At 38.9% G+C, this 60,948-nt stretch overlaps 1 protein-coding gene across 1 annotated transcript; it reads left to right on the forward strand.

The window, feature by feature from the left end:
- The first annotated feature begins 6,586 nt into the window (after positions 1-6,586).
- snx7 (sorting nexin 7) lies at positions 6,587-50,792 on the forward strand. Its single transcript, XM_069667366.1, has 9 exons — positions 6,587-6,736; positions 16,841-17,029; positions 18,896-19,006; positions 19,549-19,707; positions 20,121-20,319; positions 20,492-20,691; positions 21,470-21,556; positions 27,190-27,342; positions 48,643-50,792. Exons 1-9 carry the CDS (start codon positions 6,653-6,655, stop codon positions 48,721-48,723), a joined length of 1,263 nt encoding a protein of 420 aa, XP_069523467.1. The 5' UTR covers positions 6,587-6,652; the 3' UTR covers positions 48,724-50,792.
- The last annotated feature ends 10,156 nt before the right edge of the window (positions 50,793-60,948 follow it).

Raw genomic sequence — 60,948 nt, forward strand, 5'->3', positions numbered from 1 at the left:
TACAACAATGTTTGATAGGTGGTACATCTCAAAATAACATCCGTATGAATGGCAGGACCCAAGGTTTCCCAGCAGAACATTGCCCAAAGCATCGCACTGCCTCCACTGGCTTGCCTTGAAAAAAAGAACAATCTGTGGACGAAGTGGTGAAGACGGCGTGAACATGGGCTGTACATGTAACTTTATGTTCCCCTTTTGTCACCATGGCTGTGGTTGTTGTGCTTCCTTCTTCAGTCAGCTTGCTTCCCTACTATTGTTTTGTACCACGTGACAATCCACAGACTGCGTGCTCTGCTGTCATCGGGGTTCCCCCCACACAACAGTATAGCGGATCGTAAATATTGAACACGTTTAAAATTTACGATTTGAAATCGGTGCGGCCATGACGGCCTTCCGAGCAGATCGGGGGAAGTAAAATCACTCTAAACATACCTCACACCACAGGAACGTCTGCCAAGATAATCCTTAGAACCATCAAAAAATCGTGGCTTTGCTTATGATTGTAGGAAGGGGGGAATTATCTTGTGTACCCCTCTTAAGGCAATAAGGTCTATAATGCAGCAGATTAAAGATGAAAGCTTTAGAGTTCAGTAATCAATATTGGTTGTTTACCTCTATTTTATGATGCTAACGCAAACTAACAAAAGATTAAAATAAAAGTAGTTTTAATCCACCTTCATGCCTTTAGGTGTTTACATATTACAATCCAAATGTCATAATGTCATAACTGCCATGTTAATCAGAAAACTGAAGTTGAACATGTCTCTCTCGCTCATTGTTTCCAAACTAACGTCTTGTGCCAACAGGTCTCTCTCGCTGCAGGGAAGCAGATACCAGACTGCACCTCCAGAAATACTCACTTTTCACACTTCCATGTTAAAGCTAGAGCACTGACCGATGTGACGTTTGATTCCACACCTGCTCAGAGGGAGGGTGTGATGCATCACAGTGCACCCAGACAAAACCAAGCCACCCGTACTGAAGCAAGCTCTCATCATCATTGTCACCATCAGAGGCAAGAAAACTAGAAGTCTCTTCCGGTCTAACACTTAGAAAGCTCTCCCTCCATTTCCCTGCTTTTACTCTGAAAGAAAAAGCAGCCACACTGAGCCTTGGAGGAGGTGAAGCTTTATTTTTAAAAATCAATCAGACAGACAAACTGGTATGAAATGGCAGGGAGATAATGCAATGGTGTGGTGTGGTGACCTTTAAACACAGTCTGCCGCTACATCCCAACCACAGAAAAACCCTGACCTTTGTAGAACCATTACAGAGGCCTCTAATCTGAAAGGTGGGGGACGGGGAGACACACACACACAAACACACACACACATATGTAATTCACACAGACACAGACACCACATACAAGCATGTATCGCATCTGCTTCATTGATATGTACCAACAGAAAGACACCTACATTTACATGTGCACGAAGGACACAATTAACACAGACACATGAGGTCGACCCATGCAATTAAACTGAAACGTGCATGCAAACACACACACAGATGCACCGACACACACATGCAGGAGTCTTCCTGTTGGCTGCAAAGGCCAGATGTGATAATGGCTTCCTGTATGTTAATGCTGCTGGCTGGAACGCCTCTCGCTGCTCCTCAGTATTCCGCTCAGGCAGCGCTCGCATCGTTTTGAATTGCAAAATGCCAAAAGTGGAACGACACATTGTTTGTAATGCCATTGGCACTGTGCATTTAGAGAAAATACAGAAAAAATATCCTGTGGAGTGTTTGAATAGATAATTATGTGCGGCGCTGTGTGTGTGCATATGTGAGTGTGTACGTGCGCTGAGTGCAGACTGAACAATCTGACCCAAACAAGTGGAAGACACGCAGTAATTGTTACTGTAGAGCAGAGAAAGGATCAATAAGTATTGATTATCTTGTGTCCATTAGGAATAATTGGTGATGTTTGAGCGAGCGACGTGATGACACATCGACACAAGTGAGCTGGGAGTAAAACATCATTGATTCCAAAGTAAATGCACAATTTGACAGTCTGTTTAGTTGATGCGTCACAACTTGATCATAAACAGCTCTGCTTTCTCTGGATCAGTCGATACAAGTGGAGACTGACTGTTGGGAATTTTGCCCTGAATCAAATAACAAAGGGTTTTCATCTAGTCCTTTTTTTCCATGCTGATATTTCAGTTCTCTTGATAACTTCTTTAAATTTGTAGAAATTCAAATCTTTGAGAATGTTTAAGATTTGAAACTTCTGCTATTTACCTTTATTTACATTCTCAAAATCTTCCCTGATTAAGGACAGTGCTGTTTATAGGTAATGTCACGTGTTTCTGACAAAAACAAAATTGGAAAGGAAGCGTAAAGACATCTAGGGATGCGCCAAAGTGTTCTTGTTGCTCTGAATGCTACATTTCAGTGTGCAGGTGCACCCCAACACGTTATCGCAAACATCGAGGAAACTGTGAAAACAAAATGTAATCTGTCAGATAGCAGCAGCAAGCTGACAAAACAAACAATGTCGGCCATAGGACAAAAGCCATGTTAGCTTTCCTAGTTGGCAAATAAATGCCATTGGGACAGTAATGTTTACAAGATGATTTAGTCGAAGCATGAAGGAAATTCATGTGTTCTCAGTTTTAAAATCTTCACTTGTCTATATGGGCCACTTGGCCAAAGTGATATTAACATGCTTTTTTAAATAAGAAATATATCATATTAATAACAAAATAACAATGGAAAAATGAGCATTATTAATTCTTCGAATTTGCTATCTTTGTTATGGAAACACTCGTATTCACTTGGACATTCTTTCCTTTCTAAACATGTTACTGATTCAACAGAAAAAGTCCAAAACATGAACAACACTGTCCCCTTATCCAGTTATCCACCTCATCTTAATTTCTATTCTCTTCTTGTCAAACCAACACTCTCACCCAGATGGCCACTCACATTAAGGTAACATAAGATAAACATGGAAGACAAAGGGCATTGACGAACGCATGCCAATGCAAAATAACCATGCCATGTCCAAATGAGGATATAACGTTCAATTAAATACTGTGTTAAAAGCAAATGATGCCTGGTGCACATATTAATGCCAAGTATGTCACATCATGTACAGCTGCACTGTACCACATTTTACAGTTATGTCTTTTGCTTGTGACATAATATGCAAGGAAACATTAAAACCAAAATAGAGTGAAATGCATGAAGCTAAACAAAACACATTATATATGTGGACTGTTATGGCTGATAAGGTGAAATGCTGATTGAAAAATTGAGTGATTGTTTTGCTGGTTGTTTTTTGGAATCATCTTCTATAAGCCTGTGCATGCTGACAGAGGATATGAGTTTAGGGCTGTGGGTACATAATTTAATAGAGCAAGGATCATATTTATTACTAATATATAACTATTTTCTTTGCATTTATCTTCTTTCTTTTAATGTCAAGTTTAATTTACTTTTTTGACATTGAAGTAATGGGGTTGGGGTTAAGACGAGGTTTAGACAATGTCAATATAACACTGACAACATTATCTTGCGCCCTGATAGTGTGTGTGTTTAAAGAATATAGGGGGGAAAGTAATAGAAATTGGATTACAAAGCCAAACTAAATAAATCAACCTTTTCAAGAGATGTTTTTTCTTGAGTCTAGAAAAGCTATCCTTATTGTAAAACTATGTAAAAATCTGTCTATTTCCAGAAGCAGTGTTTGCTGTGGAGTGAAGGAATGGTGAATATGTGAGGCAGCAGCTGTGGTGAACACAGAGAAGGATGTGCATGTGATCGATGGCCAGGATGCATCTATCGGGGACAGACTGAAGCGTGACGCACTGCACGGCTTGTGCAACAGTGACATCTTTTGGTTCGTCCTCTGCTGGTGGAGCCGAGCCTGTCTGTCAGCGCTGCCTGCCGGCCAGCCACACTACAGTAAGTAAAGATTATGATCACATTATGCAAATTACTGTTCCATCTGTACACAGCTCCCCCGTGTTAGTCTGCACTCTCTCTTTGTGTTCTGACAGTTATTTGAGTCCTCGAGGCGACAGTGAGTTTGACTGTGCAGCCATGTGTTGACAAGGCTGAAGGTGATAGGAAGTCTTGCTCTGACAAATACGCTTGAATATATTATATTGTTCCAGGTGCAGTGTGCTGGCTGAGCATGAAATGAGCTTTCCGAGGTGAGCTGAAGCAGCCAGCAAATAAAAGCCTGGACTTGGAAATGTTCCCAGGCTGAGACCTGTTGTTTTTTGGAACCTTTGGTTGCTTCTGATAATCTATTTTACATTTGACACATACACACACATGTTTTTGTTCTTTTGAGAAGAGGTTTTACAGTAATGCAAACATAGTAATGTCAAAGCACAAGGACAATTCCTGACTTGAGCTGTGATTGGTTGTTGTGACTTAGTTCAGATGAAGAGAAATATTAAATCTACAGCTCTATATCAGGTCAGTGATGGACTCCAAGTTTGTGTCACTAATTTGCCCCTGGACACAAAATCCATAACATAATCGGTTATTACAATTGGCTGGTATAGACTGAGAATAAACTGGAACAATGTGAGCTAGTAATGTAAGGTTTGTCTCTCAAAGCCAAATACAATGTTTTTGATGATAGATAATATAGCCATGCAAGCATATAACAATAAAAGCTGTAGAATATTTTTTTAGTTTAATTGCTACAAGAAAAAGAGGGAAGAGGAAAAAACCCCTATTATTTTAACATCATTATCCTTGTGTTCAAAAAGTTGAACACAGCTCTCTTTGATTTACAACTAGTGCATGTCCTCATCTGCAATCCTAATTATACAGAATAAACACCTTTTCCATATAAATGTTAGAATGCAAATTATTTGGATATAGTTCAAGATAAAGGGACTTTTTTATGTATCTAACTGTCAATAAGCAATAACCCTGCAGTTTTGCAGGTTACGTCTGAAAGACTTGTTGCTCTGACAAAAGATTCAGATCAAGTGTAAACTAGCTTCAAAGCACCTAAAGATCCAGATTCCTGTTAGAGCATCAACATACTACTCTGGGCAAGTCAGTTATCCTTGTCTAAAGAATATTCTGGGGGGCATTCAATCTTAACCAACTTTTGATGTCTGTAAGCTGCTTTCATAGTCTAATACAGTTCCTAAATATAAGTTCTTAAAAGTCAGTTACCTGTCACACTTTTTAAGTGGCTTTAAAGGTTTTAAAAAAAATGTTGAACATTGCACATGATCCCGTACAATAAATGTTATTTGTGTAGAAAACTAATGCTGTTGTTTATTTAATACACATATCTAATAAAATATCTTTGTTTTGTTTTTTAATAATAAAGGCCTACTGTGTAATTTTTGTCTTTTGATAAAAGGCTATGCATCTATCTGCAGTGCACTGGAACAGTTTTGAAAGGAAGTATGCTTTTACAGTCATGAACTGCAGCAGTAAAGCAGTTTGACGTCTTCTCCCTCTAGGACAAAAATGTGGCCTGCACTACATTCTTTAATGCAACATTCTTTGGTTTAAAATGCGTCATTTTTTTCCCATTGTTTTATCTAATTGAGGCGATGTCACAGTAGAGAATTTCTACATCATTGATATTCATTTTGATGTCGTGGATAACTAAAGAGCTAAATGGCCCGCCCTGCACCTTTCCACCACAGAGAAACATGAAGGGAGTGATTTCTGCTCTGACCCTTCCGCGTCTGCGCTCTAGAGATTCAGCTGCGTAAAGAGTGAAAATCTAGCGGAAGTAGGTTGATGTTTCGCTAAAATAAAAGCCTCTATTTATTTGAACTACTCGGTTTTGCAAAACTAAACATACCTCAGTCAAAAAAAACAAAAAAACAAATACACCTATTTCTGATATTTACAGTAAGATAATTTACAAAAGCAAGAGAAGAGATGTGTAAGGAATATTTTGATTCTAACACGTCATAATAAAGACAAAAGTTTAGTATTTATATAGGCCTATATTTGTGAGAATTATAGAGAATAATAATAATGATAGCGTCATAATTAGTTTGTTTATTATCACTTACACCACATTATGTTGCTCACTGATGTAGCCTAAAGTTGTTAAAATGACTGACTATTAAATCTAGAGTGAAATGGAATTTCAAAGAGACGATAACAAAAACATTTGTTGTATTTAAGTAGGAATTGACCATTGACCAGTCAATGAATTGACTTATTGACCTAAGTGCGCACGTAGATGTGACATGACATTACTAAACCACATGAAGAACTATTACTATGTCATTGTCATGACAAAATACATTTAACCAAGTCCAGTTGCTTTTTGGATCATGACCGGGATGACTGAGAAACTTCACAGCCATGACAAAGTAGTTCCCTCCTCATTCCCTCTCCAGACACATTGCTTACAATAGATAGTTAATACTATCTAAACAATATATTTTTTTAATATTTTCTATAACTGTCACAACACTTTGGACTGCAACCAAACTACAGTCGGTGCTTGTAAAATCCTAGCAAGAAAAATGTGATGACTAAAAATTAACGAGTGCACACGTTTGGCTTTTATTTTGAAAACTTTTTAGGAAGTGCTGTTCTTGTTCGCTACCGGTGTCTTGCTGCTGCTCCGAAGTTGTGGTGGAAGTTTACCTCAGGTCTGTCTCATGAACCCAGTTCATTTAAAAAGTTTGAGAGAGAGATGAGTGAACAAGCGGTCCCTGCGGACTTCTCAGGACACATGTTGGACCTGGACGAGGACGAAGACCTGGAAGTTTTCAGCAAGGTAAAGAAAAACTGCCTGTAAACAAGCCGAAAGCTTCGAGCTCCCAGCTTCAAACTGTTCCATTGCCTTTCTTGCTACGTGGAAATTGCCACAGGTAGTCTACTATCATTCCCCTTTAAACTCTCACTTGTAGAAGAATTATATTTAAGAAACGTTTCCTATAGTCGGTGCAGAATATTGTGACAGTCAGTGGTGTACCACATAGTGTCACGAAGACAGGGAAGGAAACCAAATTTCCTGGATCAGCTGATGGGCTGACCTTAGGACCCGACTGTCCTTTCTGCTTTGAGTGTCTTTCATGAAAAGACTCACGCCGAACTCCAATCAGATTTTTAATGATTTAATGTTTATTTCCGTAGTTCCAAGACTTTACCCCCGAACACATGTCAGAGCTTTATCCAATCTCTCCCTTTTCTATTCGGTATGGCTCCAAATAAACCAACATGTAGGCCCAGTACATTAGTTTGCTCTTTGAAATGTAATTGATATTATATGTTATTGATATTAATGTTATTGATTCATTATTTTAAAGCCGAACTAAAATATTCCTCTTAATATTAAATAGGCCTACCAGACACAGGTGCAATGTTATGTGGGTCATTTATTATAATCAAGGCTACGATGTAGTGTGGCATTTCTATATGCACTTTGGTGTTTTTATAAGGGCTTTTTCATATAGGCTACAACAAATTACTTTTTAATACAGTATATTGTGTATTTCTTAATTCTATAACTACTTGCAATGGCGTACTCGGCTAACTCTTGGTTGGTTAGAGACAAACACTGGAGTATATAAGCCTGTTTACACTTTATTCATATAGTTTTTACTTCTGTCAGATGTTGGAACATGGTATCGGTATTGGTAACAGTTGGAGGATCAGGGTAATAATGGCTTTATTTTGTGTTTTGCTTTCTGTGTGTTTGTGCTGGGCTTGGTTTTGTTCAACATGCGAACAAAGGGAGATCTCAAACAAATCTGCAATAGAAGTGCAGCTTCAGTCTATTTACTTATTCAACAGTCAGGCTGCAGGTACAGGGGGTATTGGCCATACAATCAACGGTCACTTTGAAGTACACCTGTAGCATCTAATACAATCCAATACAACTATTCAGCTATTAAGTATGTTTTAGTAAAGTCTGTGTATTTTTTTATTTTTTTACATTGAGGTGTTAATTTTGTTGGACTTTAGCATTGTGCTCTGCACCCTCATGCATGTAAATGAGGAAGTCAAATATTAGAAACACCAAACTGGTAGTGGTTATTCAACATAAAATAACCACTACCTGTAAAGGTTTTATAAATGGGATTTTGAAAAATGATTTAGCAGCAAAACAAATATTTGCTATGTAAAAGTTTAGTCGAGTGGGGTCCTGACTGGACAGGAGTAAAGTCACACTCCCGCTGTGTGTGTTGTAATTTGAGCTTTTCTGTTCTTTGTTATGGTAGCCAGTCCAGTTGCGCGTGCATGTTTGTGCATGTTAGTGAATGTAAGTCCCTCTAGAGAAACAGCGTGCAATAAAGTCCACCCCCCAAGATGGTAAAACAGTCCATCGCTCTCTATTGTTTTTATATTTGATCAATCTTTGATTAAGTGAAGGTGCTACCTTGTCACTTCTTCTGCTAGCTAATGACAGAAACATGCCTCAAAGCTTTTGTGTGTTGGAAGGAAGTGCAACCAACATAGTAAAGAACCCAGAATTCAGTTTTTATAAGCATCCCAGCAGTTAGTACATGTTTAGTGTTTAAGCACTTGGCTGCATAGTACCGCTGATTGTTTTTCATCCCCCTATTGGTGGGCATGGCTTTCAGAGTTTAATGCGCTGTGCTCTCTTGCTTAAATGAAACTATTGGACCACTCTGTGTTTAAAAATAGAGGGGGACAACCAAACAGCATTGTAAATGAGAAATGGCAGGGATCAATACCAAGTTTTTAGCTGAGTCGCTAACGGCATTAATATTCCAACTTTTGCAACCATAAGCATATTTTACTTGATATTTTTGGTAGCTAGCAAGAGCAGGATCACTTGCAAGCTAATAATTAAGTTACATGGCTTTAGGTTGCTCAGCCGATTGAAGAAATTCCTCTTAGTGGCAACCACAAGTACTGACAGTGATGGACTGATTCAACTCAGCACTCAGCAGAGACTCTGGTTCTGCCTGTTATTTCCCCACAGACTCTCTTCTTTACCACCTCACAAGTACATTTCCTGTTAAGCCAGTGGTCAACATGGAAGAAGTAAGACTAATAAACAGCCCCTCGATTGAGGTGTGAAGATAAAAAGTCAATGGCTCCAGATTAGAGCGGGTGTGAAAATATTTCTGACTTTGACCCAGTTCTCTCCTTTAGAGCTTCTCAGCTCAGCAAGTGGCTGTCGGTGAGCAGCGACTGTTTCAGTCCACTTTCCAAGGTCCTACCCAACTCAAAGCCCCCCTTATTAGACTATTACATATAGATGGGTTGTCTGCAAGGTGAAATTTGTGTGTTTGACCATGAAATCTGACTTCTTATGGGGGATGGTTGGCCTACAAGCCCATTTGTTTTGGGCTGAGATTGTGGTGTGCTGGTGTGAGGACTATTGGGTCTGAATGATGTATAAATTCAGAGATTCCACCAGGCCTTTTCAAGCCCTGTGTTTTCCTCCCAACAGGTGTAAGCATAATGAACAATGAATGAATGAATTCTTTTTTAACTACAGTTACATTGTAGAGGTCCCCAGCAAGTTTGTTTAAAACATAAATGCACTAAAAAAAGGCAGGCATCAGTGTGCTGCTGGACCACCAGCCGCTTTAGAATGATACCTGTCTTAATATTGAACCTCTAACAACCTCAGGCATGAACATATGATTGAATCTACAAGAACTTATTATACACCTTGTAAATCATATCATAGTCATGGCATGATCTTGTATGCAGCAGCTTGTTGAGGTATACCTAAAAAAGAGGCCGCTAAATGTCGGTGGACCACAAATGTTGTTTGGAACCATCAAACAACAGATCACAGTGAGACTTGGTGTCAGTGTCAGGCTGTTGTAAGACAGTGTGAATTGGTGTTGTCAGTGGCAACTACGTTGTGTTCTCCTTGTTGGAGATGTTTTTTTAATATTAGTAATAGTAATAGTTATTAGTAATATCATCTCATTTGCATGTAAGACATTAAAACTGTCCAGAGTTTGATTGAAAGAATCGCAGAACTGTTCATCATCTTGAGTGTTAGCCTACTTAATACATGAGCATGTAATGTATTGCTGATTCTGATAGTAAGAATTTATGAGCATTTATTAGTATCATCCTGCCAGAAGCATTTTGCGATAAAATAATGTTTTTTCGAATCACAATAGAAAAGATGCTCTATGTGTTGATCAACCAGATGGAAAAGAACCATAAAGTGAAATACATTGTGGAATGATACGATGTACACAGGAATACACACCTTTTTAATAAGCTCAGTTTGACACATAAGATGTAATTAGATAAGGTTAATGATTACACATTTCTTTAGTCTTTAGCCTTTTCCCCTTAACTTAGACTGAAGTTAAAGTTAACAAATATGCATCTTTTATGGAAAGACATAACCATATGGCACAAGTAATAACCATATTAGCTTCATTGTTTTAACTCTAGGTAGCTCAACTTAAACTGCTTGGTTGCATGGGTCCAGGAAAATATTATGGTCATGGTTAAACTAGTGTTGACAGGATGGTTTGAACACCAAACTAACCAGACCCCATCCTCCCCCTAACAGGTTTTTCATGCCATACTTCCCTTATGGCATCAGACAAAAACAGTCTGTCAATATTTGCATTATGTAACTTGTTAAAATGTAAACCTGTTGTTCATGCAGTGTGTCCTCCCACTGCCACTCACAAAGACACATTTTCATTTTGTGCTATAATAAGTTCATTCATGTGAACACTAGCGTCCAATTTCCCAGAGCCCAAGGTTGTATCTTCCAATGTCTTGGCTTGTCTGAGCAACATGCAGTTTTAAATAATATACAGTTTATAATTATATAAGACAAACAGCCAATTCTCACATCCAAAACACTGCACCAGATATAATAGGACCGTTTTGATCGATAGGCCTAAATGATGACTAGCCATTGAATGGACTGTTTGAATATGCATACTGTAAAAGCAAGGCATCAGAAAAGTAGGCTAATCTTGCAGTGTTCTGTGTTATTTTGACACCATTAATGTAAAAATTAAACATGATTTAAAGTTTATCATACACTTTTGATTCCAAATAAGAGAAAGAACCTGGCTCACACTTGAGTGGGGGATCTTGCAGGTTTTCTTATAGGGATAAGATGGATATATTTTCGCTGGATTTGGTATTAACAATATGACAATGTGAAAGTGGTTTCGAGCATTGATTAACCCACAGAGAATTAGTAATTATCTGTCTGGTCTAGGAATGCACGGTATCATCAGCACGTTATCGGTATCTGCAGATTATGTCTTGAAAATGACATATCGGAGATTTTCTGCAGATATTTTCCACTGATAAAACAACACTTTAATTATGCCTAAATGCTCAATGATTCCCTAAAAAAGCTTGACGTAATGCTACGACATTATTTTTGCCTGACTGTGTACGTGAATGCACCACGCCTCTTCTGTCAAGTGTGAAGAAGGGTGCAAGATGTCTCCAGTATGGCAGTTTTAGCATTTGCAATAGTTGCTCAGCATCAGTCTTGCAAGGAGAAGTTTGAATATTACAGTTTTATTTGAAAGAAAATGTTACATACAAATAAATATGGCATTTTGTAATTAACCTAAGTTTAAGTACTTTTCTTATATTGCCCAGTGAATGTGTACATTTTAAAAAGCACTGTATTATGTTATTTCTGCATCTGCCAGTGGGCCACTACAATAAGAAGAAAGAAGAAAAAAAACATGTGCCTAATATATCGGTATCGCAATCGGCAAAAAGGGTTGGAAAATATCAGATATCGGCAAAATATCCAATATCATGCATCCCTAGTCTGGTCCATAACTTAACTGTTTTGGTTTACTCACAGCGCTCTCATAGTGTTGATTTCAGTCACAGCGGGAGGCTGTGTTAAAAAAAGGAGCTCCACAAAGTACCGTACACTTCCGGGCCAGCACCAAACTGCAGAAAGACAAAGTTAGAGAATAGTCAGTTAGCATAGTGAAGCTTTTCATGAATTCTGTTACACTAAATATCTTATTTACTCAGCTTTTACAATGTTACAACGTTACAATGTCATTTAGCAGATGTACATCTGAGAGTAACTCAATGATCAAGACAGGAGGGAATACAATTTATAGGTTACTTTTAGTTTGTTGTTATTTGTTTCCTTATGCATTGTAAAAACTTGGCGACATTTTACACGTTGTAAAGCCCGTTCTATTCTATGTACAGGTAGTACCCATCGTCAATAATGCAAATGTACACAAAAAGACACAGATGCCTTGATCCATATTTGGATATAAAGAATGAAGAATTTTTGAAAGTTTTTATTAATTTATAAACCAGCTCAGAAAACTGTCTCTGAAAATCCAGATTTAAGTCAAATTAGGCTGCTGATGGATTACCAATGTCAGGAAGGTTCAGTTGACAGTGTATCTACTTCTAGTGAGGCATGTCATTGATATGGTTAATGTAGCTGTAGGGCTTTGCCTGTACTTTGACTACGATCTGAAGCTGCTTTTCCCATGAACCACTGATCTGTTGAACAGTTACAGTTAGCTGTGGGCACATTTGTTTTTGTATGTAACACATTGCATCAGGCAGTTATCATAACAGCCTGTTCATAACAGAGAAATGGACGTTAGTTGTGGTGGTTTCTCTTTGCATGTAATGTGGTTTAAATAAACTTGGGTACCGTAGTTTTAAGCAGAAGTTAGAAGTTAACCACATGTTGCCGTGTTTCCATTAATACACAGATACAGAGAGAGAGCTCCCTGCTGCAAATGTTTGTTCAGATGATAACCAGACTATCTTTGAGACAAGTTTGTCATCATGTTTTTCACTGTGGAGCAGAACAGGGGGGCAGGGCTCTGGATCCTCTGCTGACCTCAGCACTTTCTCAGCTGTTGTTCCACCACGGAGAGCTGCAAGCAGTACACTTATGATTCACTGCTGTGAGCTGTGTAAACTGGATCATTTGAATGTGACGAGTTTACTATAGAAAAGCCTGTGATGACAAATGAATAACAGTGCTGTTACAGTTAGGTACAATTTCTTAAAGCCATGGTAGTCTACTACTACTACTGATATTTAAAAATCCTCCTCAGTCAATTCTTATGAGTCACTACAGATGAGTCGTGGTGGTTGGTGGTCAACATTGATTGAGATCATAAAAAAGTGCCAGAAATATTGTGCCAGTTATTAAAAAAAGGAAATAATTTTAGACAGAAATTCTAACGATGGCTCCTTCCTCAACCCAGCTTAGAGTACAGTGCAGCAGACCTGCTCTATATGCAACATGTCATGAGGTAACTATAAATTTGATTTGGCCATTCTTCATGAAAGTGATCATCTTGAAGATTTTCTGTCTGTTAAGTCACTATCTATCACCAAATGAGATACACAATGGTGATTGAGCCTATGGCCCACTGATGAAAGCCTTTGCATCTGCAGTATAAAGTATTATTATGGACTGGGTGTCTGTGGTGACATTCACAAAAAAAAATCAAAAGCTGCGCCCAGTTAGTGACATGTTTTCCTTCACCAAGCAGTGGTTGGTCTGCCAGAGAGGGTAGGTGGAGCTACGTGGCTGCATTTCCGGTTTACTATGGCTGAACAAACAAAGAAAAGATTGATGATTACAGATACAACTTAAAAAATAAGTGGGAAAGAAACAAATTTGACGCACAGATGAAGGCATACAGTCTAAAAAGGAAAGCAACCGTCACTGAGGAAAATCAAGAGTTACAACCGTAACAAAAGGAGCCAGGAATGGAGGAAACGAGGGAATGATTTTTAAGAGAAATGAGATGTCTGTTAAGTGCTGCAACGTCCGTTTGTGATGATTGCATCAGCTGATCACAGCTGGATCAGCTGTCAGTCTGCTTTAACAGCTGTTTGTGTCTGTACACATGTGCACTGTATTAATTTTAATAAAACACACAGTAACAGTGTTTTCTTTCTGTATCCTGTTACCTGTTGAACAAACACCTGCACATGAAGAACAGGCTGCAGTCGAGCCATACGGACATTTCTTACCAGCACTATGCCTTTATATTATTTGTTCATTATTTACATTTTTGATCCCTGAGTATCTGATCTAAATTCATTATTTCATAAGCCCAAATGCTGTCTGTTCATGAACTATGAACATTATTTATTAGGCTAAAAGTCTAAGTAAATAGAAATCACGTCATGCTGATCAAACCCGAATTCAATGATGATCAGTCTCACACGTAAAAAGTGTTACCTGCTGACAGAGAGACTCTCCTGCTCCCTCATTCCAATTCATTCATTCATCCGTGATAAAAGTTAGCAGGGAAATAACTGATCATGACATGAGGTATTATTTTTTTAGATTAAATTTAATAGTATTTAATTTGTTTTTGCTACTTTTGATTTTTGAACTTATTTTTACTCAGACTCAGACAAATGAAATCTGCAGTTATTCACTGCATTTTATATATTTTACAACAAGTTATGATCAATGTTTCATTCGAAACGATCACAGGTTGTCAAATACAGACTTATTATACCGATGTTGTTTATAGTCGGTTTCAAGGCGCCCTGTAAAGTCTGTTTTAAGGTCCGCTCCTTCCTCTCTACGGTATGAAACTCCGGTGATGTTGTGAAGTTTCACGGAAGTCCAATGTGCTGCAGCGTCCAATCACTGACTGATCTCTAATAAGGGGGCATGTCAGCCAGTAAAAGACTTCTGTGGAGGCTGCTCTCATGTATCCTCGCTTATCGCTCCTCTGAATTCCCTCCTCTCTCCTCTCTCCTCTCTCCTCGCTCCTCGCTCCTCTGAGCAGCGATAAGAGCTTTTGAGACGGTCCTCCATATGGCGGCTCCGGAACTACTTCAGGTTCGAGCGAGGAGCGAGGATATATCAAATAAGAGACATGAGAAGCAGCCCTGGTTAAATTGGGAAGTGCACTGCTGTAATTGCCATTTATTGCATTAAAGGCGCCAAAGAGAACAAAACTGAAATCTTCGCGATAACATGTTTAATATAACTTGACAGACAGCTTTCATTTCAGTTTCTGAAAACGCAACAAACCTTTTCTACATTTGTAGCGAGCCATATGGCACACGAGTGAGGAAGGCTCCTTTCCAGGACTGTAATTTGAGTTGTTGAAGATTTTAAGTGAGGTTTCTTAACAGAATATAACCTGAAAGTCTAGGTTTCACTTTGTCTTTTGATAAAATGATGCTGTATATAAAATCTGTCATAAATATCAGCAAAACAGTATCTAACCTTCTTAGAGCTTACTGCTGCTCTGAGTTTAACAGTATTAAACGGCAAAAGTTTCAATCTCTATTACTGAACATACAGTACACTCTGTGTGTAAGAGAGGGGATGGTCTAATTGGGGATTAATCCATTCTATTTTTTTCACTAAGCATATTTAGCCTCACTCAGTTCTTACCCCACACACCATCTGGATAGGTTTTTAAATTGAAACTGCGCCCACAGGGCCCAGATGGCTCCCAGAGTTAGTAGTAAAGATAAACTGGATTTATCACTGTTAAAAATACTAAGTTCTGAAAGTCAAAGCAGCCACAGTTTTCTAGAATAACATGCTCTGTAAAATGTATAATTTGTTCAATTGTGTATTTTAATGCAATAGCAGGCAAAACTTAAATGTAACTTAAATGTAGTAATGACAACAGAGTGTAATGAACGGATGTAATTCGAGTGTTTCTTTAAAAGTGAAAACATACAGGATGTTTCCATTTTATACTGTATAGCTGCAAGATGTAAATAATCACACTCTAAATCAGACAGTGTTTGCATGTGTGGGAGACCGCTGGTAAGAAAAGAAGAAAGTCACATAATTTGACTGATGATCTCGAGGTTCTCAGTTTCGTTTTATTTGGCGGTACCTTATGGCAATAAAAGGCAATAGCGGGGGCATATGTCCCAGATAACCAGACGTCTATGGTTGGCTCCCTTATACGGTTGTAACGTAACTCTTTTCCTCACTGACTTTTGCTTTGCTCTTTAGACTGTTGATAGTTTTTTATTCTTTGGATTTTCACTTATTTTTGAAGTTCTATCTGTAGTCATCGATCTTTTCGTTTGTTCAGCCATAGTAGATTACTGTTTACTCACAACTACCCTCTCTGGCAGACCAACTGCTGCTGGGTGATGGAAAACGCGTCACTTTCTGGGCGCCGCTTTTGTTGCCACAGACACCCAGTCTGTAATAATACTATATACTGCAAATGCAAAGGCTTTCATCAGTGGGCCATAGGCTCAGTCACCATTGTGTTACCTCATTCGGTGATAGATAGTGACTTAACAGACATTTATTTAGAAAAATCTTCGCGATTATAACTTTAAAGAAACCCTTATGTTTTACTGAGCCACAAGAAATATATAATGTCGGCCGACATTGCAACTTGTCTTGCATGATATGTGGAAAATCAGTGATATGCTACAATACAATAACTTTGTTCAACCATTATTTCATGTGATTAATAAACAAAGAAAGTGCGCATTTTAGCTATAGTTACAGTTCCTGTGTCTTAGCCAAGCATTCAGTTGCAACCAAATTACCACCAATCTAAGGGTTGATGACGGCTAGCTGGGGCTTCATCTTATTGGCCAAATGTTTTGAATGTGTGCATGGTGTTTTCCGGGTTCACTCTATTATAGGTCAAATGTTTGCAATTGACTGAATATGAATATGCATTTTCATATGCGTTTTTCATATGCATGAAGCGATGAATTAAGACTAGGGTAGCTTAAAATGTATTAGTTAGTTGTCTGACTACTTGCTGCTGTCTTAATGAGGGAAAAGGTACAATAAATGACATAAATGGGGATAATGATGCACATCTGACTGTGTTTCTTCAAAGACTTAATGTTTTTGAAATCTGTTGACAGGCCTTGTTTGCTGTCAGTATCACTGTGGGCTAAAAGTGGCATTGTCTCTTTGCTCCAGAATACATCCCTGGCAGATGGAAGTCCAATGCCCAACTCTCCCAGCTCAATGGTCAACCAGTACAGACTGGAGGAGGATGAGTTGGAACAACATGATGCCAACACCAAAGACCTCTTCATCACTGTTGATAACCCAGAGAGCCATGTCACTGCCATCGAAACCTTCATCATGTACAGAGTCACAACCAAGGTAAAGTTGTCTTGCTGTATTTGTGTATGCATGAAGCATAGTAAAATGACTATTTATGTATCTCGCACTGATGCCCGACCAATCTCACCAGACAATTGTATTAGAACTCACCCTTTAAACGTTTATGATCCTACCTTGATCATTCTTGGTATATCCTGATTTGACCCTCATGTTGTCTGTTAAAGCAACAGGTTTCTCGTTCTGCTTCATTGTACACAGAGCAGCAAAGGAGGACAGCGTGACAAACTGCAGCGCTTTACAAAGCTTGTCTTATTTCAAGATGACTAACTGCAGATCTAACTGTGATGGAAATGGGAAGAAGGGGGGATGGAAAATTTATACAAAAGGAGGTCAGAGCTTCCCTACCTAAACCCTGGTGCTAAATGCTTACAAAGCTGGCTAAACTCTTTAACCAGATTCTGGCTTGACTTTCTCTGCCGCTATCAAGTGTGATTAACATTTTGCTGACAGTGCTGTAGAGGCAATCTATCGTGCATGAGGACTATGTTTCACTTTTTGTTTTTTAGTCTGTGTGTAAGACTGACATTTTAGGAATTATATACACAAAAATGTTACTCTTACAGGTAATACTTCAGACTTGGTATGTTTGAGTGACAATGAACATTGCAGTGTTTCTTATACTCTGAGTTAAAGATAGAAATCCATCAGAAATATGCAAATATTTGTAGCGACATTAAAAATGTATTCCGATACAGTTACTAATTACCTGTTAAAATTTATAATCAGTAAACTACGGTAATCAAGGTATCACATTTTTAAAGTTACGTAACTGATCACTTACAGTTACTTCACTATTCACACTACTCACACTCAAATTTCAAATAAGCTGCCATAAACTTATTCCATTCTGAAGCTTGTGTTTTTAACCACACCATCCTGGCCACGGCCATCACCAGAGTCACAAACTATTTTTCAGTAGTAGTAGTAGTAGTAGTAGAAGACAACAAGTTAGCTAACATTTTTAACTGAAAATCTGTGCAGCTAACGTCTAACCTGTAAATTTCTCTTTAAATTAGATATTGAGTCCTTGGATAATGATGCATTTTCACAGCCGGAAGGCATAACTTGCACTGTACTGCGATGTTGCTCCCATTTTGTCCTTTGAAAAAAATGATGGCAACAGGCCATGGCAACTGTGAGGAGGGGTGTTGTGGAATGTTGTAATGTGTGCGTGCAGGTGCGTGGTCTTATAAGAATAGAGACGCCAGATGTTATATCGTCTTCATTTTAAAATGTATTTAAAATTGTAATCCTGCTACATTAAAAATTGTATCTGTAATCTAATTACCTCTTTTTTTCAGTAACTGTTACTGAATACACTTGCCTTCTTTTGGTACCCTAATTACATAACATCGTTACTTGTATTACGTTACTCTCCAAGCCTGGATATAACAAAAAGAAAGAGTGACATGCACATAACAAAAAATAAACAGTCTTTTAAACTTTAAACAACTGAAAAGATTCAGGTTTGGGTACAGTCCTTTAAGATACCTACATATTATACTATATTATTATTCACATAATGCCAACACATAACAAAGTAGTACTTTTTTCTGCATTAAATACAAACAACAAACATAACTATAATTTCTACTTTTTCTCATTCAGCGTAGGAAGATTCAAGAACTCTTACTCAGAGGTAGTAGTAGGAGGAGTGTTTACTCCTGTAGTAGTTTCACTCTCAGTGCTATTTGTTGCTGAGATTCTGGGATGTGTGATAAATAGGGGGCATACATACAGGATGTGTATGATCTAGACATTATCAGGTATAAGTGGCACCATTGTTAGGTTCCAGAGATAAACACTCATGGTGTCATGGTACTGATTCGTAATTTCTTCCTCCAGACCACGCGGAGCGAGTTTGATTCCAGTGAGTATGAGGTACTCCGGCGATACCAGGACTTCCTGTGGCTCCGAAGCAGACTGGAAGAAAACCACCCGACACTCATCGTCCATGTATGTATCAACGCGTCACATCGTCTGTTTAGCACATCTGTGGGCTGCTGCAGTGTCCTCTTGGACCATACCAGAGTCTTGGGAGGTTTCAACTTATTTACCACAAGTCATACACACTTAAAATTACTGCCAGCTGCTATTTTCCAAAGTACTCAGTGGAGCCTTAAAATCAAGAGAGTATTTTTCTTACTATATAAGATTCCTTTGGTTCATCATCCACTTCTGTCTTGTAAGGACTTGAATATTACGTGTTTAATTTGTTCTTAGGACATGTGATTGGAATGTACCCAAATACTAACACATTATCTTTTATTTACAGATAAAGTGCTCTGAACACAAAAAAAAAGTCATATCAGCCTAACACTACTCCCCTCTACCACTCACTCCAAGCTAGCCTTGAAACCAGACAGATCCGCAAGCTGTTTATTCTCTGTAGCAGATGTTTTTCTATCATTACATTTTACTACAGTTTTTATTGTTTGATATTACAAAATCTGCCTTGCACGCATTTAAAGCCTGATTTGTGTCTTGCTGCGCCTCAGCCGCTGCCAGAAAAATTTGTGATGAAAGGCATGGTGGAACGCTTCAATGATGACTTCATTGAGACACGGAGGAAAGCTCTGCACCGCTTCCTCAACAAGATCTCTGAGCATCCCATACTGTCCTACAGCCAACACTTTGAAGTCTTCCTCACAGCACAGGTGTTTCTCTATCTCTCCCACACACACACACACACACACACCCACACAAAGACCAATCCCAGAGAATGAGATGTTAGTTTAAGTGACTAAAAATAACAAATAGCTCTACAAGAAATACTTAGAGCACTTTACTTCCCTTGAACATTTTTTGTATGGGAATGGATTAAACGTGACATACAATGTGTTCATTAGTGAGCTCTAGTAGTGCTATTAGCTGTTAACGGTCCCATAATAGCAATTTTATTCTATGGAGCCAAATAGTTGCAGCTCATCATAAAGTTATTCAGCTTTATTTTCCAGATCAGGAATCTTGTTTATGGTCTATTAAAATGAAGTGATATGTAATGCATCTAGGAGCAGGATCAACATTGATGCACTGTTTAATTCAAGACTCTGGTTTGTGACTCCAACAGGAGTTGTCGTCTCACAAGAAACAGGGTCCAGGCTTTCTGAGCAGGATGGGGGAGACGGTGAGGGCGGTAGCTAACTCGGTACGAGGCCTGAGGAGCCGACCGGAGGAGTTCACTGTGATGCAGGAGTATGTGGAAGACTTCAGTAACAAGATCAGCTCTGTGGACAAAGTCACGCAGAGGATCATCAAGGAACAAAGAGGTACACTGAGGAGGTCATTTACAGACGTGATGGTCTGTTAAGACTCATAAAAACTAATTGCTTGCACTGTAGCTATAGTAACAAAGCAAATGCTCTGTCAAGTTTATAAAAAGGAACAATGATGGTAACCACTGTACTCATCCATGTTTAAATGTGCATTCTGTGTTTAAAGAGTATCTTGATGAACTGAAACAGTACACCCCCACCTACACCCAGTGGGCGGCGTTAGAGGAGGAGTTGGGAGATCCACTGAAGGGTGTGGCCAGCTGTGTGGAGCGATGTAGTAACGAAACAGAAGATCAGATCCACCATCTGTCTGAGAGCCTCGTTCCCGCCCTGCACGAGTACGTTCTCTGTGCTGAGACTGTGAAGGTGAGCCCTGACCAGACTGCTCATACCTGAACTCCTCCCCCTCACTATAGAGGACGAGTCTTTTCTGCTGGTCCATATGTTTAGCTTGGTCCTGTTCCAGAAATTAGGTTTAATTAACTGGAGTAGGTTCATTAAAAGTTCGAGGCATATTAGTGGAGCTCCAATACTATGATTTGCCATGGCAACTGGTAAAAAAAGTGCAGATCTTTCATTTCAATTCCGTGGACATCAAAATATCAATGCGAGCTGATGAAGAGTATTTGCATTTATCTTATAAGACAGCAGCAGCAGTGACAGAGAGTTGGAATGGCTTTTTTCAAGCAAAACACACATTTGTCATTTAGCAGGCTTGGATTTCCTTCAAATATCATATAGTGCTTGCGTTCTACTATATGTTTTACATTAAATCTTAAATGTATTTTTACAACTCTAGCCTGATGCTGACAAAATGCCATGATTTGCTAGCCTCATGGTTTGAGCCAATTATAATGATTCTGGTGATTGGTTGTTCGAACAGTTTCTAGGTTAAAACTGACTATATATTTTTAGACAATCGATCAATTTTACATTTTAAAATGAACAGCATTTATTGATTATTTTTGTTCCTGATTAGGTCCCTATAGGTTTCCATCCACACCTTGTAATTGAAAATGTTCTGGAAGTTTCTTAAATACAGATCTCCTAAAAGGGCGAGAATACTGAACTAGACTTAAAGGCATCGCAGTCAATATCATTTCTTTTAATTAATTCAGCTTTTCTATGTTATTCTTTTTTATAGGCTGTGATGAGACGGAGAGACAACATCCAAGCAGACTTTGAAACCAAGAACGAGGCCCTTGCATCCAGAAAAGTTGACCAAGAAGCAGTAAGTGCAATTTAACATCCACACACACTAGCTTTGTCCCAATTTGGGGGCTGCATCCTTCAAAGGACGTTCTTCAATGTGTCTTCCTCTTCCCCAGCCACAAAGGATCCATTAGGTGCATCCTTCTTGGCCCGACATATCCTGACATTTATTGCTTGTCAATTCAGACGAGATGGTACACACGCCCGGGGAATACAGTTATAAATAACAACAAGTTTCTGGTTTCAACTCAAAAGAATAACAAACAAAAAACAAAACAAAAGGGGCCTTGAAACTTCATTATCTGTTAAATAGCAGGTTAAGTTACGTGGCGTTGGTTATGTTGGCTATTTAGCCAGGTAGCTACCTGTTGCTAGGTGACAGGAGCGGTGCTTTGTGGCGCAAGGGTAAGTGCGAGAACAGCTGGTGATGCAAACAGGAAATCCTCAGTAGACCAGACCGTCTCGTTTCAGTTCAGCCATAGAAAGTCCAACACACACACACACACTCCCATCTTTCATCCCTGCATCCCTCTGAGCCAGTCATTGTGTTTGTGTGTCCTGCAGTCATCTTCCCAGAGATTAGGTGTAATAAAGTGAATCATGGAGTGGGGCCTCTCCCACAGGGCCACCCGCAGCTCATATTGGGGAGGAAAAAGGGCTTCCTGGGAGGATTATCTAGATACTCAGGCTTGTTGGCTCGAAATCAGTCCTCAGCTCAGTGGGAATAATAGCTGTCAATATTATTTCACACTGTAAGCCCAGCAGCTAATCGCGGCGTAATGAAAATTCCCATATCCTCTTTAGACGATGACTCGTTTCAAAATGTCAGGAGACAAAGGACGAAGACAGAAAGTTAGGAGAAAAGGACAGAGCTATTTTTAGACTTCACTTGAGCTTGAGCTTTTTGCATTCAAGTGCTTGTGTGTGTATGTTTTTGTGTATAGATGTGCAGGTGTGTATCCCCCTCACCCAGCTGATATCAAAATCCATCTGTAAGGTTTTAATTAAGAAGGAGGACAGAGATTTCACCCTACAGACTTGTATTGTATTCCTGCTTTAATTAACATTGTGTGTGTGTGTACGGAGCAGCTTTAATTCAGTCCTCCTGCTTCTAATGCATATCAGTCTGCTTCTGCCTATAACAGATCTGCACTAATGAGAATGGAAATGTCAAATAGATGCCTTTGTTACTGTTTCTAACAGAGCTTTTTGTCATAGAAACAACTAAGCTGAGAGGATACAAGCCCAGGAAACATGCAAGCTTACATTCAGCTTTTATCTTGGACTTCATGGATTTATTAGTGTTTTGGGAAAACTATTGATTTGTAAGAAGTTGCCAGTTTGTTGTTCGCATCAGTTCTATTGCCAAGATTAAGCACGAAGAAACAAGTCACTTTTTAGGAAAGCCAGTGAAAAGCTTTACAGATGCATTCACCTGCTTTAAATTTCACAATTTCTGTTTTCAAGTTGTATTTCTATTAAAAAATATGTTAAGTGTTGAGCTATAATATCCAAATCAACCCACTCAAAGTGTACGTTTTGTCTGTCCACCCTTCAGTTCAGCTACTAGGTCCAGAGCAAGATACTGTTTCTCGTCAGGTACTAGAAGTTGTCACAACTGATTATTAGGGCTTGGTATCGAGAAGGATTTCTCAATTCGATTCGATTCCGATTCACAAGTTCCCGATCCGAAAACAAACACACAGCAGTCAACACAATAGTAACAATTTAATGAATTAGACAGCTTATGAACTTTTTGTCCAGTTTCAGATTTTTAGTGCATCTGGCTTATGGTTTTTTGATTAAACAAACTGGGTTCAAGTTGCGTGAGATTTGGCCACGAGATCTCATAGCGCGAAGAACAAAACCACACAAGATTAAGAGTTATGGGGAAAGACATACTGTATAACAACATGCCGAAAAAAACACTTGCAGCCAAAGCCGACGCTAACAGAGTGTAACATAAACTAACTTGCATATTCATGGACGTACACACTACAATAAGAGTCAGTTGGCAATCACTGATATCTCCGGGCTTAGGTCTTGGTGCCCCAAATTATTTAGTGGGGAGGAGGGTTAATAGCATTTTTTAACAATCTGAATCCAGTCTGTTTGGTAAAGACTCCAACCATCTGTTTTAAAATATACCGTATCGAGATTGTACTGTGATGAAAGAGTGTCAGCTTCACCCCACATATTTTACCTCAGCTCTGTGACACTCATTAAAGCATTGGTTCACATTCTTAAGGCCTGTCTAAAACAATATTTACATTTGAACATAGGTCCTGTTCCTACTATACAATAAGAAATCCCTATCAGACTGATCTCTCTTTATTTTTTTAGATTAATTCCTGCATTTTGGGATACGGTAGTTCCTTTCTCTGGGTTGATTATAGACATAAACTTAGGTCCCTTAAGTCTTGTACTGTAGAGATGTTTTCTGTCATGACCAACATGTAGCTGAATGAGCATGTATTTTTAGATTTGGTTAAAAAAGCCAGCCTGGCTAAAGCAGTAAAACTCATTATCTGATCTCTTGGCTTCTATTCAGTCATAACTAGAAGCCACATTCCATAACCGAGCTGTCTGAAACAGAAAAGAACATGTGACGTCTGTTGTTATCACTTCCATGTGGGGCAGTACATCTCTTAAACACACTGCTGTGAGTTCTTTTTATTGTCACATATGGCCTGCAGAAAATATATGAGCAGTCCTCTGGGAGTGTTCGGACTGAGCAAAAATTCTGAACTGTTCTGACCAATATGAGAATCTTCCAGAACTTCAAACAAGAGGGAACTAAATTAATCCCTCTGTAAACATTTACTTAACTTTACTTTAATCCTTTATTGGAAAGAATGTACTGAGCTTTCTTTATGAGTCAACCTTTCCAGAGGCTGGTAGTGTTTCAATGGCTCAACACAGACAGAAGGGGGCAGTGTTGGCCTAATTATGCAGCACAGTGAGGAACCAGGAGTGTGTCAACAAAGCATATGCACCAGCACTTCTTCTTTAGTTTTACTTTGTATCATTTGAACGAAAGACTTTTACATTTAAATTAAGTTTCTTATTTATTTATACAAAAAAAAATCTTCATCTTCTAATGTAGACCAGTCTAAATGTATTTATCAAAGAGTTTGAGTCTTGTTTTCATACAATGGCTTATTGTTACTTGTTAGATTCATAGATTGATTTGGGAACACTTAAAACATTTTTACTCCACTGTCAAATTATACAAATATTACAATGACCTCACTGCTTCATAGCTGAAGCTACAAGCTCTCCTTGGTTCCCATGTAATTGCTGCAAAATAACAATACACACATCAGATGCTCAGTGCTGCTCAGCCATAGCCTTTACAAGTTGTCTCGATCGATATCACTGCGGTAACAAGCAGGCCACTGAGATCCCCACAGTTTGTACATGCTGTGGATAAGCCCATGTTAAGCATGCTGTGTTTATTGAGCTTGAGTAAATGCCAGTGTCAGTTTAAATGTCAGACAGCTAATCCCTGCTCAGGCTCAGTGAATACAGCTGCATGAAAATATCTGATTATCTGCACTGTGATGTGTGCTTTGGACTCATACAGTCTCAGGCTAAATGTTCTCTTAGTTATACAGAAATACATGTGTTTGTAGTGTCTAATAATAACTCAGCTTTATTGTGAGACTTACTTATTCATCAATTAAATAGGGCTGCTTGATGCAGTGGGTGTTTGTTCAATGTATCGAGTAGTGATGATGATGATGATGATGATGATGATTATGCTCTGATGCTGCTCTAATGGTTTAGAGGATACTGACTTACGAACCATTATGCCATGAAACTTGAAGAACACTTTTTTTGTATCTCCTCTGCTACCTCCTCTTATTCAGTTCAAATGTATTCAGCAAAATTTGTGACCAGGGTTCAAAAATGAATTTACATATATCTGCACCCATAATAGACTGCTTGCTTTTCCATGTTGCAAATAGTTGCATTCAGCCATCTTTTCTACGTTTTTCTACAACTTCTAGTCGACAGTGAGGTCTACTTACCTACACAGTATAATCCTTCTATTAGAATTTTGGAAAGGTCACCTAAAAGATTGTAGCACTGCCATGTTTTCAGGTAACTACAGATTTTTGATAATTTGAGAAAATAATCTAATATTAGAATAATTATTATCCATAACTAAGAATCCCTCATGAAAATAACTTGGGGTCAAACCAAACTGTTTTGGTTTTTTTAAAGCAATAATATTTGATTTTATGGTTTTTGTTTTCCTTTTCTCATCTCTGACATGAATGTTTTTGATTTCACTGTCTGTTCTGTTGACTGGAGAAATCTTTATCAATGAATGGGGCAATTTGTCATCTTCCCGCCTACTGGTCTGCCCTCACAAACAAACCTTTTTGTCCTGCTTGATCAATGTGATTGTCTGCTAATGCCTTGATTGAAGCTGATTTACAAAAAACAAACAAGTCTTAATCTTTGACAGGGGAAGAAAAATCAAGCCATTCCAAGTCAAAATCTGAAGTCAGGATGCATTGGTGTATAAAGAGCAGCTCAACACAAGGCTGAAAAGCAGAATCTCAATTCTCTCTGGTAAAACACAGTGTACCCTAGCACAAAATATGGAAAATAGTTATATTAAAATATAGTTTTAAAATGTCAGGAATCCTCCATCTATTATCTATGCCGTTCAGGGTGGCAGGGGGCTGGAGCCTATCCCAGCTGTCATTGGGCAATAGGTGGGGTACACCCTGGACTGATCGCCAGGGCTGACACAAAGAGACAGACAACATTTCACACTCAGACTCACACCTACGGGCAATTTAGAGTCACTAGTAATCTCACAAGCATGTCTTTGGACTGTGGGAGGAAGCCCACATATGCAAGGGAAGAACATGTGAACTCCCGCATCGTCCAAATCTGGGTGTGAAACCCTCTAGCTGTGAGGCAACAGCGCTAACCACTGCACCACCGTGCAGCCCGTCAGGAATCAGGTTATAAAATAATTGTCTAAACATTTTCCATATTTGTCAGTCGGTAGAAAGCAGAAGCTGCTCTAGTGCTCTCTGTGTACTTTATACTACTTAGGCTTCCTAACTATTTAAGATGTATACCATATAGTCCCTATGTCCACCGTTTGATTACAGCCAGGGACAATTGTTGCAAATGTCTCCCTCATGTCTCAACTGCCATCTGTCCAAAAGAGGGTAAATGCAGAAAAAAATAAACACTTCACAAAACAATTTTCAAATCCTTACATTGCAAGTTTAATCATGCCCTTAATGTGACAATGTTTCCCTGTACTCAGTTTTTTATCTTGGATTATTTAACTATTCAGTGTATTCATTTACTTATTTGCATTGTTCAGCTGGCTTCACATTCATCTTTTAAGAATGTTGCTGAAGTCGCCCTTTGCTCTGAAAGCACTGCTTAATTTGACAAATAAACCAAGACAAGGGAGTGAGAGCAAATGTTAAATATTTTATGCGTATGTGGACCAGTGCCACACACCACAGCATGGAGAGCCAAAGATAGTTTGTCACGGCGGCTGTCTTTGTACAAAAACACACAACACAACAAGAAAACTGCACTGTACAATAAAAATACTGTAAAATGAATGAAAAGAAGCACCACTCAATGGTTTTTGTGTTTGACTGACAGCTACAGGAGGAGGTGGATGGTCTGTCAGACCGGATGGAACAGGCCAACAACGCCTTAAAGGGAGACTGGTCCCGCTGGCAGGAGAGCATGAGAACTGACCTCAAATCAGCCTTTATATGCACTGCTGAGAAGAACGTGGAGTACTACGAGAAGGTGAGCTCAAGATTCAGACAGAACGCTTTGTAGGAAATCACAATACAAAACCACATGTGAATATCATATCTCTTTGCTTTGCTTTTTTATATTCTCTATAGGAAAACCTTATCATCTTCCTTTTACTAATGTACTGCTCACTGTGCAACTTTGCAGGGGAAAACGTAAACCTAGCCTATTTCAGTCTGTTTTCACTTCTGTCTTCATTTCACTTTGTTAGAATCTGACCCTGTGGCGGCTGTCACAGTAGTGTCAGAATATAAGCCAATCTTCTTCCTGCTCGTCTGGTTTGGCATTAAACTCGGACTGTTTTATAACCGGTAAAAACTCCTCACTGTAGGTTTAACAGTAAACATTACTGCAGACGTTACATATTATGTTTAAAAACATGGTGTAAAGTTACATAGAGTTCAGTATACATTTCTCCAGTACTCTGTAAGGATACATGTAATCAAGTTTACCTTCTCTAATGCCTGGTTCAGAGTATACAACATTGTATTGTTTGTAAAAATAGTCACTGTGTCAGATTAGGTGATTGTGGAGTCATACTTTTTGCCAGGAGTCTGCTGAGAGGCATGACAGACTAAGCATCATTCAACTGACCAAACATTGATCGCTTTTTTTCCACAACCTGTGTGAAGTCATCGGGAGGGGTTGCTAGACTGATTTCCAGAAACAACACTGTGAACAAGCAATGATGATGATAATACAGACCTATCTTCTGTTTGGAGAGGCCTAAAATAAAATATGAAAGAAGATTACTGCGACCCTCCTAGCAGTACCAACGACACTATTCCTCTTTCAGCTTCTAAAGTTTTGCGTGGAAGGGAAGTTAGTGCTGCAACTCCTCAACTTCAGAGGACAAAAATGTTGTACTCACAAGTCTTCTTTTGGGGCACTGTGAAGATGCAAGATGTGGTTTTAGTTGTCTGCCACCATGACACACATGCATGGAATTCAATGATCAATTGTTCCAGATACATTTATGTCACGAAAGCTGCAGGAGAGTTTTTAAAATATCTAGCACTGTGCAGTGTGAATGCTATCAGCAGTAGTCAAATGGTAAACACTTTTCTAGTCTTCCGACCACTCAAAGCGCTACATGTTTCATTCACCCATTCACACACTCATTAACACACTGATGGCAATTTTACGATCTTTGCTTTCATACCCGCCCGATGGCTATGCCACCAAAGCAATTTGGGATTCAGTGTCTTGCCCAAGGACACTTCGACATCTAGACTGTAGCAGTCAGGGATCGAACCCCCAACCTTCCGATTGAGACACAACCCACTCTACCACTGAGCCACAGCTGCCTCCAAGTCAATTCCATGGACTTGAAAGTCTGTCTCTTCTCTTCATTGAGGGTGACTGGCCTAGCTCCTCCAGTTGAAGTAGTTGTTTTATACTTGTTTGTTGTTTGTTGTTTTTTCTAGCATTCCCTAGTTCTTATTGTGCACATTCAAAAATTAGAAAATTATTATTAAATATTAAGTTTTACTATTCCTTAAATATCCAAATCCAAATAAAAAGCTCAGTCTTGATTTTTAACACAATATTTCTCAGTCCACAGCTGCAGGTAAAGTCTGCTCAGCTGTCGTAGAGGTGTAAGACATTTATAATTAGGGGCCTGACCAAAAACAGCTGGTTTCATGTCTTCTCAGATGAATCTCAGAGGGAGAGGATTTAACTTGAGGGAAGAGGGTGGAGATAGTGGTGCAGTAGAGTAGGAGAGTGACACAGAAAAACAGGGGAAACATAGAAAGACATAAGTGGCAGTTGCAATGTAGAAGAGACAATCCTATATCCAGATTAACGAGCAGGCAGAGCAGCAGAGGCAGCAGGGAATTAGACGTTAAGAAAGAACAATGAAGCTAGTTGGAAGACAGAGCATCACAGCAGGATGACAATAAGACGATGAAGCTATTACGGTAACAATCATTTACTCTTTTATAGGTTTTGTTAGTCATGCGGAACTCTAAGCAGGCAGTTAGAACAAAGATATGCTTCCATTTACTTTGGACGTATTTTGGTCCTAGAGACTGGTACTCTGCCAGCAGAGGGTAGCCACACTTTAGATTCGTTTCTCTTTAAACCACTGGCCTGTAGAGGAGTTATCAGCTATTGTGTTTCCTGTGACAGAAAACTTTTCCACTAAATTATTTTACTTTGATTACCATCCATCTGAAATTATGCACTTTCAATTGGCCTATTCAAAAAATTCCTCTGATGTCCAATTTTCAAATAAAATAATAGATTCATATGTTTTGTTTAATGTTAAATCATTTGGCCTATAAATTGTTGCAATATAGAAACAAATCCCATCCTGCTCTCGTCTAACATCAAGCAAATACTGCCGTTTGAGAAGTAAATATCATGACATTTTCTGTTAGAATATTACCTGATTTATTAACCAACTAATCTATTCCGCTGTGACCTGGACATCAAGAAAGAAACGTGACTAATCCCCTTCTAAAGCTGCTCTGGTCAGGCTATTAAAAATCAATGGTGTGGGGATGTGTAGTGTGAAAGCTGCCACTTTTGGCAACACGTTGGAATTCCATCACGTTCAAGGCCTTTTTTAATATGTACACCATCACCAATCCAAATGACTGAGGGTAATCAATTAACCCTAATTTATAATCTCTTAAGGATAATCAATAATTTTGCAGTTGCTCAGACCTCTGTCCTATAAGGTTATTTTCTGCCAATTTTATAATCCAACGAAGAAAAGTTTAGATGAAGTTGAAATGCTGCACACTTGAATTTTTCATCTGTATTATTGAATCTGTAAATTCAAAAGTCAGGTCTGTTTTTCCTGGGTTGGTCTGAACCCCACCGTTTCTCCCAAGGGAAATCTTAATGGCACTTTACACGATATTTAATACAACATTGGCTTCTATCTATATATTGGTTTTCTTGGCTTTCCTTTGGCTATGTCATGTAACATGGAGATGTTTTATACCTACTTTAAAACTGTGAGAGGGCAGAATAAATATTAGTCTTTCTTGCTTCACAGTTTCTCATGATAACACATCAGAAGATCGACAGATTTTTTTGTTTATAACAGCAACTATAATAATAGGGAGTTTTATGTGTGTGTGCGTGTGTGTGTGTGTGTGTGTGTGTGTGTGCGTGTGCGTGTGCGTGTGTGTGTGTCCATGGCATAATTGGGTTTTCTCTCCAGTGTTTCTCTCTGCAGGGGCAGGCCATCTCTCCTGGCCTCACCCTGCAGCAACCCTGACAACAACACTGATCACCCGGCACAGTGGCCTCTGGCAAGCAAATGCAATACAAAGAATGACTACTACAGTGCATGCGTGTGAAGATGTGTGTGTATAGAAGAAGCCAAAGATCACTTGGCTTCTAAATGTGAAAACCCTTACTGTACAGATGGTGAAAACCATACTTTCAAACATGGCTTGTGCCTGATCTGATGTCCTGGACATACGCAGCAGTACAGATAAATTAGGCTGCTTTTTGCATATTCATGAGTTGCACCACACATAAATTTACCTTTGCATATTTCAGAAATTAAATATTAATGATTCTAAAAGGTTCTTAATTTGTGCACTCAGAGGTTAAAAACGGAACACTTTGTTTTAATGCTGCATGAATGGTTCCATTTGTTATTGGTGAACATAATATTAATGAAAAATTTACATCACCACAAAAACATACAAACTGCAACAGTGAAGTGTGGTTCAAGCTCATTGAGCTAAAATGGAGCTTTTTCCTCAGTTTCTAGCATGATGTCACATCTGTAGCCATTAATTTAAAAAGAAATAGAAGACATCTAGACTTCAAAAATCCACCAAAAAACACAGTAAAGCTGCATCACATTAACACTGCCTGACAGTCTGCTGTCTACAATGAGGCAGCACTCAGAGCACATGTGATATTCATATTCAGACATGTCCTCTGTGAAAATGAAGTTGTCAAATGGACATAATTAGCAACAGCTTCCTATTTACACTTATAGCAACACAATCAATCATTTTGGAATTGTCGGAGACTGCACATCACTATGCCAGTCATCTCCTCCGCAGGAAAAACAAACAAAATTTCAGACTCACATGCACGGGCCGCCACAAATACATCACTGTATGGGAAACCATTTGATTTAACTGTGAGACCAAAACAAAAATTATTTGTTAAAGTCATATTGAATTAAAAATAGTGTTTAATAGATCATGCTTTCTGTGGATGACCTAAAGCCATGGTCAGCTATATTGGTTAAGTGCTTTTGTTGTCGAATGTTCTGGCTCTGTTGTCATGTGCTCCTGTGTGTATTTCCTTTGTGTGTGAGAAAGTCAGCAAGTATTACATTTATGACTCAATAATTCTTAGCTGACAGCTTCTTGGAAACCAGCCTCTTGTCTTTCCAAGTCTATTGTCACTCCTCTTGTTCCTGCCAACGCGCTCAGACTGCTTATCAATTCAGCCTTTAAAGGAAAAAACACAAAGTACAGAGTCCATATTGATTGCAGACAAAACCCATCACCCATTTTTTTCTTTTTACGGCCTCAGAGCTGGAATGCAAACAAAACAACTTCTTGTCTGAAGGCTAGTTGGGGGCAAACAGATCAATCGTGACTTGCGATGCATGCAATGAATGTTCCATGACTCTGCCATTATTAGATTCCTGTACTGCCAAGTCACTAAATTATCTTGACACAGCTCAGACCCTCAGTTGTCTTGTTAGTACTGTGGTCTGAACATTTATTAAGCAGCAGTTACCACTCTAAAGCTGCTTTCCCACTGGTCAAAAAACCCACTAACAACCAGCTTTTTTGCTTAATGGGAAAGGTTACAATCGACATTCAGTCAAATGACCTTGTAGTAGACCTGGGTGATAATCGCCTCGCCACTGATCGGCATGGGATGGGAATACAAAACCTGTGTCAACATGCTAATCTCCTACCCCTTTCCAGCACGATGCTATGCTCCGTCTGTAACTTCTGCGACTCCTTGTCATCTCAGATTCCACCTGTCTCCGTCCAAGCAGCGCTCAAACACCGTTCCAAATTTGTCTGCGCCGAGTTTGATAAATAGACTGAACGAGTAATAGATCACTGTTTACTAACCCTGTCTCCGGCGCATTTGTGACGTCAGACGGTGACGCAGCAGAAAAGAGACCGAAAGGAGTATACTCCACTGGCAATGGGAACAGAGACAATCGGCATGTACAAGTGGGTCTTCCCAGGTCTGAAAAAACTCTGTCAACACACTAAATTTAGGTGGGAAAGGGGTATAAGGTAACTGCTCTGTCACTTGGAAAAGATATAAACTTAAAATAATTCATGCATAGGTGATAACTTTTCAGCACTTGCAGGAAAGTTATGTTCTGAAAGTTACTCTGATTCTTCCTGGACTTTATAGTCCACTCACATCAAAACAATGTGCATATGGACACGTTTCGTCGGGGACTTTAGCCTGTTTGACAGGCTATCAAACAAACATCCACTGGGGCTAAAAATACACTGCTAATACTTACCTCCGCTTGCAGGGTAGATAGTTTATTCGCTGCTCAGCTTTAGCACATTGAACAGCTTAGAAAATCACCTGCATGCGTAATGCAAATGTCAACAACAGTCTGTTTAGATTGTTTGGTCCAAAACTCAATTTCACGCACTTGGGCTAAAATACTTTAGGCACAGAGGGATGCCATTCAATGCAAATGGGAACTCAAAATAACATCTTGGCACCCCCTTTGTGACTCAAGACTTAAAAGACTCTCAGTGGCATGACATGAAGAGGTTGAGAAACTTTCAACTGATGCAAGTAATCATTTTATGTGCTGGAGAACCAATCCAATTACACAGCACAGCTGTTTTGTACGCCACTGAGCTACGTCAAAGTGGGTTACACACCACTGCTAACAAAACATAGTTTGTCCTTGGCTTGTAAGCACCAGTTAACAACACATATATGTTAACATGGTCTCTTCAGCCCCTTCCTACTTATCTGTCATTTAAACATATCCACTGACCCATCCACTTACAGCCTGGAAAGTAAACAGAGCATGTTAGATGTATCTCCAATTGATGATATTAGCAATAAATTTAAAACTCTGGAAAAAAACAATAACTTTAGTAGTTCTGTGGGCCCACTGTGTCTGCTGAGCATGTCTCTGGTGTGGATGTGTATAAATCAGGGCAGTGCTAAAATAAAGCATGCCTGCTGACAAAGCTCTTGTTGCAATGCAAAATATGCTCTTGAAGCGTAAAATCCATCCATGGAGGATGATTTCATACCTTGCCCAAAGCAGGGTTAAACCAGATTAACACAATAAATAGACTTTTCTTTGATGGGAGGCTGGATTTCTCTAATGAGAGAATCCTTTACTGAGCTATAATTCCATTTTAATAACATAAAATCTACGCTATTTTATCCCATCTCTGCTGAGAACATCTTGTCTGCAAGTTCAGGGTTCTGGCCCTATTTGGCCAGGATTTAGTTTTGTATGGTTGGAATGATTTTAATATTGCATATTCAGTGATTCCAATCCCAACCAGAGCACATGTGGTGTATGATTTTCCGCCCCCTTCCCCCCTGTATTAATTACAGCCCCAAATACCTGCTGGTTTTTGACACACTTGTCGGTCCTCTTGAGAATTTATTCCATCTGAATAATACCCAGTGTTTCCAAATTTATTCAGAACTTTTGCATATAAAATGCTGCAACTCGTGATTATTTATCAACTGTATACTCTGTTCAACTCTGTTTAGAATATTTATAGTAACCTGGTGGAGATGCACCCCCAACAACACATAGTCCTCTTTGGAATCCCAACATATGTTTGGATGAAAAAGAATCCTTTAAAGCCAGATGTGGATATAATCTTCTTTCAGAGAATGTATTAATTATATAAGCCCATTATCAATTTACAGTATAGCATAATGTAGTAAAAGTTCTGGACATTTCTTTGAGAAAATGCTAATTTGTTCTGTCATCAATCCAATGCTGAAATGTATACCTGCTTTAGCAGGGTCACAGGGGGCTGGAGGCCATCCAGATCACACTGGGTAGGTTTTGGGGGGTAACAGCTCGGACACCTTTTCTTTTTTTTTTCAGCATTGGGGGTGGCTGTGGCTCAGTGGTATAGTCGGTCATCTCTCAAAAGGAAGGTTGGTGGTTTCGATCCCTGACTGCTACAGTCACATGTCGAAATGTCCTTGGACCAGACACTGAACTCCAAAATTGCCCCCGGTGGCATAGCCATCAGGCATGAATCGGCATAGATCTGATTGGAAATTGGTGCTTGCTTGTGTGTGTGAATGGGTGAATGTGACATGTAGTGTAAAAGTAGCTTTGAGTGGTCGCAATTTTAGAAAAGCGCGATATAAGTGCAGTCCATTTACAATTTTTGCCGAAATGTAAACAAAAACAGGCTGAACAACAGGCTAAGTTTTAACCAACAACTAACTTACTGACTCTGGGGCAATATCACTTCCTGTTCATATCCCCCAAAGCATTAAGCAATCACTTAAAGTTTTGGAATCACTATGAAATAGAGCAATTGTTTTAATTTAGTCTGAAGAAGGACCCACAGTGTCAGAAAACCTGTGGTTTGAGGTACACAGTAACATGCTTCCCTTCCTGTAATCTTAGTAATTAGAAATGGGCTGATGAATATAATAGGTGTTCTGTTCTGTACCAGGAAGAATGGTTAATATTTTTCCAGCGCAACTTAATTACGATGTTCTTGCATTCCAAATGGGAATTTAGACTGTTTTATTAAACCAAATGGTAACAACACCAAATTAATTTCTTCTCAATGATTCCTTTAAATTATTTTCTGGACATTCCGTAGCATGCATTAAGCAAACAATAGCTACCTACTGAGAGTTAAAGGATGAGATGACTCTGTGCTATGTGTTGATATCGTTTTTCAGGTGCAGATGTGGGCTAGTGTAGCCATGGGGCCTGTGAATGATTTATTGGAGTGGAGCTCAGAGAGACGGCCTATAAGAATCTAATAAGACACCTGCACCTGGGAGGATTTTATACCACCTTGGTGGGATATAGGGCAAAACTAGGAAATGGAGAGAGAGGATGAATGAAGGTGGATGGGGAGGTCAAGGAATAAGCGCAAAGTGAGGAGAGAGGGAGACATAAAGAGCACAAAGACGGCAGAACAGGTGAGGAGGGTTTGGGAGGGTGGGGGTGCGGTGGGGTGTGGTGGGGGGAGCAAGAGGAGGAAAAAGACTCGAAGATACAATATAAGCAAAGTGATGAAAAGAGCGTTTATGATTAAATAATGAAAACTTATTGGTGAATAATGTCAGTGCTGAAATATTTATCAAACATGCACTTGTTAAAACTTGTTAAATGTGAGGATTTGGGAAACAGTGATGGTCATTTTTTTCCCCTATTTTATGTCATTTTATAGACTTGTCTTTGTTAAAGTTGTTGAATAAATACTCAAGACATTACTGGATAATAACTTTTTGTTGTAGCGCCTCTGTCAGTGAAGAACATTACCAATGAGGGGTTTAGACATTTTCCAACGCTGGAACACCACCTAGTCGTCACTTCAAGTCCTTCTGACAGTTATTCCCAAATGACACACATGCAGCATTAACACAGACCGACAGAGGATGAGGGAAAGAAGTGGATAGCAGGACAACCCTTTCCTTACCTTACCTTACCTTACCTTACACCAACATTTTCTTTTTTGTAGTTGTTGTCAACTTGGCTCTGTACCGCATTACAAACAGTACTTTAGATAAGGAATGAAAAAAGAACAACCCGTAGGTCATCCGTCACAACGATTGCAGCCAATCTGTACTTGCAACATTTTGATCAGACCAAAGCTTTCTACTACTAGTTGAAAGATGAATCAGTGCAGACCCATAGGATGTTTGTAAAACTAGTGATATCAGCAGAATTTGGCTCCGACAGTTCCCAATGGACCTGCACTCTCAACCAGGTACTTTCAGGACAGACATCAGTTTTGCATTAAGTTCTATACAAGAAGTCAAAGAAAAGTCATTGTGTAACTGAGATCACTTAGAAGTTAAAATAAGTTAACTTTATATGAGCCATCTTTATTCATAAACCATGAACATGATAAGGTTAGTGGTTACGTAGCGTTATAGATGCAATAGACTAGAGATAACTTCTAAACTGCCAATTGATCCTGGTTCTATTTTGGTAGCTACTTAAGCATGGTCATTGGAATTTGGCTAGCCCTAAATGAAAGCCTGTGGGTGGTTTGAAACCGGGCTCCTGCAGTCTGCATATGAAAGTGTCCTTGGGCAAAACACTGAATCCAAAATGGCTCTCTAAGGCATACCCATCGGTGTGTGAATGTAATTAGTTTGATCCTGATGGACAGATTGGCACTTTGCATAGCAGCCTCTGCCATCAGTGTGAATGTGTGACTGAAAGGGTGAATGTGGCATGTAGTTTGAGTAGCCAAAATGCCAGAAAAGTGCTCTGTAAGTGCAGTCCATTTACCATTTATCTTATCACAAGTGGACAGCTCTGAATACATCTGTTCACACTTGGCATTAGAAAGCATCTCCATATGCATCTCTAGCGACCGCTTGTCATGGGACCTCCCTTTCCTGCTCTATATGCAAACAAACATGTATCCTGCTTTGTCTATAAAAAACGATCAACTGATAAAAACTTTGAAGTAGACTTACAGCAGAGAAAGGGGGTTAGAGAGTTAGAGAAAAAGAAAGAGAGAGAGAGAGAGAGAGTTTGAAGGAGGGAAGAAGAGGAAGTGGGTGAATTTGTGTCTATGTGATATAAAAACTTTCTTTGGTTGTGAATCCTAATGTTACCTGACGTTTTTGTGGTTTAAGAGTGAAGTGTTAACAACAGTGCAGACTGGAGTTTCAATGAACATTGACAAACACTCAGATAGATCTGTATTTTGTACGCTTGTCTCCTCTATGAAATGTCTGTATCCTCAGAGCGCTGCATTATGATAGACTATGTTGTGGGTCACATCTCTCACCCGGGTACAGGTGCTGTCTCTTCCATTGTGCCCTATTTAAAAACAAAGTTCACTGTGGGGACTTCCCCACCCCCAATATTTTCATGCAGCATCCTCAATACTTTGTTTTAATGTGTGGAATGATAGGAGTAATAATAAAACAAAACAAGTTTCACAAGACACAGAAGTGAAACTGGTGAATCAGACAAGAATGACAGGCAAGCAGTCCTTAAATGTGGCCCAGGACACACTAGGACTCATTGCTGGAAGAATGTGACCATATGTGGCCCTCAGAATGTCAGAATGTGTCCTCAGTGTGTCTAAAGCCGCTTTCCCACTGGTCCAGAAACCCACTAACACCCGCCAACACCCGGCTTTTTTGTTTGATGGGAAAGGTTACAATCGACATTCAGACCCGGGTCAAATGACTCTTATCGCCTCGGCTCTGATTGGCATTGATGGGACAGAAACCTCGGTGGACACCCTAATCTCCTACCCCTTTCTGGTGCGACCCTATGCTCCATAGGTAACTTCTGTGACTCTTTGTCATCTCAGCTACAAATTCCCCCCTTTCTCCGTCCAAGCTGCGCTCGAACATTGTTCCAAATTTGTCTGCGCTGAGTTTGATAAACAGACTGAATGAGTAATAGATACAATAAAGACCTAACCACCGTAACATCTTCACTGTTTACTAACCCTGTTTCGGGCGCATTTGTGACGTCAGGCCATAAATGTGGGACATTTTTTGTGCTTTCCTACTTTACATCAGTAATTAAGTTTATACAAATACATTTTACAAGTAATCTCTCTAATATATAGCATAACACTATCAGCTATCTGTCCATGATGAAAGACAGCCAGACAGCCATTCTGTCTTCCAAATAATCCAGCAACATAACTATCCACTCATGAAATTAAATCATACACTTTAGTGGATGTCCCTTACCCTGGGAATAAGAATGAGCATTAATGGTTACAGAAATCATCCTGCATCGTCTTAAGCCATATTCACTAAGCTGTTGTTGTTATATAAGATTTTGAAAATCAACTATGGATAGACCTTCCCACCCAACAAACTTTATACAAATTATGTTATATATTTATGCTCCAGTATCAACAGATTCAGCCAAAACATCAATAATGCCTAAACAATGTACAGGACGCCAACTCACACAAACCAATATTCTAAAGTGAATTCTAACATCCACTTACACAAATTAGTAGTGAGGAGCCTCCGACACAGAGAACATCTTAACAGTAGATGAATAATATTAATTAATTGTCACATATCAAGCAAAGTTTCCAAACATTTGTTGGTTTTAACTTATCCAATTTGAGGCTTCCCTGCTATTCACTGTTCTATATTATTATAAATTAAGTTGGTTTGTGTTTTGGACTGTTTATCAGCTAAACCAGACATTTTAAATGTCACCTTGACTGTGACAATAAAGAACAAACTTTACAAAACAGGCTCGCTGTTTCTCCCTCTGAATGCTAAGATAAGCTGATCATTTCCTTACTCAATCTCTATACTTTGCACACAAACATGACAATGGTATACAACTTCCAATTTCCCTCTTGGCAGGATAATGAATAAGCATATTTACAAAAAGGTTGAGCTAGTCCTTTATGATGCACTTGGGGATATAAGTCTGTGGAGTGTGTTTCATGAAATTGTTGTTTTTCTTGCCTCTGAAGCTGACAGAGAAAGTCGAGTCCTTAAGCATCAATCCTAAATTTTCCTCTATTCCAGCGTGTGGGCTTGTATAGATAATAATAGGCATGTGTGTTTTTATCGGTGTAATATGTGTGCTTCTTTTCAGACACTTAAATAATTTGCTGGAAGACCTTGATCATACTGCAGGAACATGCTCATGACTGAAGGGCTGCTACGATAAGCTTTAATACTGAGGGGGAAAGAGACTCATTTAGTTGTACATTGTATACTGAAGACATGATTACTCTCATTTCATGTATGGATGTGACAAACCTCTTGCTCACTCTTTCACAATTTTTATCTGTAATGTCAGGATTAATACCCCACTGCTGCTGTAATGTTTTAATATACCCTGGCTGGTAGAAATACATGTTACAGCTATATTAAGTCCAAACCATGCTCTGATGAGATAACTGTGTGGGAGTAGCAGAATGAGGATGCCAATATTTGCAATTCTATTAGCACGTCGACATGCAGTTTTCATCACAGTTGTTCCTCCTGCACATTCTGCAAATTGTCTTATGGTAGCAAAACAGGAGGGAAGTGACAGACCATTGTTAATGTCAGAATAATTCAACCCAAATGACTGAAGATTATAATAAATAGAAATTTTCAACAAACTGTTAAAAATGTACATTTAGTGAAATAACACATTGCTACACAGAGCAGATTAAGTCAAAGGTTCAAAACTGAACCAGTACAGCTGAAGAACACAACCCCAGAACAGCCAGGACACACCAAGATTTTAATACACATGTACTAAGTACTTAACTATTTATGAGACAGAATGTTTTGCAGTAAAAGCCCAGCACTGATCCAAACCTTTTTTTTCAATTACATGTAATTTTTAAGGGATGACACAGTGAAGTTATCAAGTGTTACCTTTCCAAACATGCTGAAGCTTGTGCTCTCCAAATCCAGCAGTTATTGATAATGCAGTGATCATTATTCAGATGATGAGCTCTGCCTTCACTGTGGATGGCAAAGGCAGAGTCTTGTCAGCATTGCCATGGTTACCTCATAGCAACAGGGACTCTGCTTAGAATGGCACTGATATAAATACATGAATGTTGCTTATTTTAAGGTCAGTAAACATTTCACATTAGTTTTCCTGTCTTTGTAGGATTTGACAAGCTGTTGAAGGGAATTGCCGCTATTTTTTGACTGAAGGTGCCAACAGCTGTGCAAGGTTAGAATTAGCATTTCGATTTCTGACAAGTGTCTCTCAGAAATGTGGGCTTGTGAGATGGCATATCCCGTGATGCGATTTATGGAACACTAAAACCAAAGGCAGTTAGACTGAATTTGAAAATGTATTTTTTGGTAGCTTTTTTTGTACCTCCCGTCTCCCCTGGTGCTGCCCCAAAAAGTTTAATATATACTTACTCCAATGCCTCCAATGTTTTTTTGTTTATCATTTTCAACTCTCCATTCTTTCAGTGAATTGTATTACCTTTATGTCAGTTTATGTCAGCTTTTTAATGTCAATTTATTGGTCGTCTCTTGGAAATGAATATAGATCCTTTTTAGCTGATACTTTGGGGGCGGCTGTGGCTCAGTGGTAGAGTCGGTCATCTCTCAATTGGAAGCTTGGGGGTTCCAGTGTTTCCGCTACATGCATTTTGTGGTCCGCCGCTTCACATTTCTATGATGTGTCCTGAAGTTGTAATTAAATGACTCTGCGGAGATTTCCGCTCCAAATGAACAGTCGATCGCCCTCTCTCCTCTTGAGGAAGAGCACTGAAACAGGGACAGGAGTCACAGGACATCAATCTAACGTGAAGTCGTGGCAACCAATTGAACAACAGCAGGACCAGTTTACTTCTAATGGCAAAACAGGTCTGCTCCGCATCGCTGACATCGGACGTTCTCTGTCCAAACAGATGCACACAAATGCATTGATTGTGGCTGTTTATAAGCTTATAGAAGGTGCAGATTTCATTGGGTAACGATTGATCGTTTTGATCGCTACGCCATTAATAACGTCCCTCGTGCACATGCAGCTCGTGTGCTGTGAGAACTGAATTGCGAGAGAAAATATTAAACTTCTGTGACTTAATTAAATAGACTGCTGATGAAGACAGTCAACAAAGCAGACAGAGGCAGACAGAAAGAGGAGGGTGGGGCCAGCATCTGTGCAGGTGTGTTGGGAGGGACTGAAGCAAAGCAAAGAGATCAGATTAAAGTAGATTGTGAATTAAAACATAATAAGGTGAATAAGAGAGTACCATTTAAGTGTGGAAGTTAGAAATAATCATCTAGAAATACATGTGATGTGGTGCTTTTCACAGAAATAATTTATATATTTTATATATGCGATTAATTAATTACAAAGCAATTATTAATGTGGTGAATGTGTATAGATCTGATTGGAGACTGGCATAGTAGCCTTTGCCATCATTGTGTGAATGTGAGTGTGAAAGGGTGAATGCGATATGTAGCGTAAAAGTGTTTTGAGTAGTCGAAAGACTAGAAAAGTGCTAGTACGGTCCAATTATCATTTTAACTTTACCAATTGTTATCATGCAAAAGAGTACTTTAAAAAATGGGATGCGTCCATTATTCATGGCTGTTCTCCTAGAGAAATCTTCCTGGAGAATCTAGGTTAAATGCAAAACATTTGAACCTTTTCCTGAAACCAATGATGTAACCATCATGCCTGTTTTACCATGTGACTAACCAGGCGTGGAGCATCAAAAATTTTCAGCCAAGTCACTTTTTCCGGAACCACTTTTCATGTTATCAGACTAGTCGATCATTATACGATAAATGCCTCTGTGGGGATGTTATCTTGAAGTGTGGTTGGTTGTCTGTTTTGTATGTTTCACTGCATCAAGACTGTTGAGGCAGACAAAGACATAAAGTTGATGGGTAAAGATCACACTGGCACAGGGACGCAGCCAGAATAGGGCCATAATGGCAGTTATTTCATTCACTGGGCCGTGCAGAAGAGGTAGAAACACTTGGACTTAAGATGTAGATAGCATGCTGTACTTGTTGGAAGCATACTGAAGAAGCATACTGAACACTTACATATTAAGGCCTTGCTTTCTAGTAGAAATGCTTGGATCTAGAAAAGAGGCATCTATTTTTGTTTCGGATTGAATTCTGCCACACTGTGTTGTGTGTGCATGTGTGTTTTAGAGGTTGCAGTGAGTTCTCTTGCCATCTGTGTGTGTTTTCCTGATTCTCTGTGTTTACCTGTTCAGCACCAGTGAAGCCTGGAGGATAGCTGTCGGCTAATCAGGCCTCTGCTTCCCTAATAAACCCTGTAATAAGCCCTCATTAGAGCTTTATACCCAGTGTGTGTGTGTGTGTGTGTGTGTGTGTGTGTGTGTGTGTGTGTGTGTGTGTGTGTGTGTGTGTGTGTGTGTGTGTTGCTGTGATTGATGGATGCATGTACTCTATGTTAATTTGTCTTTTCCTGGTTTTTATTTCAGCCAGCATTTTATTTTCTTCATTCATCAGTGTCAGTTACTATAATTGTATAATTGAATTATTGCTCTAATCACAATGGCTGCTATTGGGCACTAACTCTCCTGTTGGCCGCTATATGAGTACAGTCCATTCTATTTTTACCATTTAGATCAAAGCTAAAGCAGAAAGTGAGTCTGTAAGCTGTTCATAATGGACAGCTTGAATAATAATTTTGGCATTATGATTTCACTGTACATTTCTTTGGGCTTTTTGGGGATTTTTTTTCTCATATGTGCTTCTCGCGGGGCGGCTGTGGCTCAGTGGTAGAGTTGGTCGTCTTTCAATCGAAAGGTTGGAGGTTCAATCACCACCTCCCTCAGTCTACATGTCCACAAGTGTCCCTGGGCAAGACACTGAACCCCAAATTGCTCCCAGTGACATAGCCAACGGTGTGTGAATGCGATAACTGACAGTTGACAGTTGGGCACTTTACTCTGCCATCAGTGTGTGGATGTGTGTGTGAATGGGTGAATGTAACGTTGTGTAAAAGCAGCTTTGAGTGGTCACAAGACTAGAAAAGCGCTCTATAAGTACAGTCCATTTACCATTTACCATTCATAACTACGAGTAAAAAGCATTGTACACACCAAAGTGCGTCACAAGGTACCCGTCAAACAGGTCGAAGGTGCAATAATGCTCTTCGTCTAAATGCTCATTTGTCGCTCAGTTTGACTTCAGTGTAGCAATGTCACCATGTTCCCTGATCTCAGACATCACCTTGTTTAGTACTCACTATATATATATAACTGGACAAAGTGAAACATACTATGCAGGGGGGTTATAATTTAAGTGAGATTTGATCTTATCATCCAAGTTTTGTCATAAAGTATTTGGTGTGGGAATTGTTACAACACATTCCTTTTATGTTAACAACTTACATAACCTGTTATTATTATAGATCCCACCAGCGACCACAGTTGAATCAACCCAGTTTGCTGTATGCGCAGTTTGATTTCATTTCAGCTCTGCATCCCATCACACCCTTTTGTGTGTTTTCTCAGACATCTATCTATGTCTTTGCAGAAACATAATTCAGCTTTATCTGGCAGAGTTTTACCTTCACCTGCTGTGAGAAGGTTGACTTCCCGCTGTTTACAAGCAACTCCTCTCTGGTCAAACATGCTTGATATTTGCATTGAATATTGTACAATTTAGCTTATCAAGCTACATAAACCCAAAAGCTAACAGCCAAGTGGGATTTGTATACAGTGGGAGGAGGGGGACTTGATTCATTTGTGAGCCCCTGAGTGCAGAACGAAATGTTTTACAGGAAGACAAACAAGAGGAGTGTTTAAAAGCAAAGCTACTTAAAATGTTTGACTACCTTTGACATATATCAAGGAATAGATCAAATACTGCAGGGACTCATGATGAGAAGGTGGAAAATGCATTTTTCTTTTAATTTCACAGTGTCTGTAAAACGAATTTGGTTATCGAGAGAGCTGAAAGAAATCCAGACTCCACCCAGTTAGAGGCTTCAAAACAACACCTTGAATCCTTCCACTATGTGCATACTTTAGATGAATCAATCCTGTTTCCTTTTATTCCAACACTTCTGTTGTTGTCAGATTAATGTGCTACAATTTGCTTGTCTCTAAAGCTGCCTCTGTAGTCTTCCTTAAAGTAGGCTGTGCTGAGTCGACAGATTTACAGATTTAGTGTTCCACTGGAACATTTTAATCTGCTTCGTTACAAACACGCTTGGTGTTATATCTGCCTCTGGAGCCAAAAGCAGCACTTCTTTAAATGATGCTGCAAAGACAACTATTGGTACTCACTCTAATCTCATTACTTGGTTGATGGACAAGTGTTTAAAATACTGTAAAATCTAAATGTAATTTGAATTCATTAGTATACTGAAAGCCAGAGCTGAGTGTTGTATTATCTATTCTTTCTTCTCGTTATCTTATCGTTGTATTTTTATCATGTTTTGTCAACTACTGATGGATATTTCTGTGGGGAGAAGAGTTTGTTCAAGAGAAGAGCTTCTTTCATTGAAACGGAGCAAGTCTGGAGGATGCCACCCTATTCTAGCTGAGACAGAGAGGTGTTTTCGTGGTTGCCGTGCTGGTGCAGAGGTGAAGGCTTGGAAATGGAGATGTAGGCCCTTTCTGTGATCAGTCATCGTGGGAAATGTCACCTCTCTGCCCGGCAGAAGTGATGAGCTGGAGATGTTGGCAACTGCTGTTGTTCGATGTGAAGTTCTCCAAGAAATAGTTGCCAGGATACAGACTAAAGATTCTGAGGCACTTTTAATAATTTCAGGAGACTTCAATCATGTGAAGAAGGTTGAGGCCATACTAAACAACACGGATCATCCACTTCATAACACCTTGATGGACCAAAGAAACAACGGTGGTGGACGGCTCCTCTCTCTTCGCTGCAGGACAGAGAGATATAGAAGATCTTTTGTACCCACAGCCATCAGACTTATTAATTCTTCAGTAAATGGTAGATGAGATGCCAGACAAGTGAATTGCCTTTTTGGAATCAATAAATTTGTTATTTGTTATTTGTGTGTTTGTGTAGTGTAGTGTGTTTTGTGTCACACAATTATTGCTTACCAGTGATGTTGATGACAATATCCTTTGTATCTTGAAAGTTCTTGTTGTGTCTGATTCTTACACTCAAATGATGTATTGTAATGTTCATAAGGAGCACGAGCTTAGCTCGTATCAGAAAACCTTTTGTTAAGGGAATTTAAAGTTATTACCTCGAAGATCTCAGTTTCGTTCTATTATCAGCACCTTATGGCGATAAACAGCAATTGCGGGAGTTCACTTCCCAGATAACCAGACGTCTATGGTCTGCTCTCTTTGTTATGGCTGTAACTCTTGATTTTCCTAGCTGACGGTCGCTTTCCTTTTTAGACTGTTTGTCTGAGCTTCCAATTTGTTTCTTTTTCTTTGAATTGTCACTTATTTTTGAAGTTGTATCTGTAGTCATCGATCTTTTCTTTGTTTGTTCAGTCAAAGTAGATTACTGTTTACTTGCAACACTTGCAGATACCGGAAAAACAGCCGTGTAGCTCCGCCTACCCTCTCTGGCAGACCAACCACTCCTGGGTGATAGAAGACGCGTCACTAACTTGTGATTTTTTTCCACCAATGTCGCCACCGACACCCAGTCTGTAATTCTGGAAATTTAAAGGCTTTCATCAGTGGGCCATAGCCTCAATCACCATAGTGTTGCCTCATGCGGCGATAGATAGTGACTTAACAGACATTTATTTAAATGAAAATCTTCGACATTATATCTCTACAAAAACTTGTTTTCAGGGTTGACCATTGCTTTTTTGTTTTCTATCATAGTCTGTTGTGGAGCAGGGCACATTGATAAAATATATTCTTGTTACATCCCTACTATGAGATGATACCGATGATACTTTCAAAAGTTTGTGGTTCCCAACGTCCTTCCTGGTGAAGGTCACTTTAATGTGATAAAAAGTGAGATGATTTAGGGCTCCATCTTAAATTTGGTAGCGTACGGTAGCTATTTCCTTATTTGCCAAAGCCACAAATTAAATAGCAAAGTGCCATGTGTAAATGCAAATGACGCTTATTGGCATGAATATATCACAAGTACAATTTAGAGACTGAATTAAAACCCTTTGTATTTGCATTTTACTTTGTGCCCAACTTGTGCTTTGGTAACCATGAAACATGAAAATGAAAGTGCCCTAAATGCACTTGCACCATATAACTTCAACCATAAGCCATTATGAATTGTTAAAATGGTGCCCTTTTTGTGTCATATGTGGATGGTTACACCCAATTATTGTCAACAGTCATTTATCATTAGCGATGAGCCAAAGAAAGTTGGTAAAAGATGTGTTAGGTGTAAGGTTAGCCTTCACATTTTAGGCCAAGCATTAGCTTCCTTATATCTCTACTCATCTACCTTTTACTGGAGTATTTGACTCCTTCACATTGTAGTATAACTTGACCAATGACATTTCAGCCTCCTGAAAATCATTTCTCTGACAAAAAGTCCAGCCTGCTGTGCCACGGTGATGCCGAGGTGCTGTGGGTGCTGTCTAGAAAAACTTGCTGTTAAATGGAGAGTTGACGGGCCAACGCTCTCACTTATTGCCACCTCTAAACAAACTGCTATTACCTGGAAAAACTGAAAGCGCTGTATTGATGTGTGCTGACAGAAAGGAACCCAAGTTCACAGATTGGCTTTTGAGGGTGTCTGTGCCTGTTAGTGCTTGTCATTTCACTTTCTGGTTGCATGGCTTCCTGCCTCTCCTGCTATCTAGATAACTGCTTTTATGCCATAAAAGTGTGATTTGCTTTGTCAAGTGCTTTGTGACACACACACACACACACACACACACACACACACACACACACACAATGGGACTCAGTGCCTCTGTCAGGGCAATAATGTGCCTTCCCTGATGAGATGGCAAGGGAGTTAGAGAATGGAAGTAGAGAGAGACAGATCAAAAGAGAAAGGGGAAAGGAGTGCTGGGATAGACATTTGGAAAGCTCTGAGAGAACACTGTTACCTAATGGTGCTGTCGAGGATGGCAAAGGTGGAACAATAGTAAAGACAGTTTTTATGATGTAAATAATAACCATGATCGTTGTCACATTTGTCAGAATGTACAAAATGTGTTTACTTTCAACTTAAAATGTGATGTCAACTAAAGCAAGACACTATATGACGATGAATGAATATAAACAATCACCTGTAGGATAAAAAAATATGAATCAGACCTCTTAAATCAATTGAAGTAGTAGTGGTATCCTTCTTCCAAGTGATAATGTTGCTTCATCATCATCATTGTTTGATATCACTTGTACATTTGAAATGCCTTTTATGAGGCTCCAGTTTAGGTTTATTGTTCCCCACTTACTTAGTAGTTACCAGAGCTTGAAGAAAATTGATTAAAGGGGAGAAAGCTTTCGTGGCTCTAAGGGAGGACTAGCGTGTAGCAGCAATCATAGCTAACTGGGGTAACCAGGCCAGTGTCTTTGGTGTCTTTGATGGCATGGCAAAGACCAATTGGATTTAATTTCCTTTGTTGTTATCATGCTTTGAATGATGTAATACAGAGAAAATGGGGCTCTATTTTCCGGAGCCTACCATTACGCACTTTGTACCAAGCCACTGCACATGTTTTTTAATCCACTGAATTACAAAATATAACAAAAGTTAACTCCAATAATAGAAAAAAAACTAGTTGAATTTTCAAATATAAATGTCATTACCAACCACCTCCACTGGCTGGAATGTCTCGGTTCTCTTGTAGAAACAGAAGCTGTAATGCTTCTCTGTTAGGGCCCGATCAGACAGGACATGTTTTGCAGGCTGTAAAACGTGAGGCGCACTGTTCTGCCTATTTTGTTGAAGCCTATGGTTAAAAAAAGAGCAGCTTGCTGCGCCTTTTTTCTACTGTTGTTAAGGCGACCACTAAATCATTAGCTGTCATTAATTAATTAATGCGTCTACATTCTACGAATTGGCGCTTTTCTGCTTTGAGTCGAAGTTTTTTCAACTTGGTTGCAGCTAATCACAGATCTTTGTGACATCAAATCCACACAATACCACATGAAAGCCTGAAGTTATGATACATAGAAATCATGCTGCACAGGTCCTCAACAATAATAAAATACATGTACCTGACAAATAATAAAACCCGACAGTTGTGTACACTCGGCTGTTGTGTACACTTGGCTGTTGATGCAAATACAACCAAAAAAAGTTTCCGTTTTCAATAAATGCCGCCTCATAAGGATCATGTGGGTGTGAAGATATTAGCTCCGGGAAGTACTTTTGTCAGAGCTGAGGGGAGTAAAATGTAATGCAATGAGTCGTGTAAGTCACAGTAGTAACTGGAATGATTTTATTTTGTTGAGAAGAAAAAATGGAATGGCGAGCGCCTAATTCAGTGCAGCTTTAGACACAGTTGCTGTTTCCTTCCTCGATAAGTGTTAAGGCCTTGGTGGCTTTTGATAAATTGCTTGTAAGAGGGCAAAATTGTAACGTTTTTGTCTGCAGGTATTTCCCTGTTATTAATGATTACAATCAGTGATGATTGGAAAAGGGTCTTCAGACACTGCTAGACAACCAGCAAGAACTCTATCTAATGTGTATTGAGGACTATTTTTACATATTAAGGCGATGGTGTGTTTTCTCTTTCAGTGCCTTGCTGTGTGGGAGTCATTCCTGCTGTCTCAGAGACCAGAACCCAGCGAGCAGAGAGATATGGAGGATGCCTCTTAAAAATGTCGAGATGACCGAAACATGGAGAGCGACTCCTTACAAAACAACATAAGGCACACCCTCTGTTTTCTGTCCAACACATCGAAATATGGACTTTAAACCAATGTCAATTTATGCAAACATGCATCACATACAAAACAAGCACACTTCACTGTCATCTCTTCTCTTCTTATCTGGCCAAAGAGGTTTATACCAGTCTCACCATTCCAGTGATGATTGTCCATCACTTTAACCAACACTGTGATCCAAATATCCACATATTAGCGTTTACACACCTCCATGTGCATTGCCAAAATTTAAAATAGGCCTCCTGTCTTTTCTGGCTACACTTTAATGTTTTGTGGATTCTAAATGGTAAGCTGCAGCGGTGTTATACGGCCCCTCACTTTAAATAATTCATAACTAATGATGCATTTAGATGTCGCTCTTAAACCTTGTAGGTTTGCAATTTTCCACTTTACCAACAGGAAATAACTTAACTTAGCATAACCTAACATGAGAACATGTGTCAAAAAGTTACAAATTACGTTGATAAAGCACATAGATTTGAAACCATAAATGGATGATTTGAAGATAAAATTTAGTCTGTGTGCTGCTTACTGTAACATTAGCAAGACAACAAAGTTACTTGTTAGCTTTTCATTGAGTGAGGCAGTTAGAGGAAGCCAGTGTGAATGAAAGGAATGCCAATTCTGCAATGTAGTTTAGGATAGGTCTGCATAAGTTGGTTTGAAATCAGTTAGAACGAATTATGTGTTAGCTCTTATTTATTCCAACCAGATAATTAAAAAATAGAACAGCCTTTATGAATTCAAAAAATGTAGACTTCCAAACATAATTCATTTCAATTTAGACACTGATACCGATACCAATGTGCTGCGTGAGTAATATTAATATCATGGAACCATTTTTTCCAACACTTAACCATAGCATTTAAGCCACAACCAAAATGCAAATGAAGGGTACATAGTAATCAAGAGTTAAGATCCTTTTTGTCGAAAACTTCTGGCTTTTTTTTTTTATCCTGCAGTGGCCTTAAACTGCTAGCATGCTGCACAGCCATAAGACTTTTTTTTATTTAAAGGCATGGTCATAGTCATAGATATCTAGATGCAAGATACAAGCCAAATAGGGATGGAATAAAGACACTGCAATTTCTCATCTCCCAAAAAACTCAAATCTGATTTTTGTTGTCTATTGACATGTTCCTTGACATTGACCACTAAACATGGAGAAGGGAAAGAGGAATATATTTAGTTCAGTCAACCATTACACTTGGGTCTGGAGTATATACCAAATATATCTCATCTGTGGCTGTGTCATCACCTGCGTTTACTTTTATTGATAAGACCCTAATGGCGTACAGATATATTTGATTTTAGTCGAAACACCATTGGTGCCTTCATAGCAGATTATTAATTTCAGACCCAAAGTCTTTGTGATGTTTGTGGATCAGTAAAGTTGGTCCTATCATCTACGTACTGCTTTATCTGACAGTGACCATTTAAAATAATTTGCTGTTTGTTCTTTCCAATTAAATCCTCAAACATCCTCTAATACGCCTGTCTTTGACTGAAAGCAAGTTCAGGTCTTTTCTATAGTGTGTCTTCTCATTATTTCACTAGCCTGGGCAGATTTAAGCAAAGATTGTACACTAAAAATGAAAAAAGTTAACATTTCATGACAAAATAGCTCAAGAAATGTATTGAACATCTTTTAGATAATATCTACATCCATCTAATGTACTGCCATGATAACATGTAACATCAGAGTGGAATTAATGACACACAGCACTATTGATTTCCTGTCAAACATTGTGCAGCAAGACTTTAAATGCTTTATGAAATTCTCTCAAGAATGTTTTTTTGTCTGTTTTTGCCAATTGAGATTTCACGTTTACATGTCTGATGAAGCCTGTCTACATGTCTTTGTAACAGAATTCTTAAATAATCTTTTTATACTGATGTCATCTCTTTCTCTCATTGTTGCTTTTATCTTTATTGAATATGTAAAAAGAAAAATTCTGAATCAAACAGATTTTGTGATGTTGACATTATAATAAAGACAGATCTCACACTATAAAATGTTTTCTCTTCAGTTTGTAGACTGTGAAGCGTAAAAGGCAGCAGAACTGAAGTGAAAAGCGTATTGTTCAAAGTCTCTGCCTGGTATTTAGATTCAATGACTCACAAACATCAGCTTGAAAAATGCTTTTTGCCTAGCAAAAGCATAATTTGTCTTTTACAGTGTCAGAGTGTCTTACAATGTTCCGCTAGTTGGCAGGGCTTATTTTGAATGCAGCAGCTACACACACTTTGACAGTCAGTTTTCCTCTTCCATGACAGCATATTGATTGAAAGAGAAGTGTTTTTGGAGCACACATAATGATTATCACTCCAGGGTTGAACGAGGAAATCTTGCTTGTCTTTTTAAGAAGTTTAAGCTGTGGAATCATTCTGCTTGGAGGTATGCTTCGCACACAAGCTTGGGGTTTATGCGGTTTTCAGATGCAGAGCATTTGATCTCGATTATGGAGCGACTTGTTACAATGAAACATTTAGACTCAACCCATTTCAACAACTGCTGTCAGACTTCAGTGGAGTTTGTTTCGACTGATTCCTCAGGGTTTGTTTATCTAAGTTTCTATCTCTGTTCATTTCAGCCTCTTTAAAACAGAATGCGATATTCAAAAGTTTCCAAAAAACTACTGGCATAAAGACAAACTTTGTAGCAAAATCCCCCAAAATGTGAACTGATGTTAAACAACATTTATTTTCCAGCTCTTGCAGCAGATTGGAAAGATATGTGTTAGATAGTGTATGTTAGAGTTCTGCTGACTATTTGGGATTTTTGTTTTTTTGGTGCACCAAATTATATTTTAAAAACATGCAGATTTATGTTGAACATGAATATAATTGTGGTTCCCTTTGTGTACTCCAGCTTCCTCCCACAGTCTACATGCTTGTTAGGTTAATTAACAATCTTGGAACCCATCGGCTACCATCTGAGACGATATAGCCTCTGGGGACAACAGTGAACATGTCGGGGTATCCGGTTTAGCCAGCAGTTCCAGTCAAGATTTCCTTTTCTGCGTGCTGCATTATTTACAGTCCAGTTAGCAACTTGAGAAAGTGACCCTGTGTTCAGATCAAAAGTGAAGCAATTTTCGCCCCTGCAGATATGTCTGCACAATAAATGCCATCATTTCTTGGTTCATTAAATCCCCCAAGAGGAGAGCCCATTCATCTGTTTCTGGTGAGTGTTAGTTTCACTGTAAATAATAAGTTAGACAGAGGCTTCGCTCTGGCTAACTACTGTAGTCTGAACTGGAAAAAGAAACCATTATTCTTTTGATTGACTTTAATTAACAGGTCTTAAGTTTGTCGAAATAACATCATGATGCAGATTTGTAAAAAGTAAAAATCTTTGTCAGGTCTGTCATCAAGAGGAGAAGAAAACTACTTTTGAAATGCTTGTTTCTGATACATTCGAGGAAGTCAGGAGACCTAAAAGCTGAACGGCTTTCGTGCAGCGTCAAGGGGATTTGTCTCAAAAAAAGCTGTAAGCATGCAGAAGTTTATTTATAGAGATTAATAAGAAGGTAAATCATCGTCAGATGCCCGCTGATGGGAGCCGGGGTGTCATTGTGGCGCATTTCTTTCCGCCTGCTTTAGCTCTCCACACGGACTGTTTATCCTGCATATGCCGCAGCCTGCTGATACGTCATTGGTCAATATTACTCGGACTACAAGCGTACTACAAACGGAATCCAGAAGACATGCCATCCCTAAAATCCACACCCCTGCCTACAGATTTGGATTTCCACTTTTTACTAAGGTCCTTGTAATAAGCGTTAATTAACAGTTAATAAGACCTTATAAGTCCTTATAAGATGCTTATTAACATTAAATATACATTAATAAGACTATATAAGTGTTGATAATAGTATTATTATCATGTTTTTATGAGATTATTAGACATGTATAAGCACTCATAAGATACTTGTAAACAATTTATAGGCAGCTTATGAGCGTTTATAAAAGCCTTATAAGTTTATTATAATTGTTTATAATAGCATTACAAACCTATTCATTGAGTCTTACTCACTTACCTATTATGCCTTTGGTAAGCCTTTACTATGCTTTACAGTTGCTTTATTATGATTAATACATACTTTACTATGCAGTAATTAGCAATTAATTATGCACCTATTAACAGTTAATTATGCTTATTTGCAGCTACTGGATCTAAAGCGAGAACAGTGCCTTATTGAGGTTAATAAATCCTTTATTATGCGCTTATCAACAGTTAATTAACAGTTAATTATGCTTATTTGCAGCTACTGGATCTAAAGCGAGAACAGTGACTTATTGAGGTTAATAAATCCTTATTATGCACTTAACAGTTAAAGGCTTTTTGCAGCTCCCATTTGTAATAAGCACTACATGGGGGGCAAAGGTTGATAAAATGTAAATAAATTATTACATCAAAATGAAATTTAAAAAACACTTTCAGACAGCTCTTCTGAATTTTTCTAATTTTTCAGCAAAGTATTTCACTTGTACATTATAAAACGCTTCTTAAAAAGGTTATATCAAACATGACTAATTCTGTCACCAAAACAGTGGAATTGTTACATAGAAACTGAATTCACAATCACAGTAACTGTGGTTGTGAAAGTCTGTGAAAAAGTGGGTTTAAAACAAATTTTATTAAAATTCTCTCTCTTGGTGGGTCATTAAAAATAGATTGATTTATTCATTAGTGATTTTCTTGAGGAATGTCATTACAGCAAAGACTCTAATTTGTACAAAAAACTGTCCTTCAGTACAGATGCACACCATTACCCAAAAGACTCTCTGCTAGAGGTTTTAGGTTACCAAAATGTAAAACCGCATCAGGTCAGCGTTTTTTAGTGGGCAATGCAAGAATGGAACTCATTAGCAATATAGCACAATCAAATAGTATACTGTTTTAAAAAATCACTTAAGGGCCAGTACTTACAGAGAAATATACTTAATATTAATTCTTGTGCTGTAATGTGTCAAGGGGCTTTTTTTGTAAACATGACATTGATCTACGAAATTATGATAAATTCATATGGAGCTTATGTGGTGTTGTTTGATTTGTGTCAATATTCATTCTGTTGGTGATGTATGAAGTGTTATGTGTTTGCATTGTGAAGAATTGTATCAATGTGTATTTGATATTGTCACATTGTAATATTTTTCAGACCCCAGGAAGAATATCTTCTTTTATGCTGAAGCTAATGGAGATCTAAATAAACAAGCAAACAAAAATAAAAGTTGTATCTACAATAGCACTCGGAGACAGCAAACCTCCCCCATGGCCAATACTTAAAACTATTATGTGCAGAATTTAAAGCCACCATAAAGTATGTCTGCATCTATTTCCAAAACAATAAGGATTATTGTGAGTCAGATCGGAATACAATCCAAACATTAATGGGTTGGCCCTTAATACCCCATAATGTTTAATGAAAATGAGACAATAATATTTTTCGAAAATCCTGCTGACAAACATATGGCACCAAAAACATAACGTTCCTGGCAGAGGTTGCCAGCAACAGAATGTTCACAGGGTGTGGGGGGTCTGGAGACATCATTATTTATAAAAAAGCTGCTCATGCCCCTTCTGCTCCTCCACTGAACCCTCATAGGAGGTTGGTTTGGATGGATTTCTCAAGAATATGTGACTGCATGTGACACCAGCGCCTGTTTGTTGTTTCCTACATTGAAATTCAGTGTGAAAGACTTCTTCAGCTTTGCTGTTAACAGTGAGCGAATTAAACTCATTGTCTATTCCTCTCCCCCTGCATGGTGAGAGCAGCTGTGCAGCTGAACACGTTTCCACTAAGTAGGTTATCCTACACACTTAATCACATTAAATATTAAAGCAGGTCCTTTAAATAAAGCAGTGCCTTTAAAATTAGGCAATGCAGAGGGGAATACAAGCGAAGGAGAAGAAGATGTGGAGAGGGGGAAGGAGAGAACATGTGTTTGCACATGTACATACAGCAGAGCTCTACAGTGATGTTAAGTGTGCTGACGACTGCTGTGTTCTCCTTCAATGAGCCCTGCATGGAGGTCCCTGTAGAGAGAGACATTATTAGATTGTTGGCACAACATGTTTTTATGTGTACATAGTTGTAAAGCTTGTCTTTGTTATTTGAGATGTAAAGCCTCCAAAGTCTTGCGATAGTCTTTATGTTTCAGAATATAACAAACCCCATGCAAAGACCCAAACCAATAACACTAACTGAATGTGTGTCAAGAGCCTGATATGATGCCTCTATGCCGTAGTTGTTAGAAAAGCATTTAAAAGAAAAACACCAATAAACTTCATATCACCCCTGGGTGATGTTACTACTTGCCATGAATGCACACATTTATTCGGGCTATATTCCACAAAAACTCTCCTGCTGCTTCACATACTCATTAGAGCACCAAATGTAGGTTAATGTGTTGCTGGAAAGAAGCATTGATAAAACTGTCTTTAAAAAAAACAGCAGTTGTAGGCTATGCGTCTGGGAGCCATTTATTTTCATTTTTATGTTCCTCACTTTCACCTTTAGTATTTCAACCCTTCTCTCTTACAAAATAACTGCTTTAAAAATAATTTATAGGAGTAATTTATGGGTTACAATATTAAAAAATAGCTTGAGGTTGCTGAGGTAGTCAAGAAGCTCCTGAAATTCTCCCTGAGATGCTGAAGGCTCTGGACATTGTTTGGCTGTCTTGGCTCTTCAATGTCACGTGGAGGTCTGGGAGAGTTCCTGGGGAATGGCGACAATGGTGGTATTTCCCATTTTTTAAAAGGGGGACCGGAGAGTATGCCCCAAACACTGGGGTATCACTCAGCCTCCTGGGTAAAGTTTATTCCAGGGTGCTGGAAAGGATTGGCTCCGACCAATCAATGAATCTCAGATACAGGAACAACAATGAGGATCGGGCCTCACTTTAATTTGAATTGTGTCAATAGTAATGTATCATGTTCAGACATAATCAGCATCATACGTACAATCTCATATTACATTATATTTATACATATTACCTCATGGTAAAGACAGTCTGCTTAACATATGTAGCCTCTTTCCCAGTGTGAGCTAGCATTACATCTTCGATATCAACCTATTCATTACAATCTCTAAATTCCATAATCATGTCATACTAAAAAAAAACTGTCATGTGATTTTTTTTCTAAATGTGCTTTTATTTTGAAATACGGGCAGAGAGGAAGATGTGTCTGCAGCAAAATCCTCTGAGTATAGGAAGGGCTTCATTCAATGTGTTGACAGATATATTATAGTGTGTATATATATATACATATATGTGTGTGTGTGTATATATAGTGAAGTGGTAAAACAGCCACATATGATGACAGGTCCCAATACTGTAAAGAGATATTCTTAAACATTGTTATCTATGAATTATAATTTCTCTGTGAGAACGAATGTATCATGAGTTGGATTTTTTTTTTTTGCTGCCACCTGATGCAACACAGTGTCAAGACAGTACACCTTTGATGCTTTAATGGCTCTACACTGCGTAGGATTACATAATACTGTAAATCACTGCAATACATGAAATCCACTGATGTGTAAGGGCTAGGTTACTATATAATGTATGAGAACTGATGTATAATTTGTGATAATGCCATAACTTGACACTGCAATGAGAAGTAAAACCAGAAAATCTAACTGACAAACCTTCCTTGATAAGGTTTCAGTTTTCCACAGGATTTTTTTCATGTTTCAGAATTCTTCTTGTTAAGTAGACCATAGAATACCATTGATTCAAACCATATTGGTTGGACAAGAATATTTTATTCTGAGTGGTGGTATTATTGCACTGTAGTACGTGATGAGATAAAAGACTATATATATGTGTGGAGAGGGTAAAACAGTCATATAAGGGAGGGATAACTAAAAAAAAGTTCTCCCAAAAGAAATCTGGACACCTCTGGTACTAGGTTCAGAGTCAGATTAGGTTTTTTTTCTTTCATGAAAGCCACTTAATCTGTAAAGACCAATGACAGTATATATAGATGGACGACGCGTCTGCATCTCCTCCCATTGTATGAAAGTGATGCCAAAGTAGCCCCTGCTGCCATCTTGCAATGGTGATGTCAGTTGGAGCCAGTCTGCACAGGTGAAGCCGCTGTAGCCAATTTCGCTAACCAAAACACACACTTAACTTACCGAAAAACAGCAAGGATCCCGCAGGCCGACGTATTTAACAGCAGAACAGCTTCTTTGTGTTGCTCTGAGGTTATCGTTCACAGGTATGGGAACTTAATTGACTGTACTGATTGTTTTTGTTACGTTTCCTCTCATGCATCTGAGAAAACGTGCTTTAAATAACATGTCTGCATTCACCCTTTCACACACACATTCATACACTAATCATGATGCCATGCATGACCCTTCATCAATTTTATTCATTCACACACATTCAGACCCAATGGCTATGTCTTGGGAGCAACCAGGGGTTCAGTATCTCTGGGGATTGAACCACCAACCATCCAACCGATTACAGGGCGACCCACTCTACCCACAGCCGCCCCCTTTGATAGCACTTAGTGCATCATTTAAACATTGCACAACGGTACATTGCATATTAATACAATTTATTTTATTTGACAAATAATTGTGCAGAGAAAACAACAAAAATATAGACACAAGCTACAGAGAACATCTGGCCTCTGCAGCGGCTCACATGTGTCTTTATTGCACTCTGTAGGACACTCCCTCATTGGACAAGCAGCTAAATAATGTATTGTCTTCATTAAACTGCTGGTATGTCCCGGTCTTGCCTCACGTCTCGGTGCCTTTGGACAGCACATATGGACTTATTCAGCATCCCTTAGGTGGAGAGAGAATTCATAATTCACTAAGTAAGAAGAAAAAGCTCTGCATGGCCACAATGTTGGCCTGGCACAGAATTCATGTTCTAGATTAACTAAAGCCAAGAAGGCTGGTTCTGTTTGACATGCTCAGTGGAATGGAGGCAATCCAAATATGGCAGCATTGAGGGCCCCCTTGAGGCCTTGCAGGCATGGTAAGCTATGTGTGTAAATGTGTGTATGTTTCAATGAAACACTCACACACATTATTAATGTATTAAACCATACATGCCATACATGACTTCTTTTCTGCTAAACCACTTGGGCAAAACATATGCCGTATTAAGAGCGTTTTACTTACCCTCAGTTCAGTCATCTCCCCTACAAATAATTTCATTTTAGTTAGTTTTGTTTTTTTTTCTTTTTTTTTTGTTCCTTACTTTTTTCACCAAGGATGGACCACTTGCATTGTCCTGCTATACTGTATGGCCATCAAGTAAACCGTTGCATCCTGTAGCATCCTGTTTCATCCTGTTTCTATAGCTTGCACATCAAAACAGGGATGTGCCAAACAAGTAACTGTAAGTGATTTGCAAACAGCAAGACGATGATTTACCAGCCAGATCAACCGCTTTAGTCTGGATGAAATAGCTTACAGTACATACCCAAGAGTCTGAGTTGCTACGTTAGCTTTAGCTACATTCCCCCCATGAATTAAATGCCCTGCCAATGCTGACCCATAGTGTACTCCTGGCATCCTTCACATTCCTGTTTAGCCAAACAGGCTTTGTTTACATTAAAGGACTAAAGCTAGCATTAGCACTGCTGGCACTGAGGGGGAGCTGAAGAGAGGACAAGCTCCGGAGCCTGCATATACATTACATCTTTTGGATTTTCCCCAGAGAAAAAAATCCCAATACCTCTTCATAGGAATCTGTCACCTGCTGCAAGGTCTCACAACTGTGCCAATTATAATTGATTAAATTTTAAGTTTGTCTTAAACAATAGCCAGATGTACAGTTTTCGCTTGCTGCAATTCTACTAATTCCTCCTGTTAATTAGATGCCCTCACTGCTCTTCTAGTGTTTCGCAGACGGCTCTGATGATTAACATGGCCTCCTTTACCAATGATCCTACCAAGCAACCAAAGTTTTCCCATTTTGTCCATTTGATCATGTTTTGTTTCATGTAACTACACTTGCACACATTCTGTCATCTCTGTTACAGCTAGTCCTTCTTAGCTTAGGCGCTGGTCTGTGCTGTGTGAATCCAGTTTTGCCTGGCCCCGGGTAGACTCCTCCATGCTACACTTGGCCCACAATATTTCCATGCCTAAGAGCAGAGAAGAAAAAAAAATGTAAGAAGCAGCAATGTCACTGGGGTTGAATGTAGTGCTGATGTTGAAGGATAACAACCCAGTAACTGTCTAATCAAGAAGTTAACAGTCCAGCAGACTCATGATTACTCCTCTTGGCTTCTTTGTAATAAACCAGGGAGAGCATAAACAGATTAAGACTAACCTTTCCTCATCTGGTCTTGTAAACGATGTACAATAAATGTGAAGTCAAACCTATTATGATAAATCGAGTTAAATATGATCAGTATATTAGTTATTATTATGCAGAAGCACTGAGACTCAATACAGCTGCCCTCAGGACAAATGGAATTAATGGAGGGAACATTATATAATCCCTGTGTCGCCATCTTGTCCTTCTCTGAACCTCAGAATGTGTTTTTAAAAATGAATCACCAATTTTTTCTGCAATATCTCATCCAGCAAACACTCATGGCCCGGCCTGCTCTTTCTATTTCTGACATCATGTGAGCACTGAGTCCCACGCAGAGAGCCCCAAGGCTGGCAGTGATGCAGACTCACAGTCAATGTGACATAATACAACTTAATGACCCCAGCCCACTCCTTGTGCTGTACAGGCATCACTGCTTCACCATGTTATTGTCTTGTTTTCAATTCATCAGCATGCTCTGACCCTGTTTATGATGAATACTGTTCATGTGTTAGTGGGATTTACTGTGTGGAGTCTGTCCTTTCAGTAGATGCAATGAACCCTCTGTCCTTGGCCATGGCTGTGGGGGGATCAGAGGAAATCCTACCTTCACTTTGTATTTCTTTCTTTCTTTGCTCTGCACAAATCGGAAAGCCTTGCCTTATAACAAGACTCATGAGTATATGGAGATTGCATATAGATGCTTGCAAATGCTGCTCAATGAGATCAATATACAGCCATATTTCTGTGTAGTGACTCATCAGCCACCGAGCTTTAGGGGCCAAGGGGCTTCAGTGAGAATCTGAGCAGACAGAAGAGAGGCACATTTACCATTCTTTCTCTTAATGATAGTTGACAACATAGAGCTCTGTTTGCACAGTTACACTGCGCAATGGCAAGTAATAAATAAAAGCTAGGTTATTTACATATAAACGGTTAAATATACTGTCAAGATTCAATTATACTGCTAGCTTCCTTTAGCATTTTAATAGTACACACAAAAGACACATGCCTCAGGGAAAATTATATCTTGTTTTCAAGACCAATCACTTCATCTAAAGTTATTATCCAACCTTTGGGGAATATATATTTGTTTACTATCTTTCCAAGACTTAGACTCATCAGTCTCAAACTTATGTCTCTCTGTTAAGAAGATGTCAGTACATAGAAGGAGGAAATGAAGGGTAATAATGCTAGCCTTACTGTATCTTAAGTGAATACATAAAACTACAATGGTTTGGGGTTGTAAAGGGTTTTTATGTGCGGGAACTTCTCTTGTTGGTCAACTGGTAAGTGACATATGTCTTATTTTTTAGAGTCCTCACAGTGACATTGACCAGTCACAGTGACACTAACAGAAATGGTTTAATTTATACCTTAAAATATATACCCTGTGCAGCGAGAATATCTTGTAACTCACACTGGTGAAGATTGCAGTGGAAATGCCATCCTGGAAAACATATATTTGTGTGCTCTTACACACAACAAATTAAAAAATTTTTTTAACATTTGTACATTGCTGTTTGTCAAACTATTAAGGAAATATCACCTGAGAGCCCTGGAGGTATGAGGTGTATTTTCCCAAAGAGAAAGGCTAGGCTAGGCTAAGGTTAGGGTAACCACAACTTATAGCACACAACATAACAGACAAACAATAATTATACCTCCATACATCTCACCCCCTGAAAGAAGTGCATTTCTTAAATTGCTGAAGAATTCTTTTTGATGTATGTTAAATCAATGGGTAAACCATTGCTATAGAGAAAAAAGCTCTACAGCTCATTGTTTGAGGGAAAAAAAGACACAGTATACTGTCACGAATTCCCCACGTTGTTAGCCTACTTAAACTGTCATA

The sequence above is a fragment of the Semicossyphus pulcher genome, unplaced genomic scaffold, assembly GCF_022749685.1.
Source record: "Semicossyphus pulcher isolate SPU_LCO1_2020_fin unplaced genomic scaffold, fSemPul1.0.p SCAF_18, whole genome shotgun sequence".
Classification (NCBI taxonomy): Eukaryota; Metazoa; Chordata; class Actinopteri; order Labriformes; family Labridae; genus Semicossyphus; species Semicossyphus pulcher.

Coding starts and splice junctions, on each gene's coding strand:
- snx7 (XM_069667366.1), top strand. CDS start 6,653: ATGAGTGAACAAGCGGTCCCTGCGGACTTCTCAGGACACATGTTGGAC. Junction 17,030..18,895: donor TGTACAGAGTCACAACCAAG/GTAAAGTTGTCT, acceptor TTCTTCCTCCAG/ACCACGCGGAGCGAGTTTGA. Junction 20,692..21,469: donor TCTGTGCTGAGACTGTGAAG/GTGAGCCCTGAC, acceptor TCTTTTTTATAG/GCTGTGATGAGACGGAGAGA.